The following is a 71,434-nucleotide window of genomic DNA, read 5'->3' on the forward strand; positions in this document are numbered from 1 at the left end:
GTTCTATGCAGACCCACACGTCTAAACACAGTATTCTGATTAATATTGTGTTTGCGAAATGTAAATCAAGCAGCAAAATCCACACATTTTTATCCACCTCAGGAGGTGTCCATTGCGCCACTTGCTGTCAACTGAAAATGACATCACAGTTGCTCTGTGCTCACATAACAACCAACGTATGTCACATGACCAAACGCAGAAACCTTTTTTTTTTTTTTTACTTGACTTCCTCTTTAAGGCAAAGAAATTGAATGTGAATGGAGTGGCCAAGGCAATCACCTGTAAACCACATGAATTTCACTTGCTCAAGACAAAACTGAAAGGAAAACGCCACGAGAACAAACAGCACAGTTCCAGAAGAGGCCTGGAAGAGCACTCCCAGACAAAATCAAACGTTTAGTGAAGCAAGTATTGAAAAGTGGAAGTTTGATTAATGATTGGACGTGACTATATTTGTGCAACCTACACTATGCACTTGAAACATGTCATGCTCCTGAACATGCTGTCTGGGTTCCTTGTGTTTGAAATAAACGGAAGTAAATTGTTGTTTGGCATAAATGACGGATGAACTACTTTTGTTTACGTGTTTTTATAAAAAATGCAGTTCAAAACAGCAGAGGCACTCCAGGCATCTACAATTTAATTTTAATGTGACCTATTTTCTATTTGCAAAACAATGACTGCTGTGTAATGCTCAAATGCTTCATTGTCCAAATACTTGACATACTCAGTAATTAAATGAACAATGATGCATTGAGGTGTTATTGTGTCTTGCCTTCTCTAACCTCATACTATTCTTGCCAGGATTGTTTTTAGTTCGCTTGTATTGATTGGTTGGTATGGTAGCAAGAGGTGGGTGTGGTCTGTGATCTGGAAGCTGGGAGGCTTTGAAAGCCCGTTTAAAATCATAGGCGGGTACTTTTTTTTCCGGCCGGACAAAATGGCAGATAAACAGACGGAAGAAGGGTACCCTGGCTGTAGGCGATAAATGGACTGTGAATTTTTTTGCAAAATGCCAAGCTCTGGTAAAGGCATTATCAGGTATCAGTGCTTGGTATCGGCAATCAATAGCTACCTATAGTCGGTCTGAATTAAAAAAAAAAAAAATGGTACATCTGTCGTTAAAGCCGCTTGCTGTGACAATGATGACCAAAAAAAACCCTGAAAAGTATATCCGAAAAAGCCGAAGTTTGAATGTTTGCATCAATTGCTGTTGATTATTTAACTTAGGGGTGGGCGATCTGGCAAAAATATATCAAGATTTTTTAAAAATAAAATCACGATCTTATCATGATTCTTTTTTTGTATCGTTTTTTTTAAGACTAATTTGCACATTTCTGCACATCGCTTTGGCTGTCGGCGCTGACGTCCGAACCGAGTATCTGCAAACTTTGCAAATAACTGGTTTGCGCTTTCTCCTCCGAGGAAAAGCCAAACCAAATCGACACTGTGGATGTGGAGTTTCATTTTGAGACCAACTCTGCTTTGTGGTGACTTTCCGCTATAGCTCCCCGCTATACAAACAAACAGCGAGGCGGGGAGTGTCACGTACGGTGCACTGTGCGTGCTGTGATTGGTTGGTCGGGTATACGCGTCAGCGGCTTTGCGCCGCCATTGAGCTAAACTGTTTGGAATGTGCCATGTAGACGATCAAACGATCTTTCGGCTTTATGAGATCGTGAACACGTTAAACTGCTTAACGATCTAATATCGTCATATCGCCCACCCCTAATTTAACTGATGCAATAATTGCATGGACACTGGATGAACTTAGCCAATCAGATCCAGGACGACCTGGGGAATACATTTACACATACACATGGTAGCCTAGAGCTGCTGCCACTCTAAGCCAATTAGGAGGTAGGAAAAGTGAAAGATGCACAGCAGGAAAAAGACTAACTCACCATGTGGGCTGTATGTTATTGAGGATTATGCATGCGCAGCTAACGCTGGCGCGGTCTTTTGCCTGTCCCTTTCATTCGTAGTCATGCAACTATGTCACTGAGTGGATGCCAAAAAGGGGGGCCGGGCCTTAGAGCCCACCGACACGAGACAAAAGCAGCAGAGCCAAATGTGGCGGAGGATGACGAGCGATTAGGACGAGAGGCGAATGAGGGGGAGGGCGGCGGGGGCCGCCGTTAGCGTGGAAGTGATGGGAGGATGACCCAGTTACGCACAAAGCCTCAAGGCTGCAAGACTATTGGACTAACACACATACAAATACGCACATGCAGAAAAGGTGTACACTACGTAGAAGTACACATGAACCTCGTGAGGTCACTTCTTGTGACCTACATTCATTTTTTGGGACCAATTAGGGCTGGGCACTATGGCCTTAAAAGAAAATATTTCCCCCCCCCCCCACACAAAAATCAATTTCCAAATTGAATTCATTTTCCCTTTGCATATACAAAACGTAAACAACAATGATATTCAAGTACTTTTGCTTGATTGTCTCCCACCAGGCTCAATTCTTGTAAATTGGAAAACAATGTGAAAATGATTTTGTACGTTTTGTGATCCTTTGCTAGAATTAAACTTACTGCTTTTGGGAAAAAGTCGTACAGGGGTCGGAAAAGTTGCTAAATAGTGTGATCAAATTGCTAAATTAGCAACACTGTCTGATTTTGTAAACTACTTCCACTGTTTACACTCCAGCCATATTGCTAGTGGATGCAGTGCACATAAGCAAGGATGCACTTTGAATTTGAATTTATTTGAACATGCAGTCCCCCAAAAAAAACAACACACAAAACCAGAACAAAAGTCCACAATATAAATATTTCTCCGACCACCCCATTAAAAAAAAAACCCTCTGAACTATGGAACGTTAAAAAAGACTGATTGAAAACAAAATACATGACAAATAAATTCATTTTCTAAAAATCTATTAATATCCTAATTCTATGATAAACTGATGCTGAACTAGCATTTTAATAAGGTCCGATTCCCCCAAACAGCATAGTTATATGGCTAAAAGAAGCATAACCACAATTGTCCATTCGAAAGCAAGCATGACAGATTATGTCAAGAGAAAGCATGACAGATTATTTAAAATTAGATGTACAAGCTATGACATTATGTTACACACACTACTAAACACTACTGCTACTAAATAGTGTGCAAATAATTTGTAAAGTTTGTCAAATGTAAAATTGTTACACTGGTGGATATCTACAAATATATTATTTTTGGCATCAAAAGCACATTTTCATTGTTGTTGGTATTTTTTTTTTAGAAGAAGAAAATGAGTCTTCAGATGTTAGGGACATCTTTTCCCACAAAGCTTGTTTGCCTGTGTTTTTTAGTCCAGAATAGCTGATTTAGGTGAAACCAACCCATGTTCTAGTGCTCTAGTGTTCTAGTAGTTTCCTAAAAAAAAAAAAGAATAAAGTAGAAACACTTTTCGTGTGATGAAAGAAGAGTCAAATCTTTCATTTGGTAGTTTTTGTTTCCATAGTAATTAAAACACAATTTTTCTGTGAGCATTGAATCAGTCAGAAAGCTCTAAACTGGCTGGCACTCAATAGTTTCTTTTTTTAAAGGGCTGTCAGTAATAGAGTTCAAATGAAATTAATTTGAATGAGGGCGCCAAGGTGGAGTAGTGGGAAGCATGTTTACTTGTTTGCTTATGTACTGTATAAGTGCCCTCCGATTGACTGGCGACGAGTCCAGGGCGTTCACCGGGATAGGCTGCAGCTCACCTGCGTCTCTAATGAGGTCAAGCCCCACAGAAAATTGATTTCCTAGTATGACAGTTTTGCCATCACTCCTGTCACACAAAAAAAAGAGATGAACAAAGAAGAGAAGCGAAAGGACGTCTGGTCAACGTTTCCCCCAAGAGAGATGGAGCAACATCTCCAATTCTAATAGGACGGAAGGGGTGTGTGTGTGTGTGTGTGTGTGTGTTACTGTGGGGTGAAGCCCTGCAGGGGGTGTCATAGAAAGTGAGCAGATTTAGGACTATTTGTAGCGTCACCCTTCTCAGCTAATTTGCATAAAGGAGCAACGGACGCGTGTCCTCACAGCTGTCGTCTACGCTGACATACATCTTCTCTGCATGTCCAGGCAGGTAAAACACATTTATTAGTGTCAAGCTCAGCCTTTAAACCATTTGGATCCCGTTGAGGGGGCCTTATGGGGAAATATGACACATACATTTTTTGTTTGTTTGATGTTTCTTCCAAGACAGGAGCTGAACCAGTTGAGCAACATTTGACCTGTTAATGATGTTGACAGACAAGTGCTCTTTAAGAGAGGTTGGACATGTCTAAGTCTTTAAAGTGGAAGTCGCACAACACAATTTTTTTTTTTTTAAAGAATATGTTCTATGCAGGGCGGCACGGTGGTCGACTGGTTAGCACGTCCGCCTCACAGTTCAGAGGTCGTGGGTTCGATCCCGGCTCCGGCCTCCCTGTGTGGAGTTTGCATGTTCTCCCCGTGCCTGCGTGGGTTTCCTCCGGGTACTCCGGTTTCCTCCCACATTCCAAAAAACATGCATGGTAAGTTGATTGGACTGTCTAAATTGCCCCTAGGTGTGATTGTGAGTGCGGATGTTTGTCTCTGTGTGCCCTGCGATTGGCTGGCAACCAATTCAGGGTGTCCCCCGCCTACTGCCCAAAGACAGCTGGGATAGGCTCCAGCACGCCCGCGACCCTTGTGAGGATAAGCGGTATGGATAATGAATGAATGAATGAATGAATGTTCTATGCAAGCCCACTAGTTGAAAAAAGGCATTCTGATAAATATTGTGTTTGTGGAATAAGTTTTAATGAACTCGTTTTTAGCCATTTTATCTTCTGTCGACTGAAAATGACTGCTCACAATGACCAATCGCGGCTCAGATTCAGAAAACAGGTCAGCCGTGACGTTTCCAGATTTTAAGATTGCAATCGCTTGATACTAGACCAAACCAGCCATATACATGTTGTGTTTTACAACAGCACCCAACAGCATTTAGAATTCCATATGTACCACACTGGATGAAATCAATATGCTCGTCAGCTCCAAGGAGGTAGCGGTGTGCTTCTGTGACTGTGGCGGTCGAGGCTCACATAGGCCTTCCTATATAAAAAGCAAATCGTGCTAGATAGGTTAGATGCCCGTGAAAGTGGCAAAGTACACATCCAGACTTGGATATTTATGTATTTAAACTGAATTTAACTTGACCCACATTACAGACTGGCTTTCACTTTCTGCAAGGCGGCCTATGCACTGCACACTCATCCTGCGTGACACAGACTTGCAGAGCTTTCATCGGGTTCGAATGAAAACAGTCCGGTAACAATCCAGTCATTTTGGCATGGATTAACCGCGTCACACTTAAAGCTGTAGGCTTCAAAGCGTGGAGGGGGAAATAGCGGCTTGTCGTCCGGACATTACGGTAAAGGCTTACAGAGGATTTCATTTCCTAAAAATGCACCAGAAGTGTGTGTGTACATGGAGCAGAAACTCCCCATAAGTTCCACTGAGTACACAGGCTCAATGTAGCTCTTTCACAACATGCATTTCAAATGAGAGAACCTTTGTATCACGTAAACATAAGTACATCCTTGACACCAACTCTTCTTTACACACAAAAATACTAAAAGGCTACATTTTGGATGCAGGCTACTAATCAACTAATTAACAACTCAAACTGCTAATAGTACAGTTGTTTCGTTTAAACAGTATCAAATTAAATGAGATTCAATCATAGTAAGTGCTATAATTATACAGTGTCTTTTGTTTGTATAAACATTGTATCCATCCATTGTTTACAGTGGCTGTCTTCAGTAGGGTCATGGGTGAGCAGATTTTGGGAACGAGGCAGAGTACACCCAGGAAAGCTTGCCAGTCAAACGCACATATTAGCAAAAAAAAAAAAAAAAAAAACATTATCAGTCACATTCACGCTTAATGGCAACTCAGTCTTCCATTAACCTAATGTGTAATGGGAAGTACACCATAGTACATTAAATTTGAAAAGTAAATAACATGATCATACTAAATTGAAGTAATATTTTGGCCTTTGTTTGACTGATTTATGTGGTTTTATGTTTTTGTCTTTTATACATGTTGCAGGAAGTGAAAAATATTATTAATGTTACAATTTGCCTTTATGAAGACTCTGCATTTAGATAAACATTAAATACACATTTAAAAAAAAAAGCCAAAGTTGCTGATGTGGGTTGATTCATCCCCTACTCGCTCTCAAAACACTGTGTAATACTGCCAGCTAGTGGACTAATGTGTTGTTGTTTGAGAACTACATTGAAGAGTTGTCTTAACTAGCTGCCACTGTGACTAAGATTAGGTTCTGCCACTGTATTTTTTTTTGCAAAGAAAGTACAGTATTCAACTGTGTACTTTGGTTGGTTTGAGCAAGTGTTACTTTACGTTTATGGCCAGTAGCATTTGGACAGTGTGGATAGGAATATGCATCCAAACACCTCCACACTCAATGGACCTGAAAGTGTAGACCTTCATATTTCATTTGAGATGTTTGACTAAAATGTAACTTTTACCAATCGTGAATCACAGCCAACTTGTGTAGAATACCTCAATTTTCCTAGGCTCAAAACTATTTGGACAATTGACATGAAAATATACTGTAATCTGAATTTTAATACAGTGACTGAGCGCTTCAAGTCTGCAGCCAATGGACACCACCAAAATGTGATGCAATGTTTCCTGACACTAACAGAGGTGCTACTGGTTGTGATGAATTCACCATAAAAAAAAAATTGACAAGGACAAGAGTTTACAGGGAGTCCTCATTGTACGAACGAATTCCGTTCCTACACTGGCGATGTAACACGAATTTCCGCATATGTCGGATTTCCCCGTTAAAGTCGAAAATTACGTCAAAATGCTTTGTATAAAAAACGAAAATACATTAAAATAAAAAGCATTAAGATGCTGTACTTAGCATTACTGCTGAGAAGTGGATGGAGAAAGAGGAGAGGAGGGCGAAAAAGGTAAAGATACTGCCGGCGCGCAAACAGACACGAATTACTGAGATATAGATGCAGAGATACTTAGAATAAAAGTAAAGTAAATAAAATGTATTGTCAGTGTCACAGTTCTTCTAGGCTAATCGGCCGATACGAGGAAAGTTAGCCTCGTGCATTTTCCACCATGTGAAGGTAACCACTCTCGCTGTCGGCTGGTGGACAGTTCAGGAAGCTGTGCAGCTCAGCTGTGATATTCACTCTAGTGTCAGACATGCCTGTTTTCTGTTGCTGTGCCCTTAGAAAAGCAGCAAAAGGTCTTCTTCAGTCTCATTGGGGCTGAGCGGAGCAGTTGGGTTTCTTCCGCGAGGATCAGATGCAGCTCTGTCTGAGGTCTGGTTGACCTCTCTTGAGACAAAACTTGGGTGATGGCCTTTTTCCTATTCCCGGAGCTGTTGGATCATCTTTTGTCTTGCTCCCCCATCGCATGGGCGATTCTGTGATTAGTTTGGGCTGAGGTAGGCCCATTTCTAATTGAGCCTCAGAGCGTTCGCTGCCGCTTTCAGCTGGGAGAAAAGGCAGCCACAGTCTTTTTTTTCCTTACGGATCTTTCAATCCCGGGGTCCTTTGCATACCATTACAACAGGCTCACTGGTGTTTATCAGTTGACAGAAGATAAATTATAAGGTATATAAGATTAAACTCTCTGCTCAAATTCAGTCTAACACTACAAAAACGATATAACAGATGGATGACCCGAAATATAAAGAGAAAGCAAATCAAGCCCTTTTGAAGGCAAATGAAAGGAATACTATTCAAAGGCCATATAAGAGCGAATACCAACTGAAGAATATTGCAAGGACTTTTGTGTGTGCCCGATGGTCAAGAGTTGAACCTCATTGTAACAATGTCGAGTCAAACCTTCCAATGGTATAAAATTCAATGCAAATTGCTTTTATTAAAAGGGGAGAAAAAGTTAACTCAACATGAATGTTTTCTTTAGGTATTCTAAAAAAAGACGACGCATTTAGTCACCCTCTTAAAATAATGGCCTATGTCATTTTCTCATTTTTTTCCAGAAAATGTGAAAAACTGAACCACATTCTGATTATCTTATATGTATTGATATTTTCATTTCAGACGTACAATTGAATGATCTGTTTGAGATGGATGCATCTGATTTTAGCAGAAGTGGACAGCATCCTGAGGAGATGAGGCAAAAAAATTCGGGGGTCAAAATATGACTTCGGCCATTATTTTAACAGGCTGACGATTTGGAAAACGAAAAAAAGACAAAGATTGGAGTAAAAACTCCAATCCCATCTTGAATGTTTGATTTCAAATCCACTGTGGTGGTTTATATAGAACAAATACTTTAAATCCCAAACTCTGGACTATCTGCCTGGTTTCTGGTCACACTATAGGTTACTATAATATAAAACAACTTGTCCTTGTCTGACCCAAGTGAGTCTCCTCCCCTTTTAACTCTGGCTGCACTGCTGTTGGCTAACTAGCCGCTCCCACTCACACCCACTCCCTTCAGGCATTTCGCCTCTGGGCTCTTGGCCAGACTTCTGTGAAAATAAAAGAAAAACAACACCATCTTCAAGCAGTGTGGGGTACCCGGCTGTTGAATGTATTTCTTCCATAAACCATGAGTGCACATGTCATATATAAATACCACAATAATGGCCCTCATAACAACAACTAAAAAAACTGGCAGTGAACTAACTCCTCGTGTCCTTATATAACCTCCCTTCTGCACAACGGGAGCAGTGCAAGAAAACAAGAGGAAAAGACCAATTTCTGCATTTTTGCAACCTGTTGCACGGAGTAAATATCGATCCACATTAATCATAGGCATAACTCTTATCATATGAATATATTTATAGATGTTTTTTTTAACTCCCTTTGTAACTTTGCCCCATCCAGGCTGTGCTTAGGACCCACCCACTTCCCTGTCATGTGTCCCTGATATCTAAGCAGACGCGCCACAGGAGCACAAGAAGAAGCTATCTTTCACGCAGAACTTTCACCACCACCACCACCATGGTGAGTAGCCACGATTGCAATCGGAATACTCTTCAACAAAAATGGAGGGACATTAAACACCCCCTCTTCCTCAACTGCGCCACTCTGGAGCTACTTAGAGGAGAGAGCGGTGTACGTGCAGAAGGGATGGTAAACAATGCAAGGAATTAATCTGTATCAGTGTTCTCATTAGAGAACACATTTCCCATTGCATGTGTCAGACCTGTGTGGAACATCCGTTCAATTGTAACAATGTGTCTTCTATTAAATGGAACAAAAAAGATCCCTCCTTTGCAGACATGTCGTCGCCTTTTAGCACAATAAAGTTTAGAAGGTCAACTTGTACTCTAAATTTGACGACCTGCCAGTTTCCGCCATTTTCACTTTCAGTGAGCAATGCCAGCAACAGTTGAAAAGAACAACACTAAGAATAATTTAAGACGTGGTTGAAAGACTGATTTAGCACACAAAGGCAAGCTTAATGGAGCTTGTATGTTAAAATAATTGCACAACAGCTCCCCAAAACTTAAGGTTGTCTTTGGAATTACCCTTGAAAATCTGGAGTTTTCCCAGAAATTCAACACCTACAAAATAATTAATATCTCAGCCCCTGTAGTAGATAGAAACATAATTCCAAAAGAATTTGAGATCTTAAGACGTGTGGCTTTCACACAGACCCGAGTTTATTCATCTTTAACTGTTTCCATCGAAGAGGTCAAACTAAAGTGTCAGTGCAAGAGAAGCACTACTTAATTACTAGGGATGGGACGATTAGAACGCCACGAGATTTCTCGTCTTTGCACAGCACGAGATCTATTTTCTTTTGACGGTGTTTTGGAGTCTGGGTGAATATAGCAGATGTCCTAAAAGGAGCTGTCACCGAATGGGAACTTCCGAGGCCAAATCACGGAGTCGCTGTTGTGACCGACAACGCTCGCAGCATGCATGTGGCGATACGACGAGTTGCAGAAATCTTGACACAGACGCAGTGACATTCCTCTTGTTGAAGATCGACTGAGAAACAAGTTGAACTCTACAATATAATACAATTTTATTTATATAGCGCATTTCATAAGAGCTAGAGCTGTAATAAAGCACTTTAAAAACAATACAATAAATTTAAAAAAAACAATAAGAGGCAGTGATACATCTATCAATAAATACATCAATAAACATCAATAAATATATAAAATATAAATAAAAATATAAATAAATAAAGCCAATAAGTTAACATAAAACACTATATACAATTGAGTTACTGCCCCACGAGCACAGTTGGATTTTGTCAAAGTATTCAGTAAGAGGAAAGACAATGGCTGAGTAATGTAATTTCTACACGTTTCCTCTGATTTGGATGTAAATACCCACAAATTAAAGCTCCGTCTGCACTTAAAGCACAACATTGTTTCATTTGAAATGCATTGTACAGCGCTGGAATGCTGAATATTGTGTAAATTTCCAAATATTATGGATCTGACAGTAGAAATGTTGCTTTGGCACCATCTGGTGGCAACTTGGTGCCAAGCACCTATGTTGTACTGAGGGGAGGAGCTTCATGTCGCCAGGCCATAACATTGTATATTTGAGAAAAGAAAAGTACTTTGCTGCACTCTTGCCATTTCTAAGCAATTCGGAGCAATTTTCACTGTAAAACATTTTGGTGAGTATTTTTCTGTTGACTCAAAAGACGTGACTAGGCAATCAAAATTAAAACATGCAAATGCGAAATCACTTAATAAAAATAAAAATGAATTGATTGGGACTTTGTGGGCGAACATGTGGCACGAATAAATAATGTAATATTACATCATATTAACAAATTACAAAGTCAAGAAAAAATAACATTGCATGTTGACAAAATGTCTAAAATAATATTCAATAAATAACACAAAGTAATTATATAATATTTATAACATTACAATAGCAACCACGCAGTAGTAGCTGCTCAGGCCCCAATAATAAAATGTATTTTTTAAAACAAGAAATTCATAAAAGAAGGTATGGAAAATGCAATTAAAATGCAATAAGAGACAATCACACAACATCAGTAGACTCTAATAAATACCGTTTAAAAATATGGAAGATTAATATTGTTTTGCTCATCGAGATGCACTTTGAGCTCTCAAGGTGGATTTATTGTGTTCTAATTCTTCCAGTTTGTTTATGCAGCTTTTTATGCACTGTACTTACAGATGCTCGGCCTGACTGCGGGGCGTGTAGGAACAAGGTTCCTAGGCAGTCGCATGGTGGCACTCATGAGCCCGAGGAGCGCCACCATGGCGAGTCACGGTCACGGTACAGTATCATAATCATGTCTTCTTGTAAGCGGTGGAGAGAAGTGTTAATAATGGTCATGAACAACTAAGGAGAAACAGGTCAAACGCCCACCTGCTCCTCAGGGCCTCTTTTAGCACTTTTTTTTTTAATCAAATCATAACACAAGTCTGTACTGCACAATGCCCAATTGAAAATACGAGTTAGGGTCTAGTGAACGCTTACAGATTCGGGAGTCATGGTTGCCATGAATAAAACAAAAACCTTCTTATACTTTTTGTCTGGCTTTCCTTCGTAAAAAGGCAAACTGTGTGAAATTGCAGATTTCAAACTATAAAAAAAGATGACTTGTCAAGTCACATATATTTGCGCAAACTATATTTGAAAAAGCCAACAGTGAATTATTTGTTAATCATTCAGAACTAACGATTGATATTTAGGCAATAATAAACCCTTTTAGAAGGGATCGCATCGGGGCTTGAACCCCTTAAGCCAGGGGTGTCAAAGTCAAATGGACGGAGGGCCAAATAAAAAATGTTGCGACAAGCCGAGGGCCGGACTGATAGAATGTTCATTGAAATTTTTTTAAATGTCCAGATTGGATCGGGTCCTTCGCGCCTACTGATGATGTCACGCTTTATATATCTGTAATATATTTCTTTGCCTCTATGTTTGTCACCCCCCTGGCTGTTGTCTTTTTATCTTTGGAGTTACTAAATAAAAAATAAAATAAAGTACATTACTGCTACTTTTGCGAGGCAGCACGTACGTCACTTCCGCTTATGGCCCGAGAAGAAGCCACTGCCCGTCTTGTGAAACAAGATCTGTGGAACGTTTGTGTTTCTCCTGCCAAACTGGAAACAATTTTCTGGTTGACTCGGGCTGCAAGATTATATGAACTGTACATAATGTCAAGTAAAACGGAGAGGATCATATGGTTGGTATGATGTCTCCAGCTGACTCTATTATTTATTCTAGAGTGGCAAGGTATGGATGTGGGTGCTCCTGTCAGAGAACACAGGCCCGTATTCCACTTGACACGTCTATTTACTGTGGTCTGCAACAACACAAAGAATAACCTAGCAACATCGTCCAATGCATATCCATTAGTTAACAATATGCCTAAACTGTGTTAAGCAATTAAACAGCCAAACAATACATACAATACACATTCACACGTGTCATCACTAGAATAGTAAGCATACTAGCCGACATAACTAACTAGTGTTCATCAACGTGACATCACTCACAAGAACATATCTATGCTATTATGTACAGCAGTTACTGACACGAACCTAAATGATTAAACTCACCTTTTAACATTTACACACACCAACAAACATGGTGAAACACGAGAAATCTGCAACTACTGAGTTTGCTTGCACGAACAAACTACTAGCTAGCTGTGTCTAAGGAGGAGAAAGAAAAGAAACCACGTCTCTCGCTATCGACACTTGGCGCTCGAGGAGCGTTCAATGCCCTCTCACAGTGTGGGACATCTCAGAACTAGATTGAAACTCAATGAAAATATCAAATGCCAACAATTACTAATAATAAAACAACGCGAGATTTCTAACATGAAGTATTTCTTAATAAAGCGCGTTTTACTCTGAATAACATTTCACCACAATCAGATTCTGAAAGCCACGAAAAGTGACGTGAAGTCTTCAGTCGGCATGTAGACGACCGAAGGACGATCCTCGCAAAAGTAGCGGTAATGATCATTATAACAACAGCCAGGAGGTGGTAAACATAGATGCAAAGAAATATATTACAGAAATAGTGTGACGAATTGGGTTATCTGTGTTGTGGTCGGATTTGTGTCTTGCCAAGTTGTGTTGTTTCCGAGGTTAATGAATGCATCGTGCGGCTCGCTTGACGGGAGGGCATGCGAGCGAGAGTAGCGGAGGACGAAGAGGAGAGCTTGACTGAACGGTTGTCGTACTGTATTGGCATCGGCTGTGGCCCACAGTAGCCGGTTGGACAAATAAAAGGTGCTAATTAAACTACGTCTGTGTTCTTGGAAGACGCTACAATATATTTTAACGCGTGACGTCATCAGCAGGCGCAAAGGACCCAACCACTTCCGCTACCCACACCGGCTTGCTGCGGGCCGGATCTAATATTAAAGCAATATCATCCCAGGGGCCGTAGAAAACCTTCTCGCGGGCCGGATGTGGCCCGCGGGCCTTGACTTTGACACGTGTGCCTTAAGCAGAGGGCTTCTTTTTGGCAACTTTGCCAAAAACGCCTAAAAAAGGTGCACCCAAAGTAAATTTGTAGCTGTTCTTGAACCATTTGGAGTATCAGCATAGTTTTGGTCTCTTTTTGAAGATAACATTTTCCACAAACAGTCAGAATCTGTGTAAGTACTCCTGTCCCTGAAGTATGGATATTTGAAAATAGCAAAAAAAAAAGGTGAATCTTATGTTCGTGTAATTTCCTTTCACAAAATCTGCCTTGAAAATGAATTTAGAATGTTGATTACGACTTGAAGAGGACTAAAGGTCTCCCCAAGTTCCAGTTCAAATTTGACAATAATCCTACAAAAAATGAGCATTTTACACATGTTTTCCTAAGGAAAGGTAAATGCGAACCCCGAATGTTCCATTTGGGTGACCTGTGCATCCATTTGGTTGACCTGTGTGAATACTTGCGGAAAAAAAGACTGCTATGCTTTTTTTTTATGCTACAATGGTGTAGTTCTTTTGTGCTGTTGTTTTGCCATGTTTACACGCAAAAAAACAACAACAGCAACAGCAAAGGAGGCTTCGCGATAGCAATGAGTCTTGTTACGCACAGATCGCAGGAGAACGGAGCCCGAAAAAAAGGCGTTTACTCAACGAGGTTTCTTTTATTCAAAGAGGATTTGTATGACACACCCCATTTCATTGTTTCAAGAATATTATTGTCTATCCAATGAGTCAGTCACCAGTCAGTTACACTGTGATTAGCCAAAGCTACGTAAGGATATATAATGGAAGTGACTTTTTTACGCACGGCCGTTCATTGGCTTCTGTAGGTGTCTTTGAAGGGAAAACCCTTGCAGATTGTCTAAAGTGAGGTGTCAATCAAAGGCCAAGGATTAGGCCTTTCGTTGCCTTTCCTTCAATATGTGTACGTGGCTAATCCGCTCATGCTAAGTGAAGCTATGATTGCAAATGCATAAAAAAATAGGGATATTTGATGGTTTGCAGTTTGCAGCTGCAGATAACGTGGCTTTATGGATGCAAAGCTTGGCATGGACTCACTATTTTACCGGAATACTTTAACTGGACCCTTGTCGACGTCATGGGACCATGTTTGATGCAGTTGGACATATTTGTGTAAATTCATGACGTTGCTATGGTGAGTCGCCTTTTTGTTTTTAGATCTACGATTGTCTGACATAAACGCTCACTCAGTCTGCAGATATGATTGCATTGTAAAATGTTGGGCATCGTTCAAATCTCCAGAAACTCAGCTTTTAAAAGATGTATAACATGTTCAAAGAGGTACTCAGCTGACGACGTGCATCAGCGATTTAATTTGACAGATGACGGAGGGCCCCGTGCTCACTTTAAGGGGATAATTGGCCCCTGACCCTGAGCCCCTGCTAGCCCTTTGAACTGAATTGTTACAAGCAGGATACATTTGATTTACTTTTACAAACAATCATCAATGAACATTTGCAGTCATCATTAATTGGGTTTAAATAGCCAATTGTATTCTTATAGCATATGAAAACTGACTGCATTTTTAACGGGTGACTTTCGTACCAGCTGATGTCAGCGAGCTAGCGGACATGTCCAAGCCCATGTACTGTGACCGTGTGGACACCCCGTTGCCGGACAGGGCCTACAAGGATGAGTTGAGTGCTGCCGACAAGAGTCTCAAGCAGAAGGAGAAAGGGCCCTGGAACCAACTAACCAAAGAAGAGAAGATAGCACGTAAGCACCAAACACTAACACAATGTTTTTAATAAAGGCCCCCGAAAGTCACTAAAACGTCCTTGATCTTGTCCAAACGCATTGCAGTGTACCGCCTGATGTTCCGCCAGACTTACCCTGAGATGAAGCAGCCCACTAGCGAGTGGAAGACGGTCACAGGTGGAATCTTCATTTTTTTGGGCTTCACCGGGCTGGTTGTCTGGTGGCAATCCATCTATGGTGAGTTCACGGGCCCTCGGTTTACACGTACAGTGCACCGCTTTCTTTGGTTGGTCCTCAGGTGGCTTGTACGCAATTTTACGCATGCAATGAGTCTTTTACAAGTTATGGATGTTTGTAAATTTCGCCAAAGTTTTGTTTGGTCAAGTGTCAACACAGTAATGTAATCCACAACTCGGCAAAACTTCTTCAGTGGAGCGTGTCGTCGTGTTTTTCTTTATAGTCTGGAACATAATCCACAAGTCTTCCACTTTTATCTGTCGTTGCGTAGGAAGCTAATTGTCTGTATCGCTATTACGGGACGGGCAATTTTTAGCTTCGTGTTGTGTTGAAAAGCGCAAAACACGAGTCCGCTCCGTACGCCAAAGTATTATTCCTGTTTATGTTGTGATAGCCAATAGGAAACGAGAGTGATGTCACGTGATTTGTAGTGAAGCTTTTAAATTCAATTCGTTTTCTCAATTTTTGCGAGCGAGAACTCTTAAAACGTTACTGGAGAAAAAATCCATTGTTTCTTATTTAGAATGGCTTTGAAGTGATTTACTCCCTTGTTTTCATAAGTATGTATCTAGTGTTTCATTCTTATTTAACTATGTAGTATTTCATTACTGCGGGCAGGTGGGAGGGACAAGTCTGCTGTTACCTGTTCTGTGATGGAACTGATTTATTGATGCAGTATTTGAATGTGTTTCCAGTGTACCCCGCGCAACCACGAACCTTTGACAGCGAGTGGCAGGCCAAACAAATCCAAAGAATGCTGGACATGAAGGTGAACCCAATCGAAGGTTTCTCTTCCAAGTGGGACTATGAGAAGGGCCAGTGGAAATGATTAAGCAGAAGCACATCCTCACTTTGTCTGCATGTCATAACCATACAAGACTAATAAAGTTTGATCTCCGTCCAACATTTAGTGTGTGAGCGTTTAAGGTTTTGTCATATTTATGACTTCATGCATTTCATCTATAGCTAGATGGCAGAGATATGTGGCAGATGCTGATGGCATAGATAGATGAAGACATTGGTAGTAAAGAAGTGAAACGGTACAGGACACCCTTCATGATCCCTGATGGGACACTAATTGCAGCCTATTAAAGACAGTTACCACTACAGTAAATATTCATAATTAAAAGCAGACCACAAATACAAATGAAAACAAGAGCAGTACCTGTGTGCTTATGTGCCGCATGAAAAAACGTCTGTTGTGCGTGCACTGCCTAAGCTCAAAATGGCATCCATCGTCACAGTAGGTGAATGAGAAACACATCTAGGCTATAAATCACGCAAGGCGGTAATTTGAGTGTACCTTCTTGTGCCACATTTACTCTTGCGCATATCTTAATTGATGCCGTGTAAACATTCATCTGAGCTTGGTGCTTCAAAGATTCTTCAACCAGGTCTTCCCACTCTTCTGACCACATGTGTAACAGAGCTGGACCGTACTTAGAGTGACAAATGTGATTCGGCAACCTGACAGCTTGAGGATTGTTCAAGGAAAGGGGGTTGGCGAGGGAGGGACCATCAAGGTGACTGCTTCCACATCCTCAGAATCCGCCCATCAAATTCAATTAAGCTCCTCACTTTAGATAAGTGCACAATTGATTATGATGATTGGTGGGTTTTGGAAATGCTGGTAAACCTAACTTGTTTGGATTTTCAGGACAGGACACAAAGAATTGCAAATCATGAGCCAAGGACACATGAATGTGTCATAAACTTTTATTAACTGCTCATATCTGAAAATGTTCAACAGGGGGGGGGGGGGTGTTAAATGATCAGTGCTACAAACATTACAACTTTACATCCAAATATCTAACATGTTCATGCTGACAGAAGTCCTATCTGTGACAGATGTCCTATCTGCGGTGTGAGCTGCTACGTTTGCTGCATTTGTCAGCTACTGTCTAGTAAACGAGGACAACATGCCCCCCTTCTCCAACACACAGACACACGCACACTGTGCTCTGGCTGACTGAACGTAAACAGTAAAAAAATAAAATTAAAACCTCACTCAAAATTGAGCAATAAATCAGCTGGGAGTGCTGGGCTCCAATTGTCTTAAAAATCCAAATATAACTAAAAGCACAAAATGGGCAAAATGTACGCTCACTTCAGTTTCAAACGGCTGTATTTAACAGCTAAAATGTCCTCTCAAAACAAGAAGCACCACACATTACAAACTACCATGCGAGACAGTATCAGAGAAGAACGCAGCACTTTTTTTTGTTTTTGTTTTTTTTTTTTTTAAAGCGTGACTTAGCAGGAAATTGCCACTCCACGCTGTTCCAGTAACCACATCCTGCCCTTCACTTTCCATATGGCACAGCCAAGCACGACTAGCGACGTCTGCCGGAGCCAGGAGCGGTGTGGACACCAGGCCACCAGTGGAGTAGCCATGGGTGAAAACATGCTGTCAATTTGGATTGAGCTTTGGGAACCTGTTACTTATGAGGCCAAATTGAATCTACAAAGAAACGTGACGCTAACAAATGTTCATCATTATATATTCTGATCTAGTTTTGGATTGTTTTTTTAAAAGCCCTTCTGGGATAATAACACTACTTGCAAAAAGCCATTGAGATTTCTAGTGCAATTTCAAGATGAACCTAAAATGTACTATAATCTTTACAGGTAAACTTTCATTTTACATTCTCTAAAAAGGTAATAGTGCAATTTCGGTTCTTCCTGAAATTGCATCTGAAGGCCCACTAGCCCTAACATTTTTTGGGGCAGTCCACTGTAGGTTTGTGAGGCTGGTTCACATACTCTCGCGGTCCATTAAGTTTTAGCCTCCCTGGAGGATCTAAATGGGTAATTTAGAAGTGTGCACGCTTACAGAGAAAAAACAAACAGGAGGCTTAAAAAGGAACAAATTCCTGAAACGATAACATGTCTACGTGTCTATGCTGAGGTTAATGGCATGGGTGGAGGGGGTAACGTGAACACAAAAGACCCTCCTTCCACTTTGTTTCTCACAACAGTCCAAAAACAACAAGGTCAATTCTCAGTCCAATGTGTAATGGCAGGAGTCAACATCAGCAAAACGGAACCTTCAATTCAACTTCCGTCGTGTATTTTTCTGTATGCATCTAAGTGTGTGTGAGTGAATGCGTAAGATGAGAGGGCATCACAGTCGCTTCTGGGCGATGAGCGAGCCCACCACGACCCCGGTCACCAAGGTCATCCCAGCCAGAAGCCACTTCTTGAAACTCTCCTGGGACCGGCGGACCTCCGCTGCCGCGTCGTGGCCGAAGATCTCAGCAAAACGCTCCTGGAAAACAGAGCCTCAATTAATACTAATGCGGAGTGATGCTAACAGTTGTTTGGTTGGTGGAATTGCAACAAATCGAATAGAACACAAGTTAAACTATAGAGCCAAGAGCTCAATCCAGTCCACCTCATCACTCTATGGGGCCCACAAGAGTTTAAATTATTAGCATAGACTCAGAAGAATCGGTGGGCAATGTGTGGCCCTAATTCAGTCAACAAAGCAATTGCAATTGTCAGAAGCCTGTAGTATTTGTTGCATTAGTTTACTGGTAGCTATTTTTTTCCTTTTCAGTTATTCTTTACTGAAATAGCCTGATTTAATCTTTACCGTTAACCTGAATTTTCATTTTATTGTAAATAAATTAAAAATACAGTAGTAAAACATGCAAATGTGCACTTAACATTTTACATTATAAGTGATAATGCATTATATCAATAAAATCCGTATTTTATCTGTTCTTTTTGTCTACAAATGACCTGGCCTGTGCTTGAAAAAAATCCAAACATGGCCAGTGAAAAGGTTTATTTACCCCTACTTGACAGCAACTACCCGAAATTGTACGTCATTTGGAGTGTTTGTACTTTGAAAGTACCACTTTGAAAACCCATCGGCCACTAATTTTCCCTCCTGGAGAAAGGTTGATAAGTGATGCTGCATTCATCATAAAATGCTGTATACATTTGCTGACAAGTTTATACATTTATAGGGTTTCACATTTACAAACAACTCTCGAAGGACAACTGTTATGTTTTGACTTCACTACTTGATGGCAACCAGCAGAGGGCACAATTAAGTCATGTTTAAGGTCCTGAAATTACTTCAGTCCTGCACCATCGTGCCATACTAAAAGCTCACCAAATATTGCAGGTGTTTCTCCACGTAATAACATCTTACATCTCAAATCTGACGCCCCCACCCCCCTTTCAAAATGATGTCGTATTTGAGTTTGAGAAAAGTTAGTGTATCTTGCATACAACAAAAGTATTCTTTGATGGGATTTGTGTTATAAGCAAAGCTCTACAACTGTGCTGTGGTCCCACCGTTGTTGTGGTTGTGACTGATCCTTGACTGAAAATGATCAATGTCCTCAAAATTGCCTGCTCAGGCTCCAAAACACTGAACTGTTAATTAACAAAACAGTTTTCAGTTAGTCAGGTTGGCTTCATACATCCACCTACAGCTGCAAGAGCCTACCGTCACCATGGCAACGCATATTGGCCACGAGTAAAGTAAAATAAAAAGTCCCTAAGGCCACCTTGATCACAACTGTGCATGTAACAACACCTTTTAGGATTTGCTATCGGCACAGTAATGCTGTAGCAGATTCATGCGAGATGTTGACATTCTTTCCCATCTTAAGCCCCGCATAGCCGCCGCCCACTGACATCATTTCCTGGAAAGGAAAAATCACCAACAGTGTGTAGTTGGGAATTTTCACCAGCAGGGGGCGTCTGTCGAGTTCAGCAGAATGACTCAGAAGGTTGATGGTCGTCATGTTGTCCTTCGAGGCCCCTTGGTGCTTTCAAAAATTGCCAGTCACCGTGGATTAGTCAGACAAAAATGAGCTATGACTAGTTCTAGGTTGAGGGGCGAGCCAAAGAGCAAGGGGAACATTTTTGGTCATTTACTGGAAACAGCAGACAGTTGAGACAAAGCGTGAAACCACTGCATCGGCGCTGATGCTTGTTTATGGAATCAGAGGATATGACTATAGAGGAAGTTAAATAAGACTATTATGTCACATTGAGAGACCATCACTATTCAACAGGGTCATCACTACTTTATGATATGATTACTTTCACTGTGGTACTGGCCGCTACCAATGCTACGATCACACTTTACTTGTATTTACTTTATTATTATTTTTTAACACCAATGTCTAAATATCTGCTGATGCTCAACCCAGTACCTGACAGATCTGGACAATTCCACTTGACACCTCAGTAAAATAGAGGATGGTAGCTTTAGCTCTAATTTCAACAGATACATGTACATCTTTGAAAACAATACATAAAATAATGAACAATGTCACAGATTTTTCATAACCTTGGGCTCTTGCTCCTGATAAACATGACACATTCTCACAGAGAATACTTTTGGTTCTCTTAAGCCATACGAGGGCTCCAAACTTCCAGAATGTTCATAGGGTTCTTCTAAAAAGGAATTCAACAACAACAAATTCTTAACAAATTGGCCACACTAAGTCGAAACACAGTATTTTGATTAACAGAGTTTGTGGAATATGAATTAAGCAGCAAAATCCACCCAATTTTGTCCATCACAGGGGGCGGCCATTTTGCCACCTAGTGTCAACTGAAAATGACATCGCAGCTGCTTAGTGCCCAGGTAATAAAGCAATAACGGCTCACCTGTTTTCTTAGTTTGGTCATGTGACATTCACAAGCTGAGCCGTGATTGGTTGTTACCTGAGCCTTCTATAATGTCTTAGTCTATTTAAATGTTATTTATATGGTCTACCTACGCTACAAATTTTCATTGCAGGTAGGCCTAGGAAAAACGAGTTCTGACAAAAGACGACATCACAACTCTAACTGTGCGCTGTGAAGAAACTGCAGGATGTGTAGGAGGAAGAGGTTTTAGTGTGTCGTGCAATGTCGTCGTATTAACAGGAACTTCTGAACAAACAAATCTTGCAAAGTTTTCTAAGAATTTCGCCGGCTGTCGACATGCTGGCGGAAGATAAGCCGACGCGATGACCTCAATCCTGTGTGTGTTTTGTTTGTGTACATGTAAATAAAATGACTACGTGAACAGTATTCATCATGCGACTTTTTCAATACATTTACTTTCATGCAAGCATTTGGTCTTGATATGAGTTTACTGTACATGAAAAGGACAACACTGGCCAAAAGAAATTGAAAACCAATGTCCTACCCTGGCACCAATCCCACCCACTGCAGAAAAAGATAAATGCACCTTTCATTTTTGGGCCTGTATTATGCAATACAACTCATAATCAGACAAAAATTCTTACGACGCAAAATTGGTTTAGATTTCAGCACACCGCTAACTGACATGGTAAATGACAGAAGAAGCTGTGTTTTCCCTCATGTAGCCAATGTGTTCACAATATTACGGACAGTACAGTGTATGACGCAGTACAGTTTTATAACTGCTAAAATATGATCACAATAACAACTATATGAAAAAACAAACTGCATTTTTGAAGAACCTGAAGTGTTTGCCCACTGGGACTTCTGTCAATGGTACAGTTTTATAACTGCTAAAATATGATCACAATAACAACTATATGAAAAAACAAACTGCACTGTCAATGTTTAGTAAGTTTCACTGCATACAAAGTTCATTCAAGGAAAAGCATTGCCCCTTATCTAGTCTGTTACTACCGGCTGGGGCCACATGTCCACACAAAATTTTTTCCTAATAAAATCTTAAATGACCACTTTACGGATATATGCTTTTCATTAAACACTGACAATAGACCTCAGAGTTGTTAGGCTAGATTAATTGTACTTTCATTTGTTGTGGGGAACATTTTTTTATTCCAAAGAAACTGAAGGTCATCTCATTTATTTTGAATGAGAATTTCAGTCAGTATTCCAGATTATAGAACGAAGCAAGCCTTTGTGGGCCCATGGGACATATTTTGGTGTAGATGATAGATCATATACACTGCAATCTCCAAAGTTAGAATTTAAACCAACATTTTGCTGAAAAATACAATTTGGCTTTTTCTTTGGCTTCTTATTTACATGTTACGCCACAAGGTGACAGTATTGCACAAGCATGTGTTGTCGGGTATCTTCAAAGGGCGAGCAATTTAAATCTATTATTATACAGAGGTTATTTTGCATGACAATCCAAGGGAAATGAAAATAATACTAACCCGTACAGTTATTTTATGATAGTGCCAGTATTTCCATTGGGTAAAGTTATTTCGAAATTACCTTGGGAGGCTGCGCTTATCTAAAAAGGCTTGTATATGTGAGCGCAGGGCAGAAGGAAGTGGCGGCCTTGCATTCCGACCTTCCGATCACAGACCGCGAGGAACCAAAGACCGTCTAATGTGTATTCGGAATGTGGGGAAGCTGCCAAGAAAATGGGGACTGTTTGTCTTCTTTCACTCTCACCTTGACTTCCTCCACAGGCCTTGATTGTGGTGCACGCCGAGATTAAGAGCAACCCTCCAGATAAACACAAACCCCGATTGAACCCACCGCCACAGCACCATGACTTCTGACACAGATGGCAGGATGACTAAACGAGTGTGACAGGACACACTGCAGGTAGCTGTAATGCACTAAAGCAGACGGAAGCAGCCAAAAGGGATTGACAAATGCTTGAATAATGAGTCATGCTTACATACACACTTGGTACATGCTGTTTCAGTAGTTGACTTCATTATTTCTAAACAAAAACAAAGGCTACGTAATTCCTGTGTAATCAGTCAGGAGCAATGTGAACAATGTGGGTGTAGCGGACAATCGCCTTGTGACGAGGGTGAGTGACACCTATACAATGGACAAGTCAGGGCATGTCAAAAGTGCACAAGCTGTATTGGTCAGGTGGAAGTGGCGAGAGATGCAAAGGACAAGTAGCATTTCTTGTTGCCATAGTGACGGTGACCATCTATTTTCAGCGGCCTAAAATATTGGTGGATTGGCCCGGACACCTTTTGTGTTGTAGTGATGGTAACATCTTTTCTTCTAAAAACGAGCAAAGTTTATTTACATTCTGCAGCTTCACGTCTTGAGCTTCTGACCGTGTTGTTGTGGTTGCCGCAAAAAAAAAAAAAAGGTATATTAGTATGCAGACTAGGGCTACACAAGATTGGACAAACATGCGATATGGATGTTGACTGTAGCGATAGCGATATTTAACATGTACCTAAGGAAATTACACTTTTCTTACCTAATGAAAGAATTATTTTTTTTCATGCAGCAAAATAAGCAAGCTCAGTATGTTCTTGGCATATTGTGCTGAAGCGCAGGATCCACTGTACGAAACTCATTCACTGCCATTGACCAATTTGTCTTTTCACACTCCAGCCATTCAATCCCAGGAATTTAGATATTTTTTTTAACATTTTCAAACGTTAAGGTAAAAGAGGGTCTGAAAATGCCTGGCAGCGAATGAGTTCATTGTCTTAAAAATAACCCCTTTTTTTTTTTAATTTGGATTTCACTACTGTAGGGGAAGCCCTTGGGCAGAAAAAGGAAATACAATTCCTTAGTTCAAGGTAGCTGAAGTGGAGCATCTCCTGGAAAGTGAGGATTTTGGAAGAGTCCGCCTGACGCTAGCGATTATGGTCTTTTAAATGCACTTCATGATAAGATTACAAGACTCCATGTTAACCTGCTGTTAAAGGTATGTGGTTATACAACCAATGGAAATTCAACACCGTTTTGAATGACCATCTGTTGGCTGCTGGAACTGCCCTTTAAATACATCCAAACACCTCAATCCACTTAATTTGGAAATCAAACCAATACTGAGTAGTAAATATAGTATAGCATAAATAGTTGTACAAGGGCTAAATTAGCCAGTAAACATTTAAGATTATTGTTATGCAAAATGTAAGTGCACTGATTTGATGTCATATTGTGAGCGCGTTGTGTAAATTATCTTAACTTGCTCAGTATCTTCACAGACCGAGTATCATTATTACATGTGCAAAATGTCCTTCAGACAGATATACTGGAAAAGTCCACCTAAACTTGGGCTGCACAAAAAACATGCCATATGCGCGTTGATACTGCTGAATTTAACAGCTATTTAACATGTTCCTAAAGAAATCACATTTTTATTACCTAATGAAATGATATGCCCACTGTTCCTTGGTGCACCAGGCATTTACATCCGAGCATTCATGTGCGATTACACATGCCAGTAGGTGACAGGCATGGTGCTGCTATGCTATCCCACCAGGGATGTAACGATTCACTCAAACCCCGATTCGATTTGTGATTTTCTGTTCCCGATTTTCGACTGCATCCGATTTTTAAAAAATCACTACCGTGCTCTGTCCGCTAGTGTGGTGCTGCAGCCATCCACAAGCACAATAAGCAATGATGTTTGGCGCAAGTACATAATTTGATCTACACATTCAACGTGGTGTGAATGGAAAAAAGTAAGGATTAGAAGGAACATTTTTTAGCTCGCCAAATTACTATAGCTTTTGTTATGTGTTGCTGTTTAGGCTTGTGAGGGCTGAGATGCCCGAGTTCATAAACGCAACACTCTGTGCGACTCGAATCGAGTATTCGATTTCATTTTGCATCTATGCAGATTTTAAGCAGTTTAAATTCATTTTCGATTAATAATTACATCCTACATACCACTCCATCCAGATGTATACTCTCTCATTTATATTTATACGTTTTACTGCCTGTTCTCCACCCATCAGATTAGATATTAATTTTACTTTCAGAAGCCGAGACCACCTGAGGGCTCCTTCTTTATGTCAGTATGCAGTGTATGCTATCACCCAGCCCAAATCCCACCTGGCAGGTAAAGCAAGTCTATCACTTTAAACTCCTTTTCACACAACCGCACCTTTTTCTTTATGCCTGCTCTGTGCTCCCACGTGGGACACCCCTTTACATTTGGAAACTTTATGCTTCTTCTGAAGTGAAGGGGGCTAGAGGAAGAAGTGTGGGGGACCCAGAGTTGGTGAGGTGAGAGAGAAAAAGGGAGGGAGATCATGAAGTTGGTTGCCACGGCAACTAGAAAGCAGCTGATTAGTGTGGCTGACAAATGGTCCAAGCACTTGCATGTGGAGAAAGGAGCCTTTTAACGATCATTAGCAGGAGCTTCTTATTCATCACCTCTTGACTGGTCGGTTGCTCCTGTGTTGCGCCATAAGCTACAACAATCCAACACACAAGTCACTTTTTTTCCCCGACAGTAAAAACAACAACAAAATGGAAATTCGATCCCTACCAGTAGCTGAGAAGAGCAATCAAAGTCACTGTGCATTGACGTTGTCAATAACTGCTGATTAATTGGGCATGTGTACATAAAACATCAAGCAGAAATACATATTGATAGATAACCAGAGTGTATTTCACCGAGCATCCGACTTTTTGTAGGACATTTAACCCTCTGAGTGAGAGAAAAAGTGTGGACACAGCTTTTAGGTTTCAATTTTCTGACCTGATGGGCAGCTACAAACTAGTTTTGTCATTGTGGCTACATTTACACGGACACATTTAATCGGATTAAAAGCCTGATCGGAATAAAAATGCTTCATGTACACACCCCACTCGGAACATTCTGACTCAAGCCCATTCTGATGAAGATTTTATTTGGAACGAGAGGTGCCGTTTATGTCGATTAATAATCCGATCAGCTCTTACACTTATTTAGAAATTTCGGAACAACCCGTCTTTACTGCGCATGTCTTGACGTCAGTATACGCGTTTCTGTTGGCCCTGGAAGCTATTAGAAGCAGAGCGAGCAAAAGACATGGTGGGCGTAAGACTGAACTGGATACATTACAGCTCCATTTGGAAGTATTAAAGTGACAGTCAACCCAAACAATAAGTTCCCAGCAGGCCCACTAGTTGAAACTGATTAATTTTGCGTTTGTAATATAAGTTAAGCAGCAAAATGCACTTGTTTTTTAGCCATCTCTGGGGACGGCCATTTTGTCTTCTGTCGATTGGAAATGACATTACAACTGCTCACAGCGACCAATCACGGCTGACCTGTTTTCTGAATCTGAGCCTTGATTGGTCGTTGTGAGCAGTTATGTCATTTGTCAAAAATATGTTTAGCTTGACTTCCACTTTAACTCAACATAACATCGCAAATGGGAAAATTATGTGAAATAACGCTAACGCTTAAAGTAGAAATGGACAACACAATGTTTTGTTGACACGGAAGTCGCTACGGCTTCTTATATGATTATTTCGGGTGTATTTGGTCAATCAGCGCATGTCAAAAGAATTTGTTCCGATCAAAAGATGATGCAATGATCACGCAAAGACACAAGCTTCAGTTGAAGATTTATGACTGCACGGACTCACTTGTTGAGTAACAAATACATGACTCAAAGAGCAGCATTCTTCTGTGCTGATGAGCCTGAGTCAGTTGTCAGTAATCACACACACTTTCAAATTCCAGATACCTCACTGGTAAAAGGTCTTATCTAGGTTTCTGTTCAGTGAATGAACCAGTCATGTGGGAGAGATGCCTTTTCTTGCCCACTTTACCATGCTGACTAACTGCAGCTGACATTCAAACTCAAAAGACAGTTGTGAGTTAGAGTTAAACCATGGGTTCTCACCTGCAGTTTTTATTGGAGCCAAGATGCGATCAACAACTAGATGGTAAGAGAAATTAAGAAAACTTGTTTAAAAATAACCTTTAAAAACACATCTATCATATTTTAACTACACGTTGCTTATTAAGAAACCTATGAACATAACTGCAAATAAAAAATGAGAACATTTCTGACCCACGAGTTGAGAAACTGCGGTTCAGACAAAGGTTGCACTGGTCTGGAAATTGAAACAACTCAACTTGAACGCTCCAGAGAGGCAAAAAGCCTTTGAGGACTGTGGCAAAGCATCCTTTCCAGTAGGTTGCAACACTTTGGACGTGTACGTGCGTGGTAGCCAGACATTCCTGGGCCGAGGGTACAGTGTGCAACCCAATTCAAGCATCATGTGTTTTTTGTTTATTGAGCAAACTTACACCGATGTGGTGTGACTGATGAAATTCTGTTGATTTTCAGAGTGACCCGGTGAGGAAAAGTGACCCTCCGCTTAACTGTTACACGATGACGGCGACATATGTAACCAGCATGGGTCTAAAGGTGCTTTCGTACGTGGAGCTCGCTTGTTCTGCGCCGTCAATTTGAAAATGTCAGGTTTTTGAATTAAAGTTATGGAAATCAAAACTTTTTCTCCAAATCGACAAAATAAAACAGATTAATCGATTTTTTTAATAACCGTTAGTTGCAGCCATTGACTTTTTTGGGGGGGATTGTTTTGCACTGTGAGACATTAAATTGTTGCCAAGTCAGAACAAAAGCTTTTTCCTTCCAAAAATAAATAAATAAATGCCTCATCCCCACTTTTTCTATCTTCATTAAAATTGCTTTGACATTTGAGGAGCAAGGAAATCTGCCAGAGATCTCATATGACCAGGGTACGAAGGGATTGTAAGCACAAAAACCCACAGCCCATTTCAATCTGGTAAATCAAGCATTAATCAGATTCCCTCACATGAGAGGCAAATAAGGCTCTCTATCATTCATTAAACCTTTTTATTAATTTCACATTCTTGGCAATGGTGCACGAGATCAATGCTAACAAGAGGCGTGTGTGTAAAGCATGATGGATTATTTCCAATAAGAAGCAAGAACAAACAAGGATATTAAAATATTAAAGCTCCTTGTAGTGACAATGCTGGTATTTGTGCCAATGAGCCTCTTATGTACGCTTTCCTCGGTTTTAGGACCTTGGAACCGACGCTCGCTCACTGAGTGTGCGTGTGCACACACGTGTGTGGCACTGACAGTGAGGCCATGAATTAAAGACAAGATTAATGAGTCAGGACATGAAGGCTCAGACACCAATCTGTTCCCACTCTGGGGGATCTCTCTCCACAAAACCCCATTCTGTCAACACACGAGCACTAAATTTAAACACCAGACATACACTGGGAAGTCAGAGAGCGTGTGTGTGTGTGTGTGTGTGTGGGGGTGTGTGTGTGTGTGTGTGTGTGGGGGTGTGTGTGTGTGTGTGTGTGTGCGCATGCGTGAGAACGCGAGTGTCAGAGTGCACATGACGATACATAAACTCTCTCCGGGAGAAGCCTGAATCCTAACCCAAGATACATTTTTTTGCAAGACAAAAAAAAAAAAAAAAATCCGATATCAAGGGGATGGTATTTAATATACTGTGAGGGGGGGAAAAAACCCCAAAAACATTTGCATGGCATAGATGTTTACCTAGTACCTAAGAGTTGTGAAAAGGGTGTACTTTCATGCCAATGTGATATTTACAGTCCAATGCTACAAATGTATATGTAACAATATGGTAGCTTTGACAGAATTTCCCTCACGGTACTCAGGACCGATGAGTATGTTCCACGCGTAGGGTGTTGCTAGACTTGAGCGGTTACGGAACTTTCTTGTTTAAAGTGTTCGCTGTGGCATAGCGCCTAAACTCCCCCCTTTTCGGCTCCACAATAATGGACTAATAAGCACGACGCAGCATTTCTCCATTTGGGGAATGGCGGCATGCTAACTTATGGTCGCTAGGCTGACCCTCGCATCACGATGACAGCATCCAATTCAAAGTATAATCACCGTCTGAATTTTTGTAAGGCCTTGCTATGACCAAAATCTCTTATTCATATTCTGTCAGTCATATGTCTGCAATTGGAAATTCAAACTGTTTTCAACCAATAATGATAGGCAGGGGGCAGCCCTAAACATAACATGCAGTCTTGAATTTGTAGAACAACAAATCAAGTGCAATTATCCACACGTGATTCAACGAAAAAACAGTCCATGTAAAGTGATTCACTACCAGCAGCGCCTCCAAAATGTGTCCTTACATTTTTCCTATGCCACGTCATTGCCAGCCCCAAAGCACAATTGATCTTTGACAGAATCAATCATTGTCTACAAAAAAAATTTTAAAAATTTGACCTCATGTTTTATTCGCTATCTGCAACTGAGTGTACAATGTTGGGGAGCTCAGAGAAGCCAGTGAGCAGGACTCCTAACGTTGGGAAGGCACGAAATGCAAGATGAAGTTTTTAAATTTGAGTAAGACAGATTTCAGGAAAGCACTTTGCTCCCACCCCTCCCTCGTCTAAACAAAAGTTTAACAGGTAGCGGCAGCGGTGCTTGCGGCTCTGAACAAAACTTTTGATGTGTCCAGCAACCTTGTGACAGACAGTACAGCAGAAGAAACCAAACGCACACCGCCAAAATGACAGCAATGCACAGCACTGATGAGCTTTACTTTTCACTTCCAATTTCTTGTGGCAACCAATGAGGCAGCAAATTCTACAGTCAATGAAACTGTAGATATTTTCCACCTCATTTCTTTTAAGTGTAGACCTCATTTTAATTTAAATGGCCACTTTCACACATGCTTCTGTAACTATTTTATTTTATAGCTGGCCTTCACAGCGCATGGACGAATTTTCTTGTAATCATTGTTGCGGTTGACTTGCTCCGTCTGCGCGACTGTGTTAGCGGTTAGCAACGATTGCCGTTGAGCTGCTTTTCATAGGCTGAGTCTACACACCTTAGATCCTGACGGCCTGACAAAAGTTGAAGTTGCTACTAATCCATTTTTAACAAACCAGGCTCACTCTAATGTGATGCTTTAGCAGGCAGAGGCGCTAGTGTGACTCTGATGTCACTGTGTCCCACAGCCCAAAATGTTATCTACTGTTTCTAGAATTGGTTTCAAGAAAACGAGTTGGTTGTTAAAGCGGCATTCTGATTAATTTTGCGTTTGTGGAATATACGTTAAGCAGCAAAATGCACTAGTTCTTAGCCATTTCTGGGGGCGGCCATTTTGTCTTGTGTTGACTGAAAATGACGTCACAACTGCTCACAACGACCAATCGCGGCTGACCTGTTTTCTGAATGTGAGCCGTGATTGCTCGTTGTGATGTCATTTTCAGTCGACAGAAGACAAAATGGCCACCCCCAGAGATTGCTAAAAACGAGTGCTGGAAACTTTTTTTTTTTTTTTTTTGGCATAGCCACCGATCTCATGTAGCACACAACTTTGGGACTCCTCCACGTACCTTTCCCCATCGGCAATTTTAACAGGAAAGCTAGAATGTTCCCAAACAGGAGACCGCAGTGTACGGGAGACCTTCGAGCTCTGGCTTGTTTGCGTATGCCATTATAATGCCATTTATCCATACGTTTACGATTTGCTTCTGGCGTCCTGGCTCCTCTTTAGTGCCGCCGCCCTCCTCTCCCGCGTGCAAGAGTCAATAGCGCCTGTGCGTAAACTCGCGCTAATAAGTGGACCGAACCGAACGCAAGTGGACCGAACCGAACATGCCATACCGAAACGTATAAATACACCCACGTGTACTGTTACACCACTAGTATTGTCTATTCATAACTAGTGAAATTTATAATCCCACAATACATGAATTACTGTGTTAAAATAATTATATGTAAATATTTAATGTCCAACCCAGGCCAAGGAGGCCACTCTTCCGGACTCATCTTGTACTGAGAGACAAGTGTGAACCTGGGATCGAAATCCACAAAGTACCCAAAGAACAGGTGGCGCACAGCCAAAGTTGAGTATACACATTTTTTTTAAGACATGAAAGAAAGCACGACTTTTGGAGCAGAACATCATCTTTGTGTTGTGCACAAATTGTTTTATTATCTGCTCTCTTATTGCGGCGGCGCTGACAATATAGTTATTGCGTAAAGCGCCCCAAGGCTGAAACAAGTCTGGGATGAACACCAGCACCATGGCCTCGATGCTCTATCATCATTTAGTCTTCAGAAGACCGGGCAGCAAGCATTTGCATGAAAGCCTCATCAAACCCTCTCCATCCGGCCCACTGCGCTCCATCTTTATACACGCCACACTAATCCAGTGATATGCCATATAATCTGATCACAGATATGAGAGAAGAAGAGAGTGGGGTGAAATGAGAGCGGTGCAGGGGAAAAAAAGACAATAGGGTTAGCTTTTTTTTTTTTTTTTAATTTTGGTGAAAAGAGAAAGGGTTACCCGTAGGGGTAGAGCAGAGAGGTGTTAAAAAAATGGAGGGAAGGAGGAAGATGAGTGGGGGCTGGGGGTGTTCGCTCGTGACCTGATTTTACCACTAAGCCTGAGAGAAGTGGAGCAGCCCACCAAAACGAGAGTCTTCCCTTGGCTTCATGAAGCCACAGCGCACCATGGTGTCACCTAGTCACCGACAAGCTACAACCTCATCGAGCTGAGTCACCAGCACTTTATCTCCGCCACCGTTGCTAGTCTTTCGCCGCACGGGTCTGCTTCATGCGTTTCTTGGGGGGGGGGGGGTTGCTGGCTATGTATGTGTGTGGGATTCGCTAATGCGCAAGTCTTCACGCCCCTGTACTGGCAACACTTCTGTGATACCACTGCCAGTCTAGACAGTGAACATGAACACGCTAATCTGTTCTACATCTGGATGTCTGTGTTGTAAATGTAAGCATAGCAAGAGCTTATGGCATATGACAGCAATGTGAACTCTTTTGCACAAAAGATGGTGCAAAATTGCCAGCGCTATAATGTAACATCCATCCGTGTGCTCACTGAAGCGACATCCCACCATCGGATAATTACATGTTTGTGTTCATGTCCCTTAAATCGAAAACTTTTTTAACAATCGAGTTATCATTTAGAGCCGTTATTTCACTGAAAATTGGACAAATCCTTTGATTTGAGCCTCTCAACAGTAATTCTCATTTCCGTAGTTCTTCATTAAAACAATGACTTATTTTGTATTTAATCAAAATAATATATTTACAAACATCTGCTTTTACTTTAAAAACACAGACTACGGACAGAGTTGCTACGGCATTTGAATAACCCGATTTGGACGGCGACGCCCTCAAATGGACTTAAAACTTTCAACTGTCAAAACATTTTGATATTCACGTCACTCGCCACAGGAATGAAGCAGCCGGTTTCCCCCTCACTCCAAAAGTGTGATTTTGTGCTGCGTCTGAGCTCGTTTACCTATTCTTGTCTATTTCCGGTGGGTTGCGCAGCAAAAATAGCGCATACATGCAATTCCCCTTACTACAAAGACCAAGATTCCTTGCTGTTGAGCATGCGCAGAGTGTCCCGTGCAATCGGGGCATTCCGATCGGCGTGGACATGCGCACATATTCGGGTCAGAAAAGGGAAAAGGAGTAACCCAGGCATGATATTAGGAATTTTAAAAACCCAAATAAGGGCATATTAACGTTATTGCATGCATTTACATGGCTTTTAAAAAGCAGAATACTGCCAAAATTCAGGTTTTAAAAGGTTTATTGACTGCATGTAAACAGTCAGTGACTGAACTACGGCTGTCTTGATTGAATATTTTTTATTATACTATTCCAGTCATTAAATCTGATAAAATTTCATTTTGCATTCGAGTGCAAAACCAATATCCCAGATTTCTGTATATTCACCAATTAGTTTTTATTTCATATTGTTTAGTGATTAAAAAAACAAAATTAAAGAATATCATAAGACTGGCTTGGTCATTACTTGCCAAATTAAAAGCAGATGTTTGCAAACGTCTTATGATTTAACAAACGATAATGAGTCTGCTTTATGAAGGACTCCAGAAATGAATTACTGTTGAAAGGCAGAAATCAGAGGATTTGGACAATTCTATGTTAAACAATAGCTGTAAACAATTACAGTACTCTATTAAAATAGTTGTTGAGTATAATCTATTAGTTTTGACACCACTAGACTGAACCAGTATCAAAAAGGTTGGTGAGTACAACATGAAGTCCTCCCTTGTGATATTGCTTAATTGTTTTTTTTTTTTTTTAAATCACTAAATGCCTAATGAACAGCGATAATTGGTTAATAAACATTAAATATGGATATTTTTAATACACTTGAATGCAAAATACCTTTTATTCATCTGATTACTCGATAGAATAAAACATATTAAAAGTATTAAATAGTGGCAGCCCTAGTACCATTCCAGAATCGGTTACGGCTCTGATACTACTTCTGAAGGCAGAATATTTGTCCTGACAGAACCACGGAACAAAAATGCCATTATAACTCCAAGTAAATCTACATTGCTGCTCATCATACTACATCTACTGTATATATAAACTAAATCAACTAGCATCTATATATAAACCAATCTATTAGAACTGTCAAAGAGATTTTAATCAAGAACGCCTCTTTATTGCCACTTAATCATCTTCTCACGGTGAAGCTATTACTTGGTGCGTGTGAAGGTGATTTGCAGCACAGATTGCATTACTAAGTGTTGATGTCATCTGAAGGTGGCTAAACAAATCAAAACAAAAAGGCATGTGCGCACCTTCTCGCATACCGACACTCTCTAATGACATTCCTGATGTTTTGGTTGCAGAGCTGCGGGAGACTTAGATGTACAATCTGTTCGCTGTCATTGTCAGCCCGGGAGTGACACACACCACTGAGTACAAAGACACACACACACTGCGAAAGCAGTGTATTATGGATGTAAAAAAATGAGCCCACCCAGCCGAATCCAGAGACACACACACACCCACCCACACTGCATATGGAAACAATAGAAACGCATATATATGAGCGCATTCAGATCAGCATAGAGCCGCCCACGACGACGAGCTAACGTGGCTGCCACTGATCGGATACAAAGAAGGATTTTGTTGGGAGCTTTGTCTTGGTGTGCGTTATATGGACATGAGTGCGTCAGTAGTGAGCAAGATAGCAGGTAGTTCAACCTTTAAGAATGATAATGGACGTGACCAGATAGGTGGAAAACTATTGCACCAGTAAACAACATTTTGTATATGCGTGTGGCTGGCTTCAGGTCCTTTGTTTAAAATAGTCATCGGTCCAACACGGCGCTGTCCCCTCCCCTGCGCGCGACACGTCACAATATAATAAAATGTTGACACACATGCAATAACAGCAGATGTGTTTGAGACCATATGCTTCATATGGTAAACGCGGTCCTTTTAACGCAGCACACAAACTTACAGAAAATGTCCATTAGCCAAACTATGCATGCTCTGAACTGTCAAATATTTGGGGAGGCATGGCAGAGATTGTCTTTCGTTTAGCTACGATCTCAATGGGGGACGACAGGCCGATGTAGATGAGGACATGAGACGCACATAAAGATGGAGGGGAAAGGACGTATCGAGCGAGGGAGGTGAGTGGCGGGGTGGCGAGGGAGGCTCAGACAGGAAAAATAAGGGACGAAAATCGATCGGAAGCACGGCAAGGAGATGTATGGAAGATAAAGGATGTGGAGCGGAGGCGGGCTGGATGGGTCCCAAGGGTGAGATTTCCCTCTCTTCTATGGCAGGCAGGCTGACAGATGACTCTGGATCTAACCACCTCTATGTTAATTACAGGGGAGGGGGTTGAAGGCTGGGGGGCACAGATAATACCGGAGCCTTTTTAGGATGGTAAGATTTAGAGTCCCATTCAATGAAATGAGGAATTACTTTCTGTGCTACTTTGCTGGTACTGTCCACCAAGCCATCTTCCATTCTGTTATCTTCTCCTGGGTCACCTCAAGGCCACGCTTCACAATGCATTGATTAGTGGACCTAGAATGGTCACTTGCAAAATGAGAGTAAGAGCAAAGGGCCACATCAAGAACAGCAAATGATGGCTGTCCTCCATTTTCATTTGTTGCCTCGGATTTGTTTAATCGTCGGCAATATTTTCATTTTGAAATGCAAGCTCGGCTACAAAGCTAATCGAGCGCGGTCTCAAAAAGTAGTCAGCCAACCACCAGGGGGCGATCACACGGTTAAGGCTTTATTAGGCTGCAATATCGGAAACGCACACTAGAAAACGCCTTAGAGTTCTAAAGTGTAGACCAGGCAGGCTCAATTCAACCCTGCTTGAAAGCTGGTTTTGGTTCAACTATCAATAACGTGGCACCATTATTACATCTCTAAAACCTGAAAAGAACGTAAAATTTGTAGCTAATGCGCACAGCGGATTAAGATGCATTTCCATCGTTTTGTACCACAAAAATACCCTCAAAGGCCTTTCACCTAGTTAGTGGCGTATACCAACTGGACTAATGGCCTTTTAGCACTTTCCTTTTACAGGTTTCTTCACCATGCATTATAGCCACCCAGCTACAGTCTAGCTGCTCCAGACCATAGAGACTTTTATGTCTGCCGGAGGGAGGGAGACATCGTTTCCTTCCATTGCAAGTTAAGATATTATTCTCCCCTAATTGGTAATAAGGCTGTACCCTGACCCTGAGGCAGCTCGGTCTCCACTGAGTAATCACAGCAATCGCCTCCTCGGCTGGTAACAGTGTTATTGAGGTCGATGGCACTGCCGCTTCTTCCCCCGTCTGTCTATTATCCGGCAATATATGGCCTTTTACTCCAGCACTTCGCTTGGTCGCGGCTATGGCCGAGCATATTTATCTCCCATCAGGAGCCGCTAATATGGCGCTATCTCAGCATCGCGGCCAGCGCAGCCTCCAAAATAGGCTCCAGCGGGATCGTTTGCGAGGCTGGCTGGCAGCAATAATGACAGCGAGGTGTGCTCTGCACTGCAGAACCTGTCACCTCGGCCACCTATGTGAGCATTTAAATGGGATCACAAGTTTTCAAAGCCTTTATCCTCAAAATAATTAGTTAACCGTGCGATCGGTGCATGGGTGAATAATTCCCATGTGAACCTCTCATTCAAAGTGTACATCGCAAAGAACTTTGTCTTGATACCTGCATGTTTTTTTTGCTCCATCCGTAAGTGCACGACACACTGGTGTCATGTAGGCCACCGTTTTAGTAAGTCTCAATACCCACATTCTATTGTTATTCAAGATAGGGCTCCAAATTTGTGTTGTCACGATACCAAAATGTTGACTTTTGATACTACACCTGCATAGAATATCTTGATGCCAGTACCGAAACCGTACCTCAACAAAAATCTAAAATCAAACGCAGCAAAATTATAACTGACAAAAGAAGAAATTCAAATTTTTTAAAATGGTGATTTCATAATATTAGGATATGCGTGATAAGAAAAGAACATTTTAAACAGTGTTAAACACACATTTACACACATGTGGGTGAGTGAGAAATATATGACACTGCTTCTACACCTGATTATAAACTACATTATACTAAGAAAACTAGTTCCCATTTATTTATTTAAACGTCACTACTAGAAAATGTGCACAGAGGTTTATAGAGTCATTAGTGTGACATCTACTGTAATGCAGTATTGAGCAGGTTATGATCATTTTCATAGGCCAGATATGCAGCTGTATAGCTTCTGTGCTTTTTGGACACAGAATTAGCCAATTCTGATTTTAAGAACGACATTTTCCACTTCAGTGTGACAATACCCATCACAAGACTCGAAATAACGTTTCTTTTGAGGACCAATTACTTGCATTTTTTTGCATATTAATCCCACTGACCTAAGCAATTAATTAAAAAAACGAAAATACGTGGAGATTGAATGTGGGGCTGCAGCTATAGAATATTTCAGTATTAGAGTATCTTAAGGCATTTCACTTTAGAACGAACCCCAATGTCTTTTTACAAAAACTATTCATTTCTTTATTCCACACTGCTTGGCAGCAAGCTAAGTTTAACATTTTCAGTAGGACTACTACAAACAAATATGAATTTAGACTTGCACTTAACATTTCATGAAGCAAAAACATTCAATTAAAAAAAAAAAAAAAAAAAAGGCTTTAACACCCTTTGCTCAACTTGACTTGTTGAGCAGCTCGTATTTTACCTTTACGCTGCTACTCTGGTAACCCGCGGAGACGCACGACTTGCATGTCAATTTTTTTTTTAAAACATCCTTCGATATGCCCTTGAAGGACGAGCAGTTGGAAGCATATTACATCGGTACACTTTCATGAGCAATGCAGCAGGGAAAACCCTCGTCCTACTCAAATCTGACTTGTTGACTGAGCATAAAATTGAGCTACCTCAAAGTGGGTGTCAAGACTTTTTAGATGACTGGAGTGTCGCCCATTATCTGGCTCTTATCATTGCTCGCCATCATTTTATAATTATTAGGTACCCAAATTCTTCATTTAAATGTGACTGAGAAACTGAAAGACAAGTGACGTAGCTGCTGCAGACGACAAATATTTCATCAGCACACAGAGGAGGGCATACCTGCCTAAGGACGATGATCCAGCATCTGCCGGCGGCAAATCCCTGCGAGGAGGTGCCGGGGGGGCAGGTTGTAAGAGCTACCCAAAAAAAAAAAAAAAAAAACTTGAAAGTGCATCTAGCGTGGTTTTTGTAACGGGTGCCTTTCGGCGGAATCTAGGGGCTTTTGACTTTCAGTAGTCAAGACCGCAAAAAAGGAGAAGTAAGACCGGCTAGTTGTTGAGAAGACAAATTAAAATATCAACGATGGGATGATGTGAAAATACTCTGGTGGTAGAACACACTCAAGTTTCCATCTGTGCTGTCTGGGACTGTCCTGGCGGCTGGAGTGTGCTCATGAATAACCAATAGGGCTCACACCCGTGTGCTCAATGTGTAGAGCAATAAAAAGCCAAATTGTTGACTCGCACGCGACAAGGATGAGTGTGACAAGGTGTGTTTGTATATCGTCACCTTCTTAAAATAATGTACAAGTCTTATCTGGATAAAAAATAAAAAAAAAAGCTTTCTTTTGCCTTAAATATCTCATGATGCTGGCTACATCCATAGTTAAACCCATCATTCAATTCAACCGCTGCAATGAAATTGAGTACAGTGGTACCTCTACCTACAAACGTCTCTTCATTCAAAATTTTCGAGATACAAAACACCTCAACAGGAAAATAGTGCCTGTTACGAAATATTTCAGGAAACGAGAGGTAAGAATACAGTTTGGGCTGCTACTCGCAGCTCCAGAGTTTCCTGAACGCAACATACTCAAAGCTGCTCTGCAATTGGCTATTACCTAGCATCTTCCTGGCATCCCATTGGCTAAGACGGACCTCTACCGTATGTGTCTATGTGTGTAGATAGACAAATAGATAGATATGTGATATAGAGATAAGTCTATGCAGCGTCCTCATCCTCATCATTCGCCGCTCGGGCCATGAAGTGTTCCGATAGTTTTACATGAATTAGAAATGAGGAAAAGAAAAGAGAAAATTATTTTTATTTTTTTTGTCCATACAAACAAAGCAAGAGATAATAGAAAAGTATGAAAAAGGGATGCGTTTGGTTGATCTCGCCAAAGAATATGACTGTAATGTATCGACAGTCGCCACGTTAATAAATACGTTCTTTACAAAACGCCAGGCAAAAGGAGCACTTCTGTAAGAGAACATGAACCAAAGAGGGCAAAAAGCGATGAGGACGGCAATTGAAAGGTAAATGACCATTTTATTCTTTATTCTTTGTTTTTTACATTGTGCACAACTCTCATTTATTGTGCAATAATCTAATTGTAACATGTTTTGATGGATTTTTATGCTTTATAAAACATTTTTGTCTGAATATTGGGGGGCTTGGAACGTATTAGGGCATTTACATGGAAAACGTGTCTCTACTTACAAAATGTTGTACTTAAAAAATTTCTCCTAGAACCAATTCATTTCGTAAGTAGAGGTACCACTGTAATATGCGTGTTTGTAACTCCTATCGTTGAGATGGGCGCCCGTGACAGGTGAGACAAAATAAGTCATAGTCCACATCTGCTGACTCAAATTGCGGTCAACTGTAAAGCTAGGCTGGAGATATTACTTTTATCCTTAAAAAAAAAAAAAAAAAAAAAAAAAAAAAAAGACATGTTTGTACATTTTCTGTACTGTTCATATTGTAAGTATTTTGACTGTGTTTAGACAGCTTTAGTAAGGTTACCATGGTATAGTTTCGGAGAGTCCTTTTTTTAATTTTTTGATAAGAGATTTGATTTATTATATTGCAGCATATTATTTTCACATTCTTATTTTAGCAATTCATTATTCATTTACATTTTGTCCTATATTAAATACGGCTGTTTCTAGCCTAAATATTCCTATTCTCTCTGGGTTTCATACACGTAATTGGCTGTTTTACTTTTATAATAACGTTAATTTCTTCAAGTGTTTTTACATATTTTCTTTTCACTTTGAGAAGCGTTGGCGAAAGGACATTGGATGCTCCGGAAGATTGTCATTGGCTGGCTTTAATTGTCAATCAACGCCAGACTTGAAAGAAGGAATGCTATTGGTTGAACTCAGTTTTACATGCAACACAAGTGTGGCAAGGTCACGTGGCTGATATTGTCCTCATTTCAATGTTATCATGGATGTTCGTATCTTGATTTCGATAATATAAACATATCGCCCAGCCCTAATTACTGTTGGCTGTTTTGTTGATTAATTGATAACATGGATTAAAAGAAACAATTTGAATTTCCATCCCTTTTTTCAAAAACTGACAAGAGAAAAACAGATTACGATTCAGTTACTGGTTTGGTCCTTAGCATGTCAGAAAAGAAGCAAAATGTTGATCGTTTTTCAAATTAAAAGCAGACGTTTGCAAACCTTTTATGTTGATTCAACAGATAGTCCGTCTGCTTTCATTGAAGATTACAGAAATCTGAGAATATTTACAGTTTCACTATTGAGACTGACACTATCCAAGAATTTGGACAATTTTTAATTAAAAACTCAAACTATTCATCAATTATCAATTTTCGAACCCTTTGCCTTCAACAAAAAGCGGCAGCATATCGCGGGCAGTCATTTCACAAATTAGTTGGGAAATCTTTACTGGGCGACGAGCATCACGGCGCCTGGCTGGAACAAACGCTCTCTTGCTCGTCTGCCTGGTCCCGCCGCCATGCCCGCTGTCATATGCTGCATCAAAATACTGACAAACGGTGCTGGTTTTTTTTTTCGTGGTAGCTTCGACATCTTCAGAATTTACTTTTCTAAATATTCTTCCCCAATCTTAGTGTCCCCGCCCCCTACTATGTGTGTGTGGGTGCGGTGAGCAATTCTCTCTCTTGGTGCTCAGCATGTTTACAGAGGCCGGGGCGTGTGGAACAAGATGCGTGATACTTAATGCCGCGTTTAACCGACTAGTAAAATACAAAACGTTTAATAAATCGTAGACGGTTAAACGACTAGTCGCACACATCCCTAGTTGTGACCATGTCAAAGTATCCTTGAGCAAGATATTGAACCACTACTTGCTCCTGATGCTAAACCATAAGTCGGAAAATAAGGTACAGTTAGGAGTGGGCGATATGACGATATTAGATCGTTAAGCGGTTTAACGTGTTCACGATTTCATAAAGCCGAAAGATCGTTTGATTGTCTACATGGCACATTCTATACAGTTTAGCTCTATGGCGGCGCAAAGCCGCTGATGCTTATACCCGACCAACCAATCACAGCAAGCACAGTGCACCGTACGTGTGACACTCCCCGTCTCTCCGTTTGTTCATCTAGCGGGAAGCTATACAAAAGTCACCACGAAGCAGAGTTGGTCCCGAAAAGAAACTCCACATCCACAGTGTCGATTTGGGTTCATTTTTCCTCGGAGGAGAAAGCGCAAACCAGTTATTTGCAAAGTTTGCAGGGACTCTGTTCGGACGTCAGTGCCGACAAGCCAAAGCAAACAGATCAGACACATGGTAGTCAGAGGCAGCCGCTAGCTCCAAGCTAACGCAACCCACGGTAACAGTCATTTAACAAAGGCACTCCATATGAAAAAACAAGCAAGGAGTGTAAAACGGTAACTGAGGCAGTGACTTATTATCTTGCTGAAGACATATTCCCATTAAAACAGTGGAAAACGAGGGCTTTAAAAGACTCTTCAAGGTACTAGACATGCGGTACGAGCTGTGTTTTTATGTTTACGTTATATTTACATTTACTGTACATTTTGATAAAAATTGTCACTATTCAAATTCAAACCTGTTCAGAAAGCTTAGCTGGGTTAAAATGTCATTTTTTTCTTTTGGAGTTTTATATACATTTTAAATATGTTTTATGTTTAACATGAGGAAAACAGTCAGAAATGTGCCAAAAAAAATTTGATAAAAATCGATTTTTTTTTTTTTTTTTAAATTGTGATGATATTTTTGCTATATCGCCCACCCCTAGATACAGTGCATTTTGCTGCTTACCTTGTATTCCACAAACCCAATGTTAATCAGAATGCCGTATTTCAACTAGTGGGCCTGCATAGAACATATTCTGGGAAATAATGTGTTTGGGTTGACTTCCCCGTTAACTTTTTTTATATACTTTGTCTGAATTATCTTACTATGTGGCGTGCTGTGAAATTTTTTTCCGATGCCAAAGATGTGCCTGAGCTCAATCAAGGTTGAGAAACACTGTCCTAGATAATATCCAAGTATTGGTTGGATAAAACCACACAATTCCATAAGAAAATTATTGCTTGTCTTTGAGATATGCATATTACTTACATAAGCCATTATCGCGATAGATATTTTTTTGATATAATGTGCAACCCTAATGCAGACACCGGCTTCCATAGTTGTACCCTCCATCCTCTTAAGGCCCTGATCGACCAAAAAGACGTTGGCCAACAGTGCAGACGCTTACCCCTTGTAGCGTCCGGCCGGCTGTCGGCACGTCACGCTGGAGGAATACACCGCAACGACAGACAGCGACGCTGACCATTAAAGTACCTTCTGCGCATGCATAAGATGTAATACTCTTCCATACAATCGGCGGCGGTAGTCACCATTTCTCATGGTTAGAAAACTCTACCGGAAAGCTGTTGGCCGGTGGCGGATTATAAAAACGTAAACAATGCATTCAGCTATATTCTTCGCTCACGAACTCCCACGCGAAGTAAACCATCATGTTCTTGACACGGTATTGTGAAATACTTACATTGTCAACCCTCGCTCTTGTACTTGTAAGAAGATTAAGGCAGCGGAGGCGTGCCCACTGTTTTTCCGCATTTGTCACTTCCCGTTGGTGCTCCGCACGCTGATTTGCTAGCTAACAGCTAATCAGAGTGACCAAATGTCACGACTGGCGACGCCGATTCAACATACGTAAACGCCCCCGAGACACTTACAGACGGGTTACGACACCACGACGGTGGCCACTACACCAAACAGACGGCACATTCAGACGCCACGACGCTTCACGACCTCGGTTTGGTCTATCACGGCCTTTAAAGTGAGCGTCTGGAAGTGAAAACGGACAAAAGATGTGGCCTGCCCAGTGAGATTTCCTTCTAGGTGCGTGGCGTAGCCGCTGGGATGGCGGTTGCCATAGCATCGGCCTTTGACCTGCCGCCATACAGAACACCAGAGTGGACATAAACAACAGCCCCTCCCCTTGGCTGCAGTTCTCCCTCATACCATCAAATGGCTGGCACAAAGGAAGAGCTGACCTTAACGGTCCTGCAGCACACGCGCGCGCACACATCACGGGTCAGACTGTACTGGGACGGCTTGCGAGAAAAACAGAGCTTTCATGTGCAGGCAGCTGCCATGAACAAGCGCTCACTAAAGGAGAGGCCAGGGCAAGGGAGGAGAACATAGATAGCGCAAGGGGAAAAAAAAAAAAAAAAAAAAAAAACATGGCCAAGAACTAATCGAGTGGCCACAGTGAAACAAAGGACTATCTGTAATAGCCTGGAATAACTCAGTCCGCAGGCGGGCCGGCTGGACAGCGACTCCACAGCCCGATGTTGCCTGTTAACCTCCCGCAACCATTGAGCTCATCGAGCGTTTCGTTGTTGATCAATTAGCCAACAGCTGAGCCAGCTGCTGACCACAAAAATCAGCGATTTGACCATTGTTTGTGCACAATCTGCGCCTGTGTCGACACCATTCTATCTAATCTCGGCTCCCGTGCCTCCCCTCATGACACTGAGGCAATGTCACCATCGCATTGGAAAATATATAGCAGAAATGTTGGCATGACTTATTTGTCATTAAAAAAGAATCCCCCCGAAAATCCACAGCAATTTAAAAAGTCAGACGACAGTATGGAGAAACCATCACACCTGTGTTGACAGGAGGTAGAAGGTTGAGCATGCAACGCGAGGCAAAGGTGGTTTATGCAAAAGCCACTTTTCCACTGAACGGCACCCATTTTTCTCAGTAAGGATGTGTGTGCCATTTGTGGTTTTCCACTGGCAACTGCCAGGTAATACGAGGTGCTATTTCTCAACAAGGAATACAGAGAGTGTTGGTTGTGCAGATTTGTAATTGCCTCAATACCTCAACCCCCCCCCCAAATCAAAATGTGGATAGCAAGGAGTCATCTTGACTCCAAGGGTGTTTATTAGGGTTGTCCCGATCATGTGAACACAACTGAGTCACCAGATTGAGCATCGGCCAATAAACTCCAAGTCTATACATCCACAATGTTTCGCAAAGTGTATGTGTGTATTTGAGCACTTATGATTTCTTCCATAGTCAACAATTCAGTATTTCGAAGAGTGTGTATCAACTGAATGTATAAATGGCAATTCCATGCAGCTGCATAGTTGGTGGGTGTGAGACTCGGCTCATCCGCGAGCAACCTTATTGATAACCTTACCAAATACAACACAAGTTTGTCACAAAATAATTCACACGAGTCAGACTTCTAGTTGAAGCCAAGTTGTTTCAATGAGTCATATTTGCTAACCTGTCCCTCTGAATTCTTGCTCATCTCCAAACATTTGTACAGAGCGAAGACGGCTGTTTGAAAATACATTTTAAAAAAATAAGTGATCAGCCACAATTACCCATCGTGTGACGGTATCGGGACAACTCTGTTTATAGTGTGTCTCTTTGTGACAGATGTGCTCAGCGCGGCATGGTTTTCCTGATACAATTTTGACGGGTAAAAAAAAACAACAGGGCGGAACCGAGTTTACAGCAGAACCAACCCTAGACTGTAATGTGCTGTAAAACGAAAAACGAATAAAGTCTGGCTTACACAATAGAGTACAGTGCACAAGTGGACTCATTTTGCATTCCCAATGTAAAAAGCTGCATTTCTGGCCAACTATACAAATGCTATGTGTACGAAATCTTGGTGGAGTTCTTAGGGCAAGTCACTCGTGTTGCTTACTATTGACATAGCTGCCTCGCCTACGCCATTATGATGCCAAAGTGCAATGAACCGCCTCGGACCGCTTGGTGACTGACGTGCATGCGTTTAAGACTCACCCATCCTCCTTGGCTCTCTATCCAGGGCTGGAGGTGGTTGTCCAGATATACCGTCATCCACTCGATGATCCTCCCCACCAGAGAGCTCATCTCCTTTTCCATGCACTCGACGCACAGCGCACCACCGAACGCAAAGAGCCCCACGATGCGGCCCCAGTTGACGTCGTCCCGGAACACCTCATCCACAACGTTCTCAAAGCTTTGGTATGCGGTGGCCGGCGTGATGTGCAGCTGTTGGTCCAGGTCGCTGAAGGCGTGGGAGTAGCGCACCTCAAACTCATTGGCCGAGTCCCGCAGGGCCTCCTTGACCGCGTCCAGGTTCGCCGCCTCTCGTAGCGGCGACGCCGGGGGGCTGGTGCCGTTGGTAGTTCCGTTGGCGGGAGTCTGTACCCGCTGCTCCTCGCCTGAGGCTTCCTCCCCGCCGTCAGTCCTGTTCAATGCCTGTCTGAGCCCTATGTGGTTGAGTGGGTAGTTTCTCTGGGAGAGTTTATAGTTAATGTAAAACACAACCAGTTCTCGATTTTGAGACATATTGGAATTGAGCTTGGAAAAGCGCTTCTTCTCTTCGCTCCGGGTCGCTTCGAGTGAACACGCACACACGCAGCACCTCCTTTTCTTCAGACCACCATGGCCAGCCGAGGTCCAGAGGACACTTGAGGGGGCGGAACCCAAAAACCACACAAGGCTGACAAACCAGTTCAGACCCTGTGGAGACAATAAGAAAGGCTCAAATTCTGGACAGCTTACACTGTGAGTGTGTGCGTGCATGTGTGTAGATGTAGTCCCAAATCTCATATTAGATTTAGACAGGTGGGGTGAAAGGTCAATCCCTCTAATTGGGATGTTACATATGGAGCAGATGGTAGTTCAATTAATGAGACGCTAGTGTGTGTGTGCGTGTGTGTGTGTGTGACAGACAAAGAGAGGAGGATGAGGAAGACAAAGGGAGTGGTGGGACGGTGAAGGTGAGGTTTCGGTGAGTGAGTCTTGAGGCTCTGTCATCTGTTCACGTGGAGTCCGACCTTTAGCTTTTGACTTGGTCTCACCTACAGATAAAACGCCCAAATTAAATCGAAAACCACAATGTCCAGAGACAAAGCGCAAGCTGTTGGCGGCTGCTGGTGGCCTATTAGGTTTGAATCATAACATCATTAATACAAGGCGTCAGCGCTCGCCAATGTCTCATCTGTCTGCTTGGCGCGGTCTCAAACCCAAAATGGCACTTGGCAGAACACAGATGCGCATCACACCTTCACCTCATGTAGCAACTTGGGATTGTGTCATAATTGTCATTTGTATCATAACAATAATGTTACTGAGTAAACAAGACAGTGCTGGATTGCAGTCTTGTCAATAACGCAAGTCAGTTAATGAAGGGTAAGGTGGGCTTCCGCAAAAAAAAAAGCAGGGCAGAGCCTCCCTCATTTTGTGCCGTCGCTATCGCAGTGGCTTTAGGCACAAGGAAGGGAGGGAGGAACATGAGTAAAACCCCCCCAAAGACCTTCTGCTGGCTATCATGCAACAACAAGGCCTCGCTGACAATTACTATAATGACATTTAAAATCTGGGGACAGGGACAGGTGGAAGTAAACTTAAGACAGATCACCGTCCAAAACATTGTGTAATTGTAAGATATGTAGTTCAAATCCTGCCTTTACACAGTCAATAATGTATTTTGAGGTTGACACGTATAGTAAATTAACTGTTGTGGCTGTAGTCGTCACTATCATTATGGTTACTTGTCTGCTGCATGGGAGGGGAAATAACACGTTTATCATTCATTACATCACATTATCCAGACCTTTCCGCGGAAATACCAACCTACAATAAAAAGAAAATTCACAAAAACTCAACCGCGATTGTGCGTGACATCACTTGAGACGTACGCTCCGTGAACATCAAGGCTCAACTCTGTTGATGTTTTGCTTTTTTTGAGAATGTAACTGAACGCTGAGGTTTCAATTTGAATGAACAATATTCAATTAGGCCTGGGGGATTAATCCACTTAGCAATGAATTGGTATTTGTTAGGGCATTTCTTAGCAGCTTTTGTAAAGTTTAAAAGCCTCTTTACAAAATACATTGGCAGCATTTGTGTTTGCATTCGAATCATGTCCGTTAAACAAAAGGTACATGTGTGACTGGAATTTTTGGTGGAGCAGAAGCAACTTGTGAGATCATTTTAAGCTAAAAAACTAACATGAGCAGAGCAATTTTCAACCTTATTTACCTTAGGACAAGAAAAAAGCTCAGTGAAAGGCAAGCACTGAGTCAATAGCACTGAACATTGCCAAAGACACGCTCGACCATATCCATTGCAAAAGCAGGCATTAATCAACATGTTGGAAACTTATGACCCGACCTTCCTAGCTTAAAGTATTTCTCAGAAGTTGTCTTGCCTCACCTGCACAACCATACATGACAATGGTGTGCGACAGCTGGAGGGGGTATAGCTCTTGGACAACAGACATGCTGACCAGCCCATAATGAAAACTAACAAACCTGCTCTAAACCTAAAGCAATTTTAAAAAAGTGAAAAAAAATATATAATGAAAAATCCAAAACTATTACAATCATCATCCCTCCCCACTAATGTCGCTATCTATAATATGCGATGGGTGGATTAAAAAGATTTGAAATGAGATTTTCGTGGGGTAAAAAAAAAATTTAAAAAAAAAACAGGACATGAGCGTCTCTCAAGGCAGTGCAATCGGACAACCTCACAGTGCTGCAACAACAAAAATACCATTAAATAACTGATAATGTGTATATACCTATAAACACGTTAACAACTGCTTGTCGATTTTACGAAAGGCCACATTTCAAAGACAGCTTTTGCATTGCGCAGGTGAAACTAATGAAGACGTCCGTGAGGGAAGACAAAAAAGCAAGCGGTTAAAATAAAAATAAAAACTCCAAGTCTGTAGTTCAGTGATGCTTTAGGTCGTAAAAAACTAGTGTGTTACCACATTTAAAGTAAGATGCATTGGGAAAGCGAGCCCGTGGCAGGCTGGGTGGACGCAGCAGTGTTTACAGTGGCCACATGTTCCCAAGCTCGCGAACCACGTGGCTGGGCTAGCCACACACCCCACGTAAACACAAGGGCAGCCCGCGTGCTAACTTGTGCCCCTCAAATGTGGCACCTAGACGTCACATTTCGTCCTAGAAATATCACAAATATAGTCTTAACTCGCTAATTAGTCCGCGTTAAGAGCTGGCTGGCCTGCTCTTTGTCACAGAGCAAGTTGCCAACAAGGGTCCTCATTAGCATCCATTTGATTGGCATCCAAAAAGCTGAATTACGACGCAATAGTACTCACGTGTGCGCGCAAGTATGCGGGGAGGAAAAATGGCGTCTTACCAGCACGTTTGTTACTAAGGCGACGACTTGGTCCCTGCTCGTCCTGTCTGACAAACTACCTGAACGTTGGGTGTTGAGAGCAACGCTTATTGGAAATGTCCACTTTGTGTGGAGGGGAGCGCGTGCACACTACTAGCAATCAGCCTGAATACCCTCCCCATCGACAGACACGCCCACTTGGCAGCTATTACGTAACAGGACGCTTTCAGGAGCCTGTGGAGAATCTCCCAATTATCATGAAATCCAACGCAGACGCAGCTGAAATCGTTTTTGTTTTTCTGTCCGACGCCACCAAATGCCTCGCGCCTGTCTAATGTACCAACGAAAAACCCCATTTACAACCATTTAATCAGCCACGGGTCGTGATGTTCGTGTAATTAACTAAAAAGGCAGTGCTGTTCGAAAATGAAAAAGACCGGAAGACGTCTGGCATTTCCTATTTGGGTAAATGAGTAACGTGGGGTCATGAAGGCAGCGCGAGCTCTCCTGTCATAATCATTGCGCAAAGACGCGGCGTATTAAAATAAAACCCAGGATGAGACGCCACCCAAATGCGACATTTATACGTAATACATTTGAACGAATAATACACACATTGCTCCGCCAGTTCTCAATGAACGCCGTGAACATAGCTGTCATTAAGTATAGACGCATCCAAGCGGAAATGAGAGAAAATGCCCATTTGTTTATATCCAACAAAACCGCGTTGGATTCGGGAGAATAACTTACATTTAGATAAAATAATGGTACCGTTAGACTTCAGTTCTATCGACCTCCGTCCTCTGCTAGCTAGACTATAGTAAACGTAGCCTCGTCTCAGCAGTTTGTTTTAAACACAAGCGCCAAAGAAACGCTTAGTCTATTTTATACAAACAAACCAGGGAGCTCTTACTTGAACGGCGGTTTCCACAGCACCATTTCTGGTCGCCTCGGCTTGCAGTAAACACCCAAAAGGAACAATCCAGTCATTGCTAGCCCGTCGAGCTAAACGCCGACCGATAGCAGCTAAAAGGCTACTGGCTAGTTTTGGCAGCAGGTTCCGCCCACCAAGTCACTTCACGCAGCCGCAGTACGCCCCCATGTGGCCCCTTCAGCCTTTGCACCCACCTCCCTCTATAAAGGGGTAGATCCCCCGACCACCCTCACCCCAGCCCCTGTCCTAATCCTTGATTATAACCAATATACACATGTACAAATTAAATAAGAGAAAATGACAAAAATAAAATCTGGATATATTCAGTTTAAGGCAAGGGGAAATTCATTCAGGATGTTATAGTGCAGTGGTCCCGAACCACCGGGCTGCAGGCCACTCTAGACCGGTGTTCTGCAAAATTGTCCTTTATTCACTGTCCGGAGAACAAATTGGTTAATAAGTTTGTTTTATTGGCGCATTGTCGCCCCATATCGCTGGCGTCGGGCCAAAACCTCAAAGTCACAATTTGGTAATTTCAGTATTTTTCCAGAAGTCAGTCTATTGGTCAGTCCACAAGTGTGTGTGTGTTATTTGTACAAACGCTGGACCAATATAAAGTTTTAAAAGAATTGCCGGGTCTCTTTGAAGATGCATGGTAATGGTTGAACAGACATGACATTTTTGTAGTCTCCTGAAAAATGTTTTTTTTCGGCCTGCAAGTATGCCCTTTTAAAAAATATCCAACATAATTTATTGCTAGCTATACTGCGGACCCCTAAGCCTCTGTTACATGAGCCACTGGGGTCCGGGAACCCCAGCTTGATTTTTTTTTGCTGTATTGGCAGCAGACAAAAATCATGACCAAAAAGATATGAACTTTTAAAAGTACTTCTCACAGTGGTTGGGATCTGTTTTAATAAGCTAAAGGAATACCTTAAGCACCCCATCACGCTCACACACACACGCGCGCGCGGTACAGACAGAAAATTGCGAACGTGTTATTTATGCTCGCGAAACATCCAAGTTATGTTATTACTTACTGCTACAAGCTTGTGTGCTTCTAGGCCAGGTGGACTGCCGACTGCATGTGATGCGGGCAGCCGAACGTTAATGAGGCTTTCCTGAGTATGAATTATTGCGCTGAGCGTCGCTATATAAATCTTACATCGTTTTGACGCGTCACTTTGACGTCATCACCTGACCGTTAAAGTCGCGATCTTTTATTTCGACATTGAGCAAAGGCAGACGTTGATTGTTATCGTCTGCTCTTTTTGCCCTCCAAAGCATTAAATAGTACACTTGTGTGAACTATGTTTAGAAATTAAGGACGTTTTTTTCCCCTCAAAAATAAATGTACTGTTCCAAGACAAAGATACTACATCAAAGTCAAAAGTTTAACAGGGAAATAGTCACATTTTAAGTGTATTGAAAAAAATCTTAGCCTAAATTAGCTTGCTTCAAAATGAATGTGTTTTTTCTCTATCTGTGTAGATTCTCTGTCATCCAAGTCATGGTAATAGCAAACGTTGGATAGAGACAACTAAAGTAATTTGTTGAAATGGTTCTAGTTCTGTGAAAACGTTCAAAAATAACAACGGGCAATTACGCTATTAGGCTCATTTAATATTCAACATTTTATTGTGGAAGAGATATTCTTGGTCATGCTGTATTAAACCAAACCTTATAGGACCTTATTCCTGTAATACGCATTTTGCTCTGAAAACTGTATATTAAGTATTAAGAGAGGCACTATATTCAAATTTTGATTTCTATATTTGCTGTATTGGTCACCACATTAGTTATGAATGAATGGATTCTGGTTTATTTACACAAAACATCAGACAAAAATGATAATATAAATAAATATATATTACATTGTAAAAGTACTTCCCACCGTGGTCGAGATCTGTTTTAATAAGACACCGTAAGCACCGAATCTCTCACACACACGCGCGCGGTACAGACAGAAAATTGCGAACATCCAAATGACGTTATTACTTACTGCTACAAGCTTGTGTTCTTCCAGGTCAGTTGGACTGCAGACTAGATGTGATTCTGGCGTCTGACTGTTAATGAGGCTTTCCTGCGTATGAATTATTGCGCTGTGGGGTCGACCGTATAAATCTTGGATCGCTTTGACGCGTCACTTTGACGTCATCACTTGACCTTTGAAGTGCGAGCGTTTATTTAGACGTTGACCAAAGGCAGACGTTGATTGTCATGTGCTCTTTTTTTTCCCTCCAAAGCATTAAATAGTACACTTTTTTGAACTATGTTTAGATAGGACGTTTTTCCTCGAAAATAAATAAGTTGTAAATATTAACATTTAAAAACATCAGGTTGAGGGATGTACAGAAAAAATGTTGGTTCATTGAGCTTTTGGGGGGAAATGAATTAAGATGCAGTATAATGTGTCCTTTTCTGAACTTAAGAATTGCATATGTTTAGCTGTTAAGTGTTTTCAGTGCGTTTTACACAACTTGCTCTTTTCTTACAAAGAGAATTAAGGACGTTGACTTGTATGTCTTTCTTTGTAACTTTACCAGTCTCTTTGAAGCAACCAGCTGAGTTAGAACATCCCTTAATTGTACTGTTGATCAATTGTTGGGTATCGTCATATCTCCTAACATCAGCATGTGAATTGTATGATTAAGAGGACTTTTTAAATGCTGATTATAATGGCACCAGAAAATGTATTGGTTACATTGAGTATCAAACAATTGTTGCAAATTTTGCCATTGTGGAAAAAGGACAAGGTGGACATGTGTATTCAAAAGTTGAGGTCAAATCAAATATGGCCCACTCGATATGAATTTTTTTTGTTTGTTTGTTTTTTCGTTTTTAAAAGCCATGCCCATTTTTGGCAGAATAAAAATACTGTGATTACAGATTAATCCGTCTATTTAAAAAATGTTCCATCAGTGACGAATAGACGGACCGGTCCGCCACATCGATGGAATGCCCAGTTCTGCATATCAAAGCTTACGCTATCCTCCTGACCAAAAGCCTTCAATACTTCACAAAAGCAAACAACATCATATTTACAAACTCTTCTTCAAAGGTCTTTTGACCCATGAGAGATCATGCAATAAATAAAACATTGAGCAGTTTAATGGCTGACCATTTGAAAAAAAAAAAAAAGGTTTACTCAAATTTATCCAACCTAATAGAGAAATATCCTAGGAATTCCTTACAAATCCAGACTTTCAATCTTGAGGTGACACAATGCTGCACAGCTCCCGCAGAGTGAAGGAAGAGGCGGAGATTTACAACACTTCTTAAAGGTCAGGGTTCAAACCTTTCTCAGAGTCTGTTAAAATTCATATTCTCATTGGTAATAGGTTTTATAATACGTACAAGTCACTTCCTGCAAGTTGTCAACCACACATCAATTAGAAAATAGGTTTCACTTACTCATTCCGAGTGTTTCCGAACCTCATGGTAGCTCGAGGAATCGTGGCTCTAGCCACCGGAAGTGACGTGGATATAGCTAAACCGCTCGCTACACCATAGATAGACTGTACAATTTCCATGCGGTACAAACACAGCACATTCAATGGCGAGCGATGTTTTGGACTGAGAGGATTTTGAAACCCACGAGCCGACAGAAGGGGGCGTTATTAGACGGTTCATGATTAGTAGTCACTGTATCCTCTGGCTACTGTGACGTCACATCTCCGGAAAAGGCCGAAGATTAGGGGGCGCGAGATTCAAACGGCAGACGACACATTCTGAATTGTATTTAGTGATTAAACTGCTGTCTACCAACGACCTAATCCCATTTTAATGACAGTTATGCATAGTCAAGGGGGTTCTAGAGGGCTACAGAAAAGTTTTCAATGTTTGCACCCTGACCTTTAAGCGTTCGAGAGGCAATCACAGTGGTTAAAAATGTATAAAAATATCGGATCGGTTTGTGAAAAATCTGAAAATTACCATATTTGGACATACAAGTTTTCTGCCTGATCGCAATGACATGTTAGCACTGACTAAGGTGAACCGTCGTAATAAAGTGATTGGTTTTCATGTTAAACTGATCAGAATTTCAGTTTATTGATAACTTCAAACGCTCAAAGATAACATCGCAACATATTAGAACCAGCATTGCATTTTCATCTCCAGAGTATATCATACATTGAATCTTACACTGCAAACGTGACAGTCTGCATTTTTGCATTTACTGTATATATTTATATATATTTATAGATTCCCTAGTTTTTAGGGAAGAAATTTAGACATCCATAGTGACGGGGGAAGGAATGATTCTCCAAAAAATATTTAAATGCACTTTAAATAATTACAAACATCATCTTCCTTTAAACACTGCATTTTGGGACAAAACTAGACAGCGACAGATGTGCAAAAAGAAGAGGAGCGACCGCCTTATCAGGTCCAGTCGATGCAATTACGGCTGCAGAGACGGGAAGAAATGGTTAAGTCCATCAGTGCGTCAACACACAAAAGGAATGAATTAGCACACTTGGGACGCAACACTGTTGTAAACAAGCCAATGCCGAACACTGCAGCGTGACAGCAGAGAGTGGGATAGCAGGGCGGCTGACTCACTAATGGTCTTTTCCCGACAGGCACAAGTGGCCAAAAGAGAGCAGGTGGAAGGTCCTTCAAGTTCCTTTAACCAAGCAGTTTTAGTCAAGTTTTTTGTCGGCCAATTACACCCCCTGGTGTAATGGCGTCATGACCAGTATGAGATGAACGATGAGTCAGCAGACTGCTGGTCACAGTGAGCTTCTTCTGTGGGGCAAATGAAGGGAATGGCGGGGGTGGTCGGGTGAGTGAAACGAGGGTGGTGGTGGTGGTGGGGGCGGGGGGTCCGGTGGGGGGGGGGGGGGGGGGGGGGGCTTTTCAGGGGCCATCTCTCTGCGGCGCCCCCGGGGCGGCGATGTGGAAGACGGCGCCGATGCGCAGGAAGAAGCGCCGCAGGACGGCGCGCAGCTCGGGAATCAGGTCAAACTGCATCATCTCGCACAGGTGCGAGAAGTAGCAGGAGGCGTGCGGCTTGAACTGGGAGAGGAAAACATGCATGCACACATTAGAGCATTTCATTTTAGGCTGCTGACAATGTGTGACACAGAGAGGGAGAGGGAGGAGAGAGAGACAGAGACAGACAGAGAGAGGGAAAGAAAGAACAGTGTGAGAGCATGCGTATGTATCCGTGCCTTGTCATCAGGCAGCCTTAGTGTCCGAGTGAGCAGCAGCAGCAGCAGACTGTTCCAAGCTTCTCTGTGACTCTCCGACGTGAGACTGATGAAGTAGGCCAGAGCTTCACTGCACACCCTGACAATGCAGCAACAACAACATTGTAATCAATAATTCAAATGAATTATCTTGTCATTTTTTTTTTTTTATCGTGAGTAGGGCGTCACATTACAGCACATTTACAGCTATTGCAGTGACTGAAGTAATCCGTCACGGCAACAGCATCATCGGTCAAAATTTTCTCCGTGAGTCAGCAGCTGGGTGACAAAAAAAACACCAGTACGGCACAGCTTGCCGTTCATACAAATACGATGAGCCAGGTGGCAAAAAAACAAAACAAAAAAACAACACGGCATCTCGGCCAACATGAGGTAAGAGCAGAGCTGCAGTTTATGCAAATCAAACAGTTGGTTGTTATTTATCATCGCTTTAACACTCGACCAGGAGCCACAAGCTGCACAACACGTCATTTGAGAACACTCACATCCCATAATACACTAACAATGTTGTGATATGTGAATAAAGTCACAAGGAACAAGATACAATGTTAATAGCCAAATGCGTTTTTGTTTTTAAAGAAAAAAAAACATCATATGAGGAGTCACACTTTTGAGAAACAAGTTGTAGGTAGTAAATTGTAAAGTCTGTTTTATTGCAAAATAAGGTCTAGCAGTCATCATTGACAAGAGTAGGTAGTATTACAAGAATTATCATGCTTTATTAGAAAAGACTGATTTTTATTTTTTAAAAAGTAACAACAGAAATAATTTCAGAAAAATATCATTTCAAGAGTTTAGTAATTTATTTGAAAAACTTGTAATATTCTAACCGTAGTCATATTTTATTTGAAAAATAATTGAAATATGAAATATTTTGCTGTAAAAATGGTTTTAATATGACAATCATATTTCCTTCAAAAGACAAAATCAAATTCTCTTGAGAAAAAGGTGCAATACTACAATAGTATTTTTTTTAAGAAAAAAGGTTGTCATGTTACGAGATTAGTCATTCTATTGTCAAAAATGCGTACTAAACTATCAGCGAAGTTGTAATCTCTCAAGAACAAAGTTCAATTTTATTATGAAATATCCTATAATTGAGAAAAAAAATAATTTACGAGAAGTCAATTTTTTAGAAAACTGCTAAAATATTCAAATAGTCATAGCTCGTATTTTTTTATTTTTAGAAAAGTTCACAATTTTTTTTTTTTTAAGAAAAAACAATGTTACCAGGGTAGTCTTTTTTACGCGGGAGAATGGTGTGTGTGTGATATATATGTTGTTTTTATTATGTTGTTTTTTTCTTGAGATGTCTTGCCCTCTAGTACATCATTTCATTTCACGTTTAAAGGATACAGTACATTTTGTTCAAAGTGTTATACAAACATAATAATAAACATAACAATGGCTACATTGTTCACTCAAAAGCGGTCTAGCATGTCGCACTCACAGAAGCAGACGCGTTTGGATGTCAGGCCACGAGTCACGCAGCTGGGGATCCGAGTACATTCTGAACAGAATCCTCAGGCTGCAGGCCAGGCTGCTGGTTTCCTGCTTCAACAAGTTGGGCTTGGACTTCCCTTTGAAGCCTGTCAACACCACATTAGACATTTCCATTGGCTATGTTCATATGAAGACAAGATTAGTCTTAACACCTCCAGTACTTCAGTATTGTTAAAGCACGTCCAGGACCTTGCTCCTCAAATTTTGGTGAGCAACACAAAGGGGAGAAAATAAATAACTAAAAATCTATCAATCATGGTGTTTTTAGAGAAACTCTTCAGAGACATCAGTGTTTGCATCACCTTATATACTGTACGTGACTCAATGAGATCTTTGACGTACCTGCCCTCCAGAGGGCCGTCCTTTGCTCGTTATTGGAGTTGAAGTCCTTGGCAAAGGTGTGTGACTCCAGCAGACAGTCCAGTAACTTGAAGAGGTGAGCGGAGGTCATGTGTCTGTACATCCCCTGATCAGAACCCGGACCGTCAAGGTCGGCCGACGCCTCTTCCAGAGCATCTCGCTGACAGGGCGACAACCTCAGTTACTACATAACTGACAGTCTAGCAAAGCTACTGATGACACATCGTTAGCGGACAAATCAAAACCTTGGCTTTTTGTCCAAGTCGTAAAAATCTGTTATATTTGATTAGTGTAGTTTGGTGCTCTATTCGTAAGTGGTGAACGCCATATGTAAAATCTCCTGTACATTACAGCTTGCGTCAATACTTTAATATATATTTGTTTTAACCGTTTTTTTAATAAATATTTGCACAAATTGTAATTTTCCCTTTGGGACCAATTTTCCATTAGGGTTGGTAATAATAATCAGTGGTTTTATGGTTCACAAGTGATTGATAAAGTGGAATTGGTTGTAATTAATTAAATCATGGTTTCAAGTGAAACATGTTGCTATTTGTAGTTTTATACAAATCCAATGACTGTATGTTTTAGTTAAAAAAAATGTTTCACTTGAAAGCACTTCATCCGACATTAAATTCAAGCTTTGTGCCATCTTCAAGAGCACCTGTCGAAACTCTGGTCACATTTGAACTGTTTCATTTCCACACTCATTAAGGTGGTGTCGTCATTTATCATCATTTTTTTAAACTGTGTGTGTCGGATGTGCCGTGGGAAATCACCTAATTTGTGAGCCTGTGCGGTCTAGCGCTTGGCAGCGTAATCATGTCTTTACTACATTGTTGTACTCTTCCATAAAAAGTAGGTAGCAGCAGCAGGTACGTAGCTAATTGTCTTTGTTTAGAGACAAGCGAATTAGTGACGCATGTTTATCCAAACAGGCCCATGTTTCACACTGAGTAAGTATCAATATGAAACATTATAAAATACTTTTTTTGTCTGTTTATTTAATGCCTATTGAAGAAGTTATAATATAACATCATTCTTCAATGTTAAAAAATGCTTATATAAACAATACAACACTTATATTGTTAAAATAAGTTTGGTTTTTTTCACAATTTCAGATAGTGGTGTGCCGCCATTTATTTCCATGAAATAAATGTGCCTTGACTCAAAAAAGTTTGAAAAACACCGATCTAGACTACATTGCTGGTGTTGGACCAAAACTTCAAATGTCACGTTTTGGTAAATTTCTTTTTTTTTTTTTTTTTTTTTTTTAACAAATCAATACCAATGGTCACTCCAAATGCGTGGGTGTTACTTTTTCCACATCATCGATCTAAAGTGTTGAAAATGGCTTGCTCTCTATCATGATGCAATGCTAATGGTTGAACAAACTTGCCATTTTTGGGGTCTCCTGAAAAGTGACTATTTCGTAGACAAGATTTTGACCCGATGGTTCATCCTTGACTTGCATCATTTCTTTTTGTTATTTGTGTGCTTCTGCCTACCTGGGCAGCAGCCATGTTCTCGGCATCCTCTTTCTTGCTGGTCGACGGGTAGAAGACAATGCTGTCGATGGTTTGGATTAGCTCCAACTGCACCACACATTTAATGAGCAGACCTGCAAACAACTTGTGGTCTGAAACTCCTGCAAGGACAGAAAAGGATCACAGACCCACGAGGAAGAAAAATCAATTTGAGAATGTGAATTTGAAAAATAATAATTATCATCAATATTGAAATGCATTAATAACAACAACAATAGTTAAATGAACGTTGAACAAACAATAACATACAATAAACAGTAACATTAGATATGTAACACTATGAAACTACTTACCTTTACAATTCAAAAGTACAGTGGAATTTCCAATTTTTTACACAAACTGTTACAATGTTTCCCATAGGAAATACTGCCAAATGAATTAATTTCTTCCTGGCTCAAACCGTCACCATCATAAATCCTTTATCAATGTATAGACAATGTTTGAAGTTCCATTTACCATTCAATATTTAGAGAATAACATGACAATGTTTGATGTTTAAGGTATATTTAAACTGAAAATGTTGGTCAATCTACGCATTAATTGTACAAGGGTTCCGACTTCGGAGGTTTCACTGTACCAAGAAAAGCAATGCAGCAGGACTCTGGGCATGCGGTATACTCACGGGCATTGGACTTGCCCTTCCAGGTGTCATCGCTGGACATCTGGCTGTGTCCTCTCTCCGAAAGAGCTCGATCATAGCTGCTCTGGGACTGGGTGTCAAAGTCCACATCCTGGAAATACACATTAAATCAGTGGTTTTCAAACTGGCATCACGGACCCCCGACAGAGTCCGGCAAATCATGCCATGGAGTCTGCAAAAGCCTTTGCAAAAAGTGCAGACCAAAATATAGAAATGTACATGTTACACTAATTATTTGTCCCCATCTTAGTTATGGACCAATTAAAAGCCCTTGATAGGATTGTGACACATCACATAAATCCAACATCCCTGTATGAACGAAGTCTTGTTTTTTTAAGAACAAAAGGCATATTTGTTCTTGTCAAGAATACCTTTATCCAATTAAAAAATGAATTGATCATAAACATGACATTCCTCATTAAATACCGGCAACGTTTGAACTCCTATGGCATGAACCGGTACACATGGTAGTTATGTTGGTGTTAGGATTATGACAACTATGAGTTTGACAATTATGAGTTTGACAACTCCTGTTTTAAATGTCACGCCTCTTACAATTCAATTCTAGAATCGTTTGTTCACATCCTTACTAGGTGCTTGGCGTCAGAAGCGTCGTCCTCCTGTCCAGCGGGTCGCCATGTCAACAAACTGATGAAGGAAGAACAACACGATGCAATGAGCAAGGGGATTTGGATTTTATGGGAATGGAATTTAGTGGCCGGCGGCCGTACACTTGAGGGCTGGTGTTCTGAAAGATCTCCAGCATGCACGAGCAGGTGATGTTCCACACTTCGGGACTGAATTTCTCCCCGTTGAGAATCACCAGGTTCTCCAGGCAGTTTGTTCCCGAGCGAGCCAGCTGCTCGTTGTCTGAAGGGAAAGATGCAATGCGGTGAACAAGTCTTCGGCCACTGTTAGATGTTTCATTATAGCGCTACAATGACCACATGCAGTGGTTTCAAAAACGTTTGTTTGCCGCAAACACAAAAATGCTTGATCAGAGACACTGACCTCTGATTGGTTGACACTTTTTGTACCTACCGTTAGTAGTGATTCCACCTGTCGGAAGTATAACACCCACCTTGCCGGACACACCATTGAAGTTGCGTAAAGATGTCCACCAGCAGGATCTCACTGAGAGGCTCATAAAACTGTGTGAACACGTCACAGATGGCGTACAGCGCATGGTTGCATGTTGTAGTCATCCACTCAGTTTTCTGTACATACAAAATAAAGCAACAGGTGTAAGCAAAGCCTTACACCAAATAAAAGATCTGACATTCTTCTATGTTATCATGAATTAAAAAATAAATAGAAACTCTCCACCTCTGTCTGCTGCTCCGGGAGCTTCATGTTGTCGAAAATTCGGAAGACGATTCGGAAGAGGTCGTGCCACCAATGTTTCTCAAAGGTGTGGCCGTAACTCTTCATGATCTCAAACATGACCGTAAGACCTCTGTCAGGAGAAAACAATGAATGCTTCTGAGGTGCCACAAAATGAAACCACAGAAAGAAGGCAACTTACTGGCACATACAGCAAGTTTGTCACACAAGTAAACTGTCCCGAAATTTGCATTAAAAATAGTGATAGTAAAAATGCATGGCTATAAAATTAAAGAAATGCTGATATCTTAAAATATTGGCACACAGAATATGAATCAAAACTCTAGTAGGACCCATTAGCTCATACCTGGTCCGCACATCTAACTTGCAGCGATTGATGATACAAGACAGCTCAAACAGGATGGGAAACCAGCCGCGAACCCAAACCCGATCCCCGGGGGCCACGTTCATGTCATCGCTGGTGTATTCCCTCAGAGCCTGGATAAGTCACAAGGACGACAGTACATGTGAGGTGGAAAAAAAGTCGAGTAGTGCTAAGCGGCGCATACCTGCGGCCTCTCTGAGACATATTTGGCGCAATGGCGGATGAGTCGGATGGCCTCCATGCTGGTGTCGGGGAAAGCTGCGTTGCACACAAACTCAGACAGGCACTTCACCGCGTCTTGGAAGGAATCGATTGCAGCAGCAAAATGCTCCCGGAATGTATTCACTGAGGGAAGAGTGGATCAGGGTGGAAGGAAAGAGTTAAAAAAAAAAAAAAAAAAAAAAGAGTGATGGAAACAGTCACCTATTCTCCCTGTCAGTTTAGGACACCCACTACCTACTCATCTCTACTCAGTAGTCACTATTGATGCAAGAGCAGCTACTAACTGGTGGGATTTCTAACTGCTGTGGTTGAGAAAAACTCCACAGTCTCCCATTTGCTGCAGTGCTCAGTTTTCTTACTGCCCTCAGTCTTCTCCTGAATAAAGTCTGTCTACTTACCATACTGCTTTAGTCTCAACTCAATTTTATTAATACAGCACTTTAAAACAACCACAGCTGCATACAAAGTGCTGTATATAAAGTAGAAACCTGACATATAAAAACAAAAACGGTTAAAACAAATTAATGACATAAGAACAATGAACACAATAAAACACTAAAACAATGCTGAGTCAAAAGCCAAAGAATAAACATGTGTTTCAAGATGAGTTTTAAAGATGGACAGAGGGGGGGCTTGGATATCGTTTAACGGAAGGTCATTCCAAAGCGAAGGGCCAGCAACGGAAAAGGCACTATGAGCCTTCGCTTAGTCCATGCTATGTACAAGGGCCACTGAGAACAAACACTTTAACTTCTATTTTCTTTTCATTGATGTTCAAGAAGTTAAATGCCATCCAGACGGATTTCCTCCAGACAACATAACGGTGGTCTTTAAGAGAATGTGTCCTTTTTGCTTTGCGGGACATAGATCTATCATTCGCACATCAGTGAAAGGAAATACCACGCTTTCTTAAGATGGAGCCCAGGAGCAGCAAATATAATGAAAACAGCAAGAGCCACAAAATTGAACCCTGTGGAACACCATACGACAGAGAGGGACTCAGAGCAACCCTAATACAAAAAGTCCTGCCTGCCAAATTTGATCTAAACCACTCCAGAGTGCTACCATGCATGCCCACCTGGTACTGCAAACAAGCCAATAGAATACTGCGGACCACTGTATCAACATTGCAGTCAGATCCAACAAAACAAGATACACACGGTCTCTAGTGTCATTAGCCAGGAGGATGTCATGAAAAATTCACGGCATATTAACATGCCGCAGCACAGTGGTTGGGAATTAGTGGTTTGGGCAGTTGTGCTAAATGGAAGAAACTCACTGACGATATGGCCACTGGTCTGGAAGGCGAGCTCCACTATGGACTCGTCATGGTCGGAGGCTGCCTGGTGAAATACCGAGAAGATGTTCTTCCATCCCGAACGGATGTTGGCAGCCTGGGAGTTGACCATCTGTGCCACACACCTGATCACCATGTCTCTGATAGTGGGAGACCTGTTGTGTTGGCAATGCCCGACAGAATGTCAAAGATGATAAGACAGACAATGATACCTTTACAATACAATCATATTACAATGTTCTTTACCTGTTTTTCTTCATGATGTGTTCAAAAGGCCTGAGGAAATCTTTTTGGAAACGGAAATTCGCTAATTCTCCTTTTTCCAAGAACTTCATAGAGAGCTGCCTCAGTGAGTCCACTGCAAATATGGCTACATCCTCATTGGGGTTACAGCCAACCTACAGAGGATGCACAAAATTGATGTTGAGTCTTTCCAAGACTATGATTACTTTGTGAAATCTATGTACAGGAATCGAGGCTTGAAAGAGTGTCTTTTTTAAACTGCTCAGGAGTAAGCAAACTTTGCTGAGTCTGGATCGCCTCCCGAAAGAGCAACCATTCACAAACACATCATGGATCAGTTTTTATTGTGTCATGGAGTAAATGCAAGTGTTTTTTATTTTTTTATTTTCAAGAAGGCACACAATGTATTGGCAGTTCCTTTTATTTGACATTCAAACTCCATGTATACTTTGCATGTCTAAGATTGATTGATTGGTGAAAGTCTAGGATGGGCCACAGTATTGCCAGTATATAAGGCTCTAACTCCTCTGGATCCACTAACCTTATTAAAATGGTCCCCGATGACCTGCCAGATTCGAGACCACTGCAGCCTGATGCGGTTCATGTTGTAGTAGGAGATCTCCACGATCTTCTGCAAGCTGAACATCCTGGGCTGATGTGTCGAGGCCAGCTCGTCCATGGACACGGCGCATAGCCACCTCACAAAGTCCACTGCAGGAAGATGAATGAGCAGTGGAGCTGATGAGCAAATTGTCTAGCTATGCAAGTGGTCGCAGAGAGGGAAGGGGGGGGTCTCACTCACCGATTGCATTTCCATCCAGTCTGGTAGAACCTGTGAAGATCCTGCAAATAGCACAGAAGAGTGCAAGAGTAAGGTAATGAACTATCAGCTCGACACTTGTGGTGATCAAAGCGTGGTGGTGCACCTGTCCACAGCCACGACAACACTTTGCGAGCTAGTCTCCCCTACTGACTCCTGGAGGTGAGCCATCTGACGCTTGTCCTGATTTCCCACCAGGTTACCTGCAACACATTGAACATGCCACCATGAAAACCTCATGGCATTTTCCATTGCCTTCTATGCATGGGCGTGAGTTTTGGCCTACTGTAGCTCCTTGCAAGTGTTCTCATTTTGTATTTGGGTGTTTGACTGTCCTGTTCAATAGAGGGCTGAAGGTGCATTGGCAATGGTTAGTCAAGTGACCACGTACTTGTAACTACAATTTTCACTCTCAAAACTGAGCATTTAAAAAAATGAATAAACTGTGGCTCATAAGCGAAAAAAAACTCTGAAGTTAGGACACTCATGGGTACCTCAGTAAAGTCAAATTAATATTAAAATCGGTTAATCGTCCAGCCCTGTGTATCAGTGACTTGTCACTGCTTATACCTTACAAAGCTCACAAAAAATGCTTTCCAATATTGTGTTTGCAAACTGATATGATGTAGCCAAGACAACATAGTAGTAGTACAAGACCTATCCTTTGATTTCTAAATCAGTGTTACCTACCGAGTCCGAGGGGCATGAATTCCTCTGTGCCAGAGGGTAAGCCCTTGATGATGGCGTCTTTGTCTCGAACCACCCCTGATATGTAGCGCGTCTTCACCCCAGTGCCAATCAACTGAGCTAGTTCCAGTTGACTAATACACCTCAGGATCTATTAGAAATGTGTCTCCATTACATTTCCGATGGGAATCATATCAAATATACCATCAAGTGTAGTGGTCACCACAAAGTACGCGGACTGACTGACCTCATGCCAGGAGTTGCCCAGGTAGTTTCCATCCGTGTGTGCTACAGTGATCAGGGTCTTGATGGTGTCAATGTTCTTCTGCTTCATCTCAGTGATGCTGGAGCTGGCTGTCAGCAGGGTGAACCTGGCCAGGGCCTGGACGTAGGCATCTCGTTCCAGCTGCACGCAGGCAAGGACGTCGCTTACCACCAAAGTGGAACGTGACTCAACAACAACACACAGGCGCTTGCCAATTCAAATGAAGCAATTTTTACCTGCATGCTGAAGATGCAGGCGATTCTGATGGCGCATCGGATGCCCTCAAGACACAGTGAAGCCACCTCTGGGTCATCACAGTCCTGAAGGCCCACACTAAATGCTGCCAGCAATGGGGTCCATGCCAGCTGGAAGTTGGAAATGATAGCCCACTTTCAAATACCATCAGAGCTGCACACAAACTATTTTCAAAACCATAAAGGACTGCGTAAAATAGCCACCATGACCTTTACCTGGCTTCCCTTCTCAAAATTATTCTCAGTACCTACACAGTGACAAACAAGTTATCACGTCATACACACCACATTCCACTCCTCCCTCATAAATTGCATAAGTTTTCTTCTCTGGATATATACAGTAATAAGTTTAGCCCTCACAGATGCTTTAAACACATTAAATGTATTAAAACACCTTTTAAACACAAACATATATGAGTCCAAACAAACCAAATGAACGCACAAAAGGTATAGAAAATACTCTACGTATTGTAGTGTCTGTGTATATGCATGTGCCTTTAAGAGGAGAGGCCTAGTAGGGTGGCACACTACGTCGGTAAGTCTGCCTTCTTGTCTGGCTGATAGCTGAGGCGAGAACAGCTTTTTGGGCGAGTGAGCTCACTTTGTTTTAAAGTTCTTCCAGAGTTCATCAAACAGCTGAAAAACATATCGGTGACTGTTGCTTGCCTTTCCCCACATGGGAGGGCATAACACTAGTAGTAACCATACTGTAAAAACCTACAAAACAAAAAACAATTACGTATAAAATGCAATATAGGAGCGGTGCAAATGAACTGCAATACCGCGGGGAAACACTGTCCATCCATTTTGGTAAGGTCAATTTAATCAATAAATGGATGAAAATGCTTCAAGAGTCAGCAGCCCAGGATATTTTCAAATAGTGAGGTTCCTCCTCCTTGGAGATGCTTTGCCAGGCCTTCTCTACAGCCAACTTCACCTCCTTCGTACTTGCTGCCTTCACTTCAATCACTTGATTTGCATTATTTTAAAATCAATTGTGGTGGTGTATAGGGTCGAAATTATAACCACTCCATCATCGTCCAAATACATGTCAGTGAGGACACAAAACTACAGTTCTACCAGTTTCACAGACCTTGAACATGGGCCTGACGTGTTCCAGGTGTGTAGCGCTAAAAAAAGGGGCCTGAGCATGGCTGACTGCCTCCATCAGAGCTTTAGCAGTCTTGGCCATCTGCTCCATCTCCATGTTGTACAACAGGCGACGCTGTTTCTCGCTGGCTACACCTCAAGTGAGAGAAAAGTGGTTGCCAAGGTGGATCATGAGCAAAAATGGGACACGCTGATCCAGAAATAATACTCACTCTGCTTGGTTGACTTGGGTGTGATTGAGAACTCTTTGCTCTCCTTCATGGCTATCTTCTTGCCGGCAATCTCATCATATATGGAGGATAAATACTCTTCGGGCAGATCCTTACTGTCGTTAATTCCGCGGTTCATCTTGATGTACTGCTCCTTTGTCATCTTGTTCTTCACCTAAATACATGAGCAATAGTGACTCTAAATGTGGATAACAAGAGTGCATGGGGACTAATACAGAACATGTACAGGATATTTTAAGGCACTTGTGTTCAAGACAGGGAATTATTAGCAAACACAGCAAAGTCACTTGGGTTAACAATGCTGTTGGATGAGCATAGTCGTAGTACAACTAAGTTTGCTTCATCAATTCATTGACATTTAAAAAAAAAAACCTCAGTAACATTGTGGTTTCCAGTGGTTTTCCAACACTCACCCACAACACTAAAAGACAGGTTTTTTATTTGTCATCTTAAAGTGGGTGTCAACCCAAAAATGTACTTTAGAATATATTGTATGCTCCCCCACTAGTCTAAACGGCATTTTGATTACAATTGCGTTTGTTTAATATGAGTTAAGAAGCAAAATCCACCCGATTTTATCCATCATAGGGTCCATTTGGTCACTTGCTCTCATGTCAGTTTCAGTAAATAGCAAGTGACCTAAGGGCCGCCCCCAAAGATGGATAAAAACGGGTGGATTTTGCTGCTAAATTTGTATTCCACAAACACAATAAAAATCTAAATATCAAGTTGAGACTAGTGGTGCTGAATAGAACATATTATTGTAAAGAAAATGTTAGGGTTGACTTCATCTTTAAATCCTCAGTGAAATACAATTGACAAAATTCAGCACTGAGCAGGAGACTGGTATCAACGATGGTGTACAATGATGGAAATTCGGATGTGGGTATGTCTGCGCTCTGCTGATAGACGTTCTAGTTTTAAGTGTTTTTATTGCCCTGATAACTGTATCTTTCCCTCTTAATTGACAGTGCACCATAGTAAAAAAAAGGCCATCAGGGCACCGCATAAATAAATAAATATCATGCTTGCATGATTCTTTACACTTGACTGTTTGACCTTAATGCAACATTTTACTTAAGAGCACACTAGGCAGACCATACAAGAGGTACATAATGTAATGAATCGAATGACCGTCATTTTTACCTGAGGACTGTGCAGGTCTGTAGTGAGCATAATGATGGAGTAGGCCAGCACATAAGCTGTATCAGCACTGGCAAATAAAGTTTGTCTGCAAAAAAAAAAGACAAAACACCAGTTAGCTAACGGTACATAATGACATGAGAAAATCATAACGTTATTCTCAAGTGTATTATAGCAGATTCACCCCTGATTGCATTCAAGGTATCTGGCAGCGAACTTCTCCATCAGTCTGTCAATCTTCTGGGCTTCCCCCGGCAGTCTGAATCCTTCCAAAAAGGCTCTGAGGGCCGAGACAAAGTCCCGCCCACAGAAGTCCAGCTGGTCCACGTAGCTGTACATCACCTCTTTATTCAACTTTATATTCTCACCCAGGAACTCGCCCACTTGGGTCTATACATGCAGACACGTGGTAGTTAGCATCGTCATTGTACTGATGCAATTGATATCCAAAATCCACATTCGCTTACTGTATCCAATCTGTCCTCCTGGTGAAGAAACTGTGCAATGTTCTCCGCTGTGGAACCCAACATACCCTGATCCTGCAGATACTGGATACCACGTTTTGGCTTTTTGTTAAAGCTGGGGGAAAACAAAGGCAATTAATCAACTCTCACGTTTCCTGAACAGCAACTGTATCTCTGAAAAGCCTCACAGTTCAATGCCATGCTCGATGATGTCCTTCTGCTGTTTGATGACTTCGTACTGTTCCGGGTGGTCCGGCTGAGACAGCGACACACCGGCCGAGACGGTGGAGTCCAAGGAGCTGATGCTATCTCGACGTCCTGCCAGCTGCTCCGGAAGCTTCGACTCTGACAACTCCGTCTCAGATGGAGGATCCTGGCCTGCAATACAAACACACACAGGGCCTACGTCAGCAAAACCTGTGGGGAAATTGCAGATTGAAGGAGGGGAGCGATCCCACATACTTACCGAGGTTGGCCTGAAGGTTTGGATTGACATACATGTCCTTGCTCCACTCAACCATACATTTGAGGATGGACACCAGACACTCCAGGCCCTTCTTACGCAGGCTGAGCTCCTGTTGACACCACAGAAGCAATACACTGTTAAGAACATAGCAATGCTCTACTCAGTTACGTACTCCTAATTTTTCATAAACTTCACATAGATTTTCACATATAATGGACTCCACTCTAATAAGGCACAAAATAACACCGGTCAACAGCAAATCTTAATGTCTTTATGTGTCCCTAAATGTGTTTTTGACGCTGATTTAGAAAAAAGATCTTTACCTGTTTTGCACCAATTCAGGTTTGAGATTAATTTGGGGGTTTTAAGTTTGACCTATAAAGCTTGCGCAATGCAGATTTTACTATGCATTGTAATGTATAGCTATGACATTTCAGAGGAAAATTCCACCGATTGCTGAACCTAACCCTTAATTCATGAATATTACTACGTAAATATATTACATATTATTTGTATTATCTTATTATCATGATGAAAAGCTAATGTGCTAGAGAAAAAAACAACACCACTAGGTAGCTTTCTTTAACTTGGCTACTCATAGCCCGTGTAGTCTAATTGGCTGAATTTGTGTGTATTACCTAACATTTATTATTGTCTGTAAATGCCAAAAGGTGAGTTTAATGACAGTTGGTGTAAAGTGCACATATTTTTTGCCCTTGAGTGATGCAACAGACAATAATATAATACCATATATTATTAGAAATTATGGTAATTATTATACAGATTTTGGCATGTCTGTCTCACAGTTCTGTGGTCCTTACAAAAAAAAAAAACCCAACGAAATACAGTATTTCCAATTCACCAATATGTTATCTTATATAAATATGCATGTTACTTTACAACAAATTAAACACAATGGGATGATTTATTCTTCTTCTTTCAATTGTGTGCCATGTATCAGAGTAGCCAACCACAAGTATGTACCTGCAGAGGGGTCATGCCCAGCTCCTGGCCACTCCTGCCCATAGCTATTTTGGACAGGTCGTTGACGAGGCGCTCAAAGATATTGGAGGCATTGAGGTCACAGTCGTAGTTCACGTAGATGTCAACCACACACTGGGCATCTGGAGAGGAAAAAAAAAAATGCATTACCAAATGGGAAATACATTATTGTCAACAAAGAGACGGCAGCAATAGTTTGGCACAGGTAGTTGATTGATGATGTCAAAAAGAATGTATGATTGCGAGTACTGTTGGAATGTTCACTTTGTATGCGTTATTAAAGGGTTATTTAATGGTTTAAAATCCATGCAGTCTTGATAAAGTTAATGCTACAAGGGCTATATTACAGAACAAAGCATATTTTGCCCAACCCTGATTGAGACGCATACCTGCACAAATTCGTGTTAGTGTCTGAATGACCATCCACTTGTGCTCAAAGGAGCTCGTCGACGTCTCCAAGATGGTGAGGAAAATTTCCCGAAAAAACACCTGACGCACAGTATGTTAGAAAGGGTTTTAAAAATATCGCAATAAAATATCAGTTTGCAAGGCGCCACCACCCAATGTGCCATGTACCTCAATCTGCATCTTCAGGTGGACCTTGAAGTGGGAGAGCAACGTGAGGAAGATGGCCAGCGAGAGCTCAAACACCTCCGGCACGGAGGAGACGCCGTTTTTGGAGAGCGCCACGCAAAGATACTGCTTGATGGCGTTGACGAACATCTCGTGCGTGCGGAATACCAGCCCTGCACCCTGCAGCACAGAGAGCAGCAGCTGCAGCGAAACAATCTTGGAGCGCAACTCGTGTGACCTGCACAAAATAAGAATTGGAAAACAAATGTGAATCCCAAAAATGTAGGCAACTACACTGTTGACCAACAGGCATCCTCCAATTGTTTAGGGCAGGGGTTCTGAAACTGGGCTGACCATAAACTTTGGTGTTTGCGAGCCAAAGCTTGCGGGGGTCTGACACTATCATTATGAGGTGACCAACTGACAATCCCTGGCTCAGGCTACAGCATATGGAAGGCGCATGAATGTCTTTTGAATAGAAAAATGTCACAATGTCATCAAAATGCATGGGAGACGATGACGGCATTTCAAGCGACAAACACCCAATATTTGAATGTGATTCAAGTCGAACCTCATCCCAACAAACGAAACCAAGAGTTTGGTGTTAGGAGTATTCGTAGTTTAAAACAAGTGCGGTTTCACAATAGACCTTCGTGATCTAAATGGGCCTCTGGGCTCAGTTTACTTTGGCCAGGGTTAAAGTTACAGTAACCAGAGATGGCAAGGCAGTATAAGTTATATATAAGAGAGATGAAGCACTTGGTGTCAGCGCATTAAATGCAACCACAGTACAGGTACCACATGTACGCACCAAGCTTTGCCAAATTTGTAATGCTGGAAACTTTAAATCGAAACTCTAAACTCAGTATCCCATAATAGCCAAGCAAAACATCAATGATAGACATTTTGCATATTCATTAAATAAATCAACGTTACAAAGTATTCAGACTGGAGAATTTCGTGAAATGTATAATTTGTTTTTTCATTTTAATTCATGTTGCACATCTTTGGTTCATGTCGGACAGATTTTCACAAAATAGTCCCATGTTGCAAGTGCAAAGAGCATTTTGCATTTTAACACGGCAGTCTGAACAAGACGTGTCAACAAACAATGGAGAACGAGGCACTCCTTGTATTTACTTCTTGGCCAGAGATTAATTTATTGGACCGGAGAATAAGAGTAGCAAGAAAAGGGTGCAGTGTTTGCATTATAATAACGCATCATACTTCTTATCACCTGCCCTTGCCAGCGGAAAAGTGTCAAGAGCAAGTTGAGCTGTGACAAGACAAGCAGGCAGTTGAACAAATTGCTCAAAAGGTCTCGTTAGCTAGCTTGCTTCTTACGCACTTTGGATCCGGAGGGCCTTCTGCAAGGGGCTTCATTGAAAGTTTGCAGAGTGAGCGAAACACCAGGAAGGCATCCTTCTGTAGGATATGAGAGAAACGGGAGGCGCTGTGGGGTCCTTGCAGGGCCTCAGCATCCTGAGCACAAGAACATTGATTAGTGCACAATTGAATGAGATTCAGTACAAGTGATTATCAAAAACATAACGCAAAGGGAACCAAGTAATTCTTTCACAACCGCACAGACACGTGGCTCACCAACATGTCCGCTGAAGAAACAGACGAGCGGTCTTCGATGATGCCGTTCATCTGTAGTGCCTCGGCATCGGCTTTCGGGAGAGCTACTCGTGTCTGCTCAGAGACGCGCTGGGCAGCCGGGTCATCTAATAGGAGGAGAGGTCAAGAGCGGTATTACAATTGCAAAGCCAAGAGATTAGGTACACCCGAACAACTGCTTACAGTGAAATCCAGTCGAAAATAACAGGCATTGGGTTATAAGCCGCACATGATACACCGCCTATTTGCGGAAACTATCTTATACGCACATAGACAACGATGGTAGAACAAAAAAAACAAAAAAAAACCGCTTCTGACCGGTGTGAGGTGGCTGTTCTCCTTCATCTCCTTCAGCCTGTGCTACTGAATACTCTCCATCTGCCTCAACTACTTCGCCTGGAGGTGCTTCAGTGCCTTCATCTTCAAAAACTGAATCTGCAAGGAAAAAAACAAGATTTTAAACTGCCACATGCAGCTTGAGTGGCTACATTCGGTGGAACATTACTTCTCTCTGACTCTCCATTAACGGTTGGTGTATCTCGGTCCACGTCAGGCGGAGGAGGTGGTGTTGAGCTGATGGCGTTGAGATCCGGTGTACTGGCTGCCGGTGACGGGGAGCTCTGTGGCTCCGGGGTGGGCGTCCGGTCGGACCGAGGGGAGCCAGATCTCCGGGTACAAGGGACCGGAGAGGGGTTGTTTTGGGGTAGACGAAGCCGGTCTTTCTCTTGCTCCTGGGCCTCCAAAGCCTGGAGGCGTAAGACACAAAATGTGAGCCAACATTGGTCTTTGAAGATAGCTGACATCTGGTCGTCCATCAGTGTGGCAGCTTTGTAATGTGCTTTTGTGCCACTAGGGCTGGGCTACTAATCAACTTTATTCGTCAAGGCTATGTAAGTTGTAAAGCAGACTGACAGCTTGGTTCTCCATGCGTGTGAAGATGACATTGAGCATCTGAGTGAGCGTGGCCTTGGCGGTGGTCTGGTTGATGAGGTTGCGGCTGGCCAGGTAGATGTTGTAGCAGGTCCTGACAGTGAGGAGGATTGTGCCTTCGTGGATCTCAATGTGTGGGGAGGTCACAGCCGTCAGAAGGGCCTGGATGGAGTTCAATCAAAAATCATAAGTACAACTAATACAGACAAGTTAATGAGTCCATATTACAATCTTGTATAATCAGTGTCAGAGCAAGTAGTTCCAATATTAAAGGAGAAGTCAAAATAAATATTGCGTTTGTTGAATAAGTGTTAATCCACTCGTTTTTTGCCATCTCTCGGGTCGGCCATTTTGTCTTCTGTCGACTGAAAATGACATCACAACCGCTCACAACAACCAATCA

At 41.6% G+C, this 71,434-nt stretch overlaps 3 protein-coding genes across 4 annotated transcripts in view; 1 reads left to right on the forward strand and 2 right to left on the reverse strand.

Annotated features, from left to right (window-relative positions):
* Positions 1-8,849: 8,849 nt before the first annotated feature.
* On the forward strand, positions 8,850-16,291 carry cox4i2 (cytochrome c oxidase subunit 4I2). The gene is made up of 5 exons (XM_086026523.1): positions 8,850-8,984; positions 11,156-11,258; positions 14,999-15,166; positions 15,254-15,385; positions 16,081-16,291. Exons 1-5 carry the CDS (start codon positions 8,982-8,984, stop codon positions 16,212-16,214), a joined length of 540 nt encoding a protein of 179 aa, XP_085882649.1. The 5' UTR covers positions 8,850-8,981; the 3' UTR covers positions 16,215-16,291.
* Positions 16,292-17,087: 796 nt separating this feature from the next.
* On the reverse strand, positions 17,088-48,020 carry bcl2l1 (BCL2 like 1). The gene is made up of 3 exons (XM_086026536.1): positions 47,819-48,020; positions 44,459-45,163; positions 17,088-18,653 (listed from the first exon to the last, which is right to left on the reverse strand). The coding sequence occupies exons 2-3, from the start codon at positions 44,987-44,989 to the stop codon at positions 18,510-18,512; spliced, it is 675 nt and encodes a 224-aa protein (XP_085882662.1). The 5' UTR covers positions 44,990-45,163; positions 47,819-48,020; the 3' UTR covers positions 17,088-18,509.
* A 4,739-nt stretch (positions 48,021-52,759) lies between these two features.
* Positions 52,760-71,434, reverse strand: part of arfgef2 (ADP-ribosylation factor guanine nucleotide-exchange factor 2 (brefeldin A-inhibited)) — a 25,016-nt gene continuing 6,341 nt past the window's right edge. The window contains exons 5-39 of one of the 2 annotated variants that reach the window (XM_086026556.1): positions 71,014-71,193; positions 70,607-70,847; positions 70,420-70,536; positions 70,084-70,208; positions 69,830-69,963; positions 68,485-68,719; positions 68,298-68,397; positions 67,891-68,030; positions 66,907-67,015; positions 66,629-66,818; positions 66,444-66,555; positions 66,161-66,366; positions 65,980-66,064; positions 64,816-64,987; positions 64,587-64,732; positions 63,476-63,604; positions 63,222-63,380; positions 62,978-63,125; positions 62,394-62,490; positions 62,270-62,310; positions 62,009-62,178; positions 61,471-61,622; positions 61,207-61,379; positions 59,890-60,050; positions 59,688-59,818; positions 59,324-59,453; positions 59,079-59,214; positions 58,729-58,867; positions 58,588-58,645; positions 57,980-58,088; positions 57,319-57,458; positions 55,793-55,970; positions 55,398-55,536; positions 53,909-54,026; positions 52,760-53,753 (exon numbers count right to left, since the gene is read on the reverse strand). In XM_086026556.1, coding sequence (XP_085882682.1) covers positions 53,595-53,753; positions 53,909-54,026; positions 55,398-55,536; positions 55,793-55,970; positions 57,319-57,458; positions 57,980-58,088; positions 58,588-58,645; positions 58,729-58,867; positions 59,079-59,214; positions 59,324-59,453; positions 59,688-59,818; positions 59,890-60,050; positions 61,207-61,379; positions 61,471-61,622; positions 62,009-62,178; positions 62,270-62,310; positions 62,394-62,490; positions 62,978-63,125; positions 63,222-63,380; positions 63,476-63,604; positions 64,587-64,732; positions 64,816-64,987; positions 65,980-66,064; positions 66,161-66,366; positions 66,444-66,555; positions 66,629-66,818; positions 66,907-67,015; positions 67,891-68,030; positions 68,298-68,397; positions 68,485-68,719; positions 69,830-69,963; positions 70,084-70,208; positions 70,420-70,536; positions 70,607-70,847; positions 71,014-71,193 — 4,959 coding nt within the window. In that variant the 3' untranslated portion in view covers positions 52,760-53,594. Of the gene's footprint in view, positions 53,754-53,908; positions 54,027-55,397; positions 55,537-55,792; positions 55,971-57,318; positions 57,459-57,979; positions 58,089-58,587; positions 58,646-58,728; positions 58,868-59,078; positions 59,215-59,323; positions 59,454-59,687; positions 59,819-59,889; positions 60,051-61,206; positions 61,380-61,470; positions 61,623-62,008; positions 62,179-62,269; positions 62,311-62,393; positions 62,491-62,977; positions 63,126-63,221; positions 63,381-63,475; positions 63,605-64,586; positions 64,739-64,815; positions 64,988-65,979; positions 66,065-66,160; positions 66,367-66,443; positions 66,556-66,628; positions 66,819-66,906; positions 67,016-67,890; positions 68,031-68,297; positions 68,398-68,484; positions 68,720-69,829; positions 69,964-70,083; positions 70,209-70,419; positions 70,537-70,606; positions 70,848-71,013; positions 71,194-71,434 lie in introns of both variants that reach the window. The other variant, XM_086026549.1, reaches the window with a different exon arrangement.

This window comes from Filicampus tigris, chromosome 1, assembly GCF_054856515.1.
Source record: "Filicampus tigris isolate MCC_2025a chromosome 1, RoL_Ftig_1.0, whole genome shotgun sequence".
In the NCBI taxonomy this organism is placed as follows: domain Eukaryota; kingdom Metazoa; phylum Chordata; class Actinopteri; order Syngnathiformes; family Syngnathidae; genus Filicampus; species Filicampus tigris.

Coding starts and splice junctions, on each gene's coding strand:
- cox4i2 (XM_086026523.1), top strand. Junction 11,259..14,998: donor CATGGCGAGTCACGGTCACG/GTACAGTATCAT, acceptor CTTTCGTACCAG/CTGATGTCAGCGAGCTAGCG. Junction 15,167..15,253: donor CAAAGAAGAGAAGATAGCAC/GTAAGCACCAAA, acceptor AACGCATTGCAG/TGTACCGCCTGATGTTCCGC.
- bcl2l1 (XM_086026536.1), bottom strand. CDS start 44,989: ATGTCTCAAAATCGAGAACTGGTTGTGTTTTACATTAACTATAAACTC. Junction 18,654..44,458: donor TAGAGAGCCAAGGAGGATGG/GTGAGTCTTAAA, acceptor TCTGTTTTCCAG/GAGCGTTTTGCTGAGATCTT.